The sequence below is a fragment of the Camellia sinensis genome, unplaced genomic scaffold, assembly GCF_055761805.1.
Source record: "Camellia sinensis isolate YWXY unplaced genomic scaffold, ASM5576180v1 Unanchor2, whole genome shotgun sequence".
NCBI lineage: Eukaryota > Viridiplantae > Streptophyta > Magnoliopsida > Ericales > Theaceae > Camellia > Camellia sinensis.
Genome location: NW_028129079.1, coordinates 22,168,858 through 22,240,946, shown reverse-complemented (window position 1 = coordinate 22,240,946; position 72,089 = coordinate 22,168,858).

The window sequence follows — 72,089 nt, the reverse complement described above, 5'->3', positions numbered from 1 at the left end:
CTCATAACCAAACAAATTTTCTTATTTCACATGTCAGATCAAACTTTCAAAATTGAATTCCACACTCTATTCAAAAACTATAACCAAACAAATTTTCTACACTCAAATCATAATTCTATAACTCACAAACTCAAAATACAACTCATACTTTCAAATCATATTAACAAAACTCTACCAAACGTAACCTAAAATTATATATCATTCAATACTCAAGATCTAAGAATAATTAAAACAAAAAATAAAAAATAAAAATTTAAAAATTTTGCCAAACGGGCCTTACGAAGTTGAAATCGAGACGTAATATAATTTGTTTTTATCAATTTAAATAGAATGGTTCACGACACTAGAACTATTATAAAACTACACAATTCAAAGGATTTGTAAATTCATACAAACGCAACTCGAGTCAATGCCCGAACCCACAAACAAATTAAGAATATTATTTAACAGATACCCAAAAAAATAATAAATAAATAAATAAATTTAATTTGATTCAACTCGTTACAAATATATTATTAACATCACAGTTATAAGAAGTATGCCATACAATGGTATTATTAAAATTTCAAAAATATCCCATGGCTTTTACTCAACCACCTTACTGTAGAGGCTAATAAATTGTGTGCGTGACATTAGTAAGGCCAATCATCTAGCCACACAAGATCTTTTGTCCCTATTTTTCCCTTCACATATTTCAAATTATTATTTATCATACGATAAGTTTGACCGTATAAAAAGAAATGATTTGAGACAATGGGTCAAGCCCGTGTGGTGATTTTTGGATCCAATGGGTCAAGCCCATTTTGCCCATAACCTCCCTCTCTACAAAACTTGGGCACCCCTTGGGGTGTGCCCCGAGGTCCAATCCCGTGCCTTATAAACCCACTCAAAACATCCCACCAAATCAATGTGGGACAAGCCATTTTCCAACCTTAAGGAATTTCCACCAAAACTCCATTTCCGTGGAGCTCACTTTGGCTTCAATTTCCCATTCACCCGATAATGGTTTTGAGCAACCAAATATACCACGTGAATCACAACGCGGCATAGAACGCGTTACCGCTTAGACCTGCCAAAATAGACGTACGGGTCCCACCTAAATAATAGACTAAAGTTAGCAAAAAATTTTGTTTTTACCCAGAATTTTTCAACCATTTCCAACAAATTGTTATAAAGTAGGGATTAGTTTTAGGTGTGAAAGTATTTTATGAAAAAAATTGAATGTTTGATTATGATGCTTGCATTTAGACAAGACCATGTGCATTGTGGTTACATGAAATATTATTGGCCATTCAGATTTGCCAGCTCTAAGGTTGTGTTTTTCTAGCCCGATCTGATCATGGTCGATTCTCATTATTGAATCTATTGATAACCGGACTAGTAAATCTATTTGTCCAAAAAAAAAAGGGTCAAAAAATTTATTGAGAATTTGATTATGCGGGCTTTCTTTTTTAATAAAAAGGCGCTTCTATGATGAAGGAGGTATTGTGGACTATCTTGTACATTATTTGTAGTGTTCATGGCGAACACATAGCCCAACTACCACCTTGAGGCATGGACAACACATTGCCCAGCCAACACCTAGAAGTATTGTTCGCTTTGGCCTAAAGCATGATAGCTGGAGAGCCGCACGGATTTATTCCTTTGATTTCCCAAGGACGCCTCCACAATGGAAGTGTCCAATGGTATCTTATAAGTCTATTCTAAATATTATATACAATCGATGTGGGATGGCAACACATATTTGAAACAAGATAAATGAGAATATTATCCGCAATCGATGTGGGATGGCAACCCATATATTTGAAACAAATGATATAATAACAAATATATAGCTTGGACATGAACATTGAATACATCATATTAATATTTTTCAAAACTGGTGTCGTTCAATGGTCAATTTTATTGAATTATTTTAGAAAATTTGAAGTTATTTTCAAATTTTCAAAACTTTAATTTATATTTCTTTATTTATCTTGACGAAACTTTGTCCCACGTAAAAAAGAAAGGATAAAAATAATGTATTAATAAATGAAGTTTTCAAAGTAATTTTTAAATCAAAGAGGCTTGATGATTTAAACCAAAAAAGCATTTTGACGGTGGAAGTATTGCTGATGAAGAGTGATAAAAAAAGTTTATTAAAAAATCTACGTCAATAAATTTTTATTTTAACTTCACAAATGGTTGATATATATATATATATATATATATTAAATATACTTAAACAATTTGATAGGTATAGACTGTTAGTTTTTAAAAGTACAATCATATAATACAATCTTATGAAATCAAATAGAAATCTCGACATAATCGATCAAAATACTAATATTTAGAGCTTGTTTGGCATGAGCGTTTTTGATGAAAATAGTCAAAATGTCAAAACATCAAATCAGAACACTTTTTTACTTTTTATACATCTTTTCTTAAAACATAAAAAAAATCAATTAAAAGAATCAATTCCGAAATAGCCCCTAATGTCTTTTTTCACCTCTTCATTTATTTATATTAATCGTAACTAATAGATTAAAATTTTACAATACATATGGCACGTTTGTTTGTTTGGTGAGTGCTACATATGAACTTAATATTCAATTCATTAATTTTTTTCTATTATAATTTGAACTCACAAAATGATTACAGAGGTGCGAACCAAAATGATAAGCAAATAAGTCTCAAAAATTGAGGCTCCGTTGGGAAAGTCTCTCAAAATATGGTTCCACCCGTTGATTTGAGTGTGTTGTTTGTTTGGATCTTTCAAATCATAATTCTACACCCATTTCTCAAAACTCAATTTAAAACAGAATTGTTACTTTTCAAAACTCATAACCAAACACATAATTCAAAACTTTTTTCAAAACTTAATTCAAATCAATATTTTAATTTTTTAAATATTTTAAATATTTTAAAAATATTTTAATTTTGTTAAGATTTTAAATATTTAAATATTTAAATATGTTATGCATTTTTAAAATTTTTTGAATATTTTTAAATATTTTAATTTCAAAATATTACGATTCTCAGTTTTTAAATTTTACAATATTTTATTAAAATAAATTCAAACTCTATTTTATAGAAATATTTTTAAGTATTTTAATTTTTTTGTTATGTATTTGGTTACGATTTAGGTGTAGAGTTGTGAAAGTCGTATGGAGTTTCGAGTTATGCGTTTGGTTATGCGTTTTAAAAATAATTTCATAATTGACTTTTGTTTTATGTGTTTGGTTACGATTTGAGTGTAGAGTTGTTTTTAAATTTAAAATATTAATATTTGAAATTATTTAAAATTTTTGAATATTTAAATTATTTAAATTTTTACGATTTAAATTTTTTGAATATTTATTTAAATTTTTTACTTTTTAAATTTTTTAGATTATTTAAATTATTTAAATATTTATGATTTTAATTTTTTGAGTATTTATTTTGAAAAAAATTTATTTCCTCTATAGTATTTTCAATTAAAAAATTGATTAATGTTATTTTCTATTAACAATAATTTTTTTTAATAGAATTCTAAAAAGAGTTTGGTTATTAGTGTTGATCAGAATTTTCAATAGTGTGAAAGTAGTATGTTTTGTTTTGAGTTATAATAATTTGAATTAAGTTTTGAAAACTCTTTCCAAAACTCATAACCAAAAAAATTTTCTTACCTCACATGTCAGATCAAACTTTCAAAACTCAATTCCACACTCTATTCAAAAACTATAAACGAACAAATTTTCTACACTCAAATCATAATTCCATAACTCACAAACTCAAAATACAACTCATACTTTCAAATCATATTTACAAAACTCTACCAAACGTAACCTAAAATTATGTATTATTCAATACTCAAGATCTAAGAATAATTAAAACAAAAAACAAAAAATAAAAATTTAAAAATTTTGCCAAACGGGCCTTACGAAGTTGAAATCGAGACGTAATACAATTTGTTTTTATCAATTTAAATAGAATGGTTCACGACACTAGAACTATTATAAAACTACACAATTCAAAGGATTTGTAAATTCATACCAACTCAACTCGAGTCAATGTCCGAACCCACAAACAAATTAAGAATATTATTTAACAGATACCCAAAAAAATAATAAATAAATAAATAAATTTAATTTGATTCAACTCGTTACAAATATATTATTAACATCACAGTTATAAGAAGTATGCCATACAATGGTATTATTAAAATTTCAAAAATATCCCATGGCTTTTACTCAACCACCTTACTGTAGAGGCTAATAAATTGTGTGCGTGACATTAGTAAGGCCAATCATCTAGCCACACAAGATCTTATGTCCCTATTTTTCCCTCCACATATTTCAAATTATTTATTTGTCATACGATAACTTTGACCGTATAAAAAGAAATGATTTGAGACAATGGGTCAAGCCCGTGTGGTGATTTTTGGAACCAATGGGTCAAGTCCATTTTGCCCATAACCTCCCTCTCTACAAAACTTGGGCACCCCTTGGGGTGTGCCCCGAGGTCCAATCCCGTGCCTTATAAACCCACTCAAAACATCCCACCAAATCAATGTGGGACAAGCCATTTTCCAACCTTAAGGAATTTCCACCAAAACTCCATTTCCGTGGAGCTCACTTTGGCTTCAATTTCCCATTCACCCGATAATGGTTTTGAGCAACCAAATATACCACGTGAATCACAACGCGGCATAGAACGCGTTACCGCTTAGACCTGCCAAAATAGACGTACGGGTCCCACCTAAATAATAGACTAAAGTTAGCAAAAAATTTTGTTTTTACCCAGAATTTTTCAACCATTTCCAACAAATTGTTATAAAGTAGGGATTAGTTTTAGGTGTGAAAGTATTTTATGAAAAAAATTGAATGTTTGATTATGATGCTTGCATTTAGACAAGACCATGTGCATTGTGGTTACATGAAATATTATTGGCCATTCAGATTTGCCAGCTCTAAGGTTGTGTTTTTCTAGCCCGATCTGATCATGGTCGATTCTCATTATTGAATCTATTGATAACCGGACTAGTAAATCTATTTGTCCAAAAAAAAAAGGGTCAAAAAATTTATTGAGAATTTGATTATGCGGGCTTTCTTTTTTAATAAAAAGGCGCTTCTATGATGAAGGAGGTATTGTGGACTATCTTGTACATTATTTGTAGTGTTCATGGCGAACACATAGCCCAACTACCACCTTGAGGCATGGACAACACATTGCCCAGCCAACACCTAGAAGTATTGTCCGCTTTGGCCTAAAGCATGATAGCTGGAGAGCCGCACGGATTTATTCCTTTATTCCTTTAAGTAACCTATGGTGACGAAAAGTAGTGAAGAAAATAAATTTCGTCACTAAATAGAAATATTCCACGACGAATTATAAAATTTTGCTACATATAATACAAAAGTGAAAATAATAGGTGACGAAATTTATTTTCGTCAATAAATACTTCTTTTTAGGTGAAGAAAAATTAAATTTCGTCACTAAAGGTTTTCTTTCTAATTTTTTTTGGGTGGTGCCAAAATTTTGAGACTTTTGGTGAGAAAAATATTTATCACCAATAATAAAATTATTAGTGAGGAATTTCGTCACCAATAATTAAAATTTTTTTTTTTGAAAATTTTGATTTTAAATATTTTGAAACTATTTGATGAATATTTTCGTCGTCAATATATTAACATTTTAAAATTTTTGAAGAGAAAATTATTTTATCACTAATATTGGAGGAAGAAGTTTGTGATATTAGCGGTAACGAAAAAAAAAAAACCTACTAATTTTCCTCCTCCCTTTGTTTTGGTGTTTCAGTTTTCCTCTCATTCTTCTCTTGCAAAACACACGTTCTCTGCCATCAGCCCCCCTTCTCCTCCTTCAGCGTCGCCACCGGCATCACCCGTTCTCCTTCAGTGCCACCACCGACGTCACCCGCATTCTCCTCCGAGCAATCATTAGCGCCGCCAATGTTGCTTATTCGAAAAATAAAATTTTAAATTTTAAAAAATTAAATATATATATTATATCTAACTAAACAAAAATTAAAAAATATATATATATATACATATATAATTCACTCCACCATTGAAAAATAAAAGTTTACTTGAGATTATTGTTTGAAAAAAAAATTCTTTAAAACATAATTTTTTTTAGATCATCAGACCACTTGGTCTGTCTCTCTTTCCAGCCTTTTCATTCTCTCATCTCTCTCTCATTTGTGCTCACCCAATCCAGAACCTTCTCATCACCGACCCCCTCACTCTATCTCATCAACGACTGTGAGAGTCTTTCTCCCAATCCAGAACCTTCTCTTTTCGTCGCCGATCCCCTTCACTTTCTCTCTTCTCGTTGTCGATCGGTCTCTCATAGTCGACATCATACCCCCCTCTTTCTCTCCATCTCTTTCATCTCTCTTCGGTGAACATCAGTTGACGAGGATCTAACATCACAAACCCCTCTTCGATGAACATCAGTCAACGAGATCAAAGATCACAAACCCTCATCGCAAATCGCAACCCTGTTTATAGATCACATATTACAGGCCCAAACTCGCAAGCATATTGAAATATAGGTATTTCTTGTTTAAAATTTACTTTAGATTTTGGAATCTTTGCTTGAGATTGTTGTTGTTTGGTTGAGATTTGTTGAAATTTGTTTGAGATTATCAATAATTTTTTTGAAATTGATTAATGCTGTTGTTTTCGGTGAATTTGATTTTTTTTTTTAAATTAAAAAAGTTTGTATGATCTGTTTAAAACAGATCCAAAAAAAAAAAATTTGTTTAAAGAATTTTGTTGTTAATTTGGTGAAATTTGTTTTAAAAAAAATTAACTATGTTTCAATTGACAAGGTGTGCCAAGATGCATTTGATTTGATCCTATGCCTGTGAATTAATAGACAATGTGATTTATAGGCAACAAGCTTATCCTCAATTAAATGTTCAGGTTCAATCCTTAGAAATAGAAATTGAAGATGACCGTTATGTGGGTATGCCATTTGTCCTTGTGTCAGGTGGGAAGTGGATAAAGAATGATGGTTTAGACTTCTATGTTAAATTTGATACTGGATACAAGCAGGCGCAAAAGGTTGCTTTCAGTTATAGGTTTCTTTTTCTTATTTTTCATCCCACAACATTTTTCAGATATATTGATTAGGCATTGTTTTCCTGAAAAGGATGCTGGTGATGGCCAAGGTACTCCAAAGACATTGTTGGATAAAATAGCCAATATGGAAAGCGAGGCACAAAAGTCCTTTATGCACGGGTCAGTAATCTTTGGATACTTTGATAGTCTTTTGTTTTTTTTTTTTTTTTTTTTTTTTTTAATGCCTTACCTTCTGGTATCTTAGGTAAATTGTATGTATGGTTAGTTTCAGTGTAGTATTATGATTTGAGGAAATGAGTGTTTTGGCTTTAATAATAGAACTTAGCCTTTAATGTTTGCTTTTTCACATTTGTTCTGTTAATGTGCATATGTTGCGCCTGTGTGTTGTGAGCATTGCTTCTAGAAATACGTTAGTTGAGTAAGCCTAGGTAGTCTATGAGTATTTTGTAGTTTCATCTTTTGCTATTTCATGGATGCTGTAAAATTTAGATTGTTTTCAGTATCTTGCATAATAAACCAGATGTGGTAGTTAATTTCAAGTGCGGTAGTGTAGGCTTCAAGAATGGAGGGCTTGGACTGGACTTAATAGATTTTAATCTTTTATGTTGTGCTTTTTGGGGCAGAAATATGATAGCTTTAACTTTATTTTGGTAATCTTTGGTTTCAGACCATTTCATCCTCACAAAAATTATGCTTTTATGGTTTTAATGTGGCTCAACCCTGCCTGTGCAATAAATGCTCACTGTAGGAGAAATAACCACTAGGACAGTTAAAATGCTTTACACCTGGTTTGATTCTACACTATTTCTTTTGGCATCTTTCAGGTAATTTTTGTTTTTGGCTCATCTTGATTGTGGCTTATGATGAAATGACTGTTACTGTTGGTATATATACAATCTGTCATGCATGAAACTTCAACTAATAGTTTTGGTTTTATTTGCTAAATCATGTTTGGGGTGCAGATTTGGTTCATTGTTATTGAAGTTGTAAGTGTCAGCAATAATCACTTGCATTGGTCTGAAGAACTTGAATCAACTAGGCATGACTTAGAAGGCTCCTGGGTGGCAAGGTAATGAATAGAGTAGTTATCGGATTTGAAATTTCAAATTTCACCAAAAATTGAGACAAAAATTACGCGTTGTTTTGATGCTTGGCTTGTTTAATAATCAAGTCAAGTTTGAGTAGAGAGCTTGGTTTGAATGGGTTCGTAGACACAAAGATATATAAATTAATGTTTATTTTAATAATATATCATGTATATTTGTATAGGTTTATTTTATTTATTTATTTATTTATTGTTTACATTTAATGTTTGTGCAAACTTTAATATGGTCAAAGTTTGCTTATTGACTGTTTGTTATTTTCTAGTTGGTCATAACAGATAACTTTTTCTTGGACATAATCATGTTGGTTGATCTTTTGTTTAGTAGAAATCAAACATTGTACACTTTTAAATTTTTTATGTCTGGCCCCCTCCTACTTTTCTAGAAAAAGGAAATTTGGCTGTCACAGGGGCCGAAAATGCAAAACAATCCCTGAACCAATGTATGGCTGTCACAGGCAGCATCCTTGTGACAAATAAGACCTGCGGCCACAAACGGCATGTAATTTGCACACGTAGTTTGAGAGTTAGAGCCGAAAACGCCTTGAACTTAGTCAAAAAAGGACTTTCGGGGGGAGGAGGGGAATCCCTCTTGCATTAACACCACAACCAATTATTTTAATCTTTTAATAGCTTTCCTTTTCCATTTAGAAGTTTATTCACTTATTAACATTGGTTGTGTGAAGTATTTTGTATTCTATAATGGGGTTTGAGTCTTTTGATTTTTTGTTTTCACTCTCATTATGTGTTTTTCGTGGAAATACAATTCTATATTTCAGTGCATTATCTCCAATGGCTTATTCTGAGAATTTTCAGTAACAAACTTTATGCGCTGCATTTTCTTAATGAAGTAATAGTACCTGATTTTGCAACTTTTTGAGTAGATATGTCTTGTTTCCAAGGATTGTTCTTTTGTCCTGAAGCAGCTTCTTTGCTGCTCCACAACTTTTGCATTTTCCATATTAGTCCTCCTAGCCCCGAGGTCTGTGAATTGGTTGATTTTTCTGCATTTGTATGATTCTATTATTCTTATTTCATGAATTTTTGTTTTGAACTTTTTTTTGCGTCTGTTCTACTGAATGCTATTATTCACATAAGACACATTTCATTAGACGTTTAGGTGAGCTTTTTTAGAATGCCATCATTTCTATTGGGCCTTCTGTTGCATTTTTCTGCTAATGTTTGTGGAAAACTAGAAATATACTCGTTAAACTAGAAATATACTTGGTAGTTTATTTATTTACTTGACAGGTCCTAGACGAAATTAGAGTTGGTGTTGCCTCTCAGGTTAGTATTCATAGGAGTATTTTTATGAATTTATCTTGTTAGTTGATTCTATTTTTCATGTATTAAATTGGTTTTAAATTTAACTTGCACTCTTGATAGTTATCAGTGGGCATCCAAAGGAAGAATAGCTGGAAAGAAGACCGAGGATGCTAACAGGTATCTCACTGTTTCTTCATGGATTCGTATTCCTAGTTTCTATTTTGATTCTTACTTCTGCTATTTCGAGTCTTTGGAAATCTTTTTATAAGACAACTATAGATAAAATAAATAATTCAAATTATTTTAACAAATAAACTAGTTTTGCTGCTAGATACAGCTCATGGAGAGCCAAGTGTGGATTCTGTTCACGTTTTGCTTAAGCAAGTGCGACATGCCAATGATCGAGCACTAATCTTAAATTTCTTATATACCCAAGATGATAAGGTTCTTCCTTAGTCCATTTTCTTTGGTTACATGTCTAATGATGTGAAGGTATGACTCATCTAATGCTAATCTTAAGTCTGCTCAATAAGGCTCAATACCAGATACTTGGTGTTGAATCTTGTACGACCAATCCACCTATCTAATTTCCAATTGATCATTAATCAACAGTGTTTTTCCTGTTTCCTTAATCCACATGCTTTCTCAGCTTCCCCTCACCCTTACAAGTCCCTTGACCTTAATCATATCACTCCTCAAAAACCAGCAAATACCCTTGATTTATCCTGACCAAACTGCTTTCAACTTCACCACTGCTTCTCCCAATGAGATGAGTCTGGTGACCTCCAAAAAAATACATTTATAGTTCATTTTACTGAACCGTCTTTTATTTTACCACTCGTTAAGCACTCTGTAATATTTTGAACTTCAGTTTATGAAAAAAGTTTACTTTTTGGTCACTTGGCACTATGAATTCTGGAGGCATGCTATGTTGTGGTTGTCCAACAATTTCTACTCAATTTGATACATAAATGTCAATCACACAACATTCCAAAGGTACTCCTTTTCAATATGTACATCATTTTCATATACTTAATTTTGTATGTTAGAATGCTGTTGGTTTTTATTGGTTGTTAATTGCTTGGAGTATGTTGTTATTTTAAAAAATTTACAGTTTACCCATGGGTCAAATATTGTTATTTGAGTCTCATATGGAGTCTTTATTAGTTATAGAATATTGTAAATTTGTAATAAGTCAAAGCTTCTTAACTTTTCTTAATTTTGGAATCATGGTCCTAATAGAATTAGGAGAACCCAGCACTCTATAAATACGTATATATCTGTTCTATGGAGTTCTCTTGAAATTTGATGTAAAACATTTGTCACTTTGAGTGATGCTTTGTGAAACCTTACCTTAGGGGGTTATTCCTCCTCTTCTTTATTCACAAAACATTTATTCCTGGGTTACTATTCACAGCCCCAAAACAGTGCAAATTTCAGGCACAAGAACCTTACCTAATCAAGCCTAAATTGCCACCAACCATTGTCCTTGCCTTTCAGCTTTTATTGTCACACCAAAATATCATAAAATAAATGCTTTCCTGGAACATTTTGGGACCACTTCTTAAGACCCAACAACCAAATACTTCTGAAAATCAAGCCAATTGTCACCCCTTTTCCATCTAAAACAGTCAAAGCTGCCCTCCACCTTTTAGAACTCTAAGCCTAGAAACTTTCCACAGCTAAAAACCCACCACTAGATACATCATATGTAGTGACCCTTTGTTTCTAAGGCTGTCCCCCTAGTTCTATTGTTCCCCTTTTTCTTCTTCTTTCCTCCTTGTTGAATGAAGCATCTTTAAATCATAATTGCACACACGTGCATGACTAGTTGTAGAGAATAAAGCCCATAGCATTGATTATCAAGTCTTGAGCCTCTTTGAAGTGAAAAGTCATCAAAGACTCAAAAATATTAGGCATGGGGCAACTAAGCAGTCAGCTTAGCTGAATAATTAAAGAAGTGCAAGTATTAGACTAGAAACTAAGGAAGAGCTAGGTTATTTTAGTGAAGGTTAGTATCATTTTCAGATAGCTGTGGAAATGGTTGTAATATGTAATAAGAAGCGAAATCTCGTAATAATTCAAAAACGCTACATATTTTTTAGTTTCACTAATAACTGCAAACTTTCATACTTGAGAGGGAAATGCCTTGGAAATCATACTTGAGGACATTCAACATTAAATTTATTCAAGATGTCTGTTACACAATGCCAATTATGTTAGAATCTAGCTTGAACACTAGGAAACTTGGTGACCAAAGAAACCTGAAAGCTATGTGTTTTGACGTTTTGCCTCGTTGAGGTTAAAAATAAAATAGGAAAATATTTAGATTTAAATAAAAATGCTGATTAGTTTGTGTGAAACAGGTTCTGTGATTTTTTCTGGTTCTTGTTGACATTAGTGTTAGTGATACATGGTATTCCCGCACTCTTTTGGCATCTTCTGGCATCTTCTGTTATCCGTGTTACTTATCATCAAGGATAACCTCAACTCTTTGAAGTTTTGGATTGCTGTATGCATTTCTATTAAATTGGTTTATACAATAAAATTATTTATATATGAGTTTAGATGTAATTGGCAATATATTAATGTTTTCCTTATTTATTTTCTTTACAGATTGGTTTTGATGACATTTGGAAGCATACTTGCAAATCAAGATCAAGTGTTGAATTTATTTATTTTTATCTAAACTGATACTTAGTTCGAGTTGCAAATCAAGATCGTGTTGATTTTTTTTGTGGACTCCACATTAGTTCATTTTGGGATTTGTTATGATGTTTTTTTTGTTATACTTAATGGATTATTATTAAATTTGTTTAATGGATATATTTTGATTTATAATATAAATTGTTTAGTGAATTTTTTTTGTGGAGTGGTGTATAATAGCTAGTGGATTTCTTAGTATAATTAAAAGGCTATTGGGATATGAGCAGGGATATTTGTGAAATAATAATTTAAATTAAAATATAAAATATGGAACAAGTTTAGTGACGAATTTGTTTCGTCATTTGTACTTATTATTATGACAAAGTGATTATTCGTCGCTAATAAATATTTTTTGTGATAAAATTTATTACAGTTTATATGTGAAAGTTTTTATTGATTTTATTGTTTGGTGACTAAAATTTTCGTCACGTGTGTATATAAATGCATGACTTTTGGAGACGAAAAATTTCGTCACCTTTACATCTTACTGTGACGAAATTATTTCCTCATCAATGATCAAAATGTGTGACGAATTTATTCGTCAACTAAAATTATAAATATGATACTGAATAATTATTTGGTGACGAAAATGAGAATTTTTGGCGACAAAATGTTGTTTTATTGGTGACAAAAAATTTCGTCACTAAAGTAATTTCATTGGTGATGAAATTATTTTTCGTCACATTGGTTTTTAGTGACAAACATTCAATGACGAAACTGGTGACGAAAATATTTCCTCACAAATATCTATAGTGACGAAATTAGCTCTTTGGAGACAAAAAAATTTCGTCATTCAAGACCCAACTTCTTGTAGTGGAGGTATGGTGGACTATCTTGTACATTATTTGTAGTGTTCATGGCGAACACATAGCCCAACTACCACCTTGAGGCATGGACAACCCATTGCCCAGCCAACACCTAGAAGTATTGTCCGCTTTGGCCTAAAGCATGATAGCTGGAGAGCCGCACGGATTTATTCCTTTGATTTCCCAAGGACGCCTCCACAATGGAAGTGTCCAATGCTATCTTATAAGTCTATTCTAAATATTATATACAATCGATGTGGGATGGCAACACATATTTGAAACAAGATAATTGAGAATATTATCCGCAATCGATGTGGGATGGCAACCCATATATTTGAAACAAATGATATAATAACAAATATATAGCTTGGACATGAACATTGAATACATCATATTAATATTTTTCAAAACTGGTGTCGTTCAATGGTCAATTTTATTGAATTATTTTAGAAAATTTGAAGTTATTTTCAAATTTTCAAAACTTTAATTTATATTTCTTTATTTATCTTGATGAAACTTTGTCCCACGTAAAAAAAGAAAGGATAAAAATAATGTATTAATAAATGAAGTTTTCAAAGTAATTTTTAAATCAAAGAGGCTTGATGATTTAAACCAAAAAAGCATTTCGACGGTGGAGGTATTGCTGATGAAGAGTGATAAAAAAAGTTTATTAAAAAATCTACATCAATAAATTTTTATTTTAACTTCACAAATGGTTGATATATATATATATATATATTAAATATACTTAAACAATTTGATAGGTATAGACTGTTAGTTTTTAAAAGTACAATCATATAATACAATCTTATGAAATCAAGTAGAAATCCTGACATAATCGATCAAAATTCTAATATTTAGAGCTTGTTTGGCATGAGCGTTTTTGATGAAAATAGTCAAAATGTCAAAACATCAAATCAGAACACTTTTTTACTTTTTATACATCTTTTCTTAAAACATAAAAAAAAAAATCAATTAAAAGAATCAATTCCGAAATAGCCCCTAATGTCTTTTTTCACCTCTCCATTTATTTATATTAATCGTAACTAATAGATTAAAATTTTACAATACATATGGCACGTTTGTTTGTTTGGTGAGTGCTACATATGAACTTAATATTCAATTCATTAACTTTTTTCTATTATAATTTGAACTCACAAAATGATTACAGAGGTGCGAGCCAAAATGATAAGCAAATAAGTCTCAAAAATTGAGGCTCCGTTGGGAAAGTCTCTCAAAATATGGTTCCACCCGTTGATTTGAGTGTGTTGTTTGTTTGGATCTTTCAAATCATAATTCTACACCCATTTCTCAAAACTCAATTTAAAACAGAATTGTTACTTTTCAAAACTCATAACCAAACACATAATTCAAAACTTTTTTCAAAACTTAATTCAAATCAATATTTTAATTTTTTAAATATTTTAAATATTTTAAAAATATTTTAATTTTGTTAAGATTTTAAATATTTTAATATTTAAATATGTTATGCATTTTTTAAATTTTTTGAATATTTTTAAATATTTTAATTTCAAAATATTACGATTCCCAGTTTTTAAATTTTAAAATATTTTATTAAAATAAATTCAAACTCTATTTTATAGAAATATTTTTAAGTATTTTAATTTTTTTGTTATGTATTTGGTTACGATTTAGGTGTAGAGTTGTGAAAGTCGTATGGAGTTTCGAGTTATGCGTTTGGTTATGCGTTTTAAAAATAATTTCATAATTGACTTTTGTTTTATGTGTTTGGTTACGATTTGAGTGTAGAGTTGTTTTTAAATTTAAAATATTAATATTTGAAATTATTTAAAATTTTTGAATATTTAAATTATTTAAATTTTTACGATTTAAATTTTTTGAATATTTGTTTTAATTTTTTACTTTTTAAATTTTTTAGATTATTTAAATTATTTAAATATTTATGATTTTAATTTTTTGAGTATTTATTTTGAAAAAAATTTATTTCCTCTGTAGTATTTTCAATTAAAAAATTGATTAATGTTATTTTCTATTAACAATAATTTTTTTTAATAGAATTCTAAAAAGAGTTTGGTTATTAGTGTTGATCAGAATTTTCAATAGTGTGAAAGTAGTATGTTTTGTTTTGAGTTATAATAATTTGAATTAAGTTTTGAAAACTCTTTCCAAAACTCATAACCAAAAAAATTTTCTTACTTCATATGTCAGATCAAACTTTCAAAACTCAATTCCACACTCTATTCAAAAACAATAACCGAACAAATTTTCTACACTCAAATCATAATTCCATAACTCACAAACTCAAAATACAACTCATACTTTCAAATCATATTTACAAAACTCTACCAAACGTAACCTAAAATTATGTATTATTCAATACTCAAGATCTAAGAATAATTAAAACAAAAAACAAAAAATAAAAATTTAAAAATTTTGCCAAACGGGCCTTACGAAGTTGAAATCGAGACGTAATATAATTTGTTTTTATCAATTTAAATAGAATGGTTCACGACACTAGAACTATTATAAAACTACACAATTCAAAGGATTTGTAAATTCATACCAACTCAACTCGAGTCAATGCCCGAACCCACAAACAAATTAAGAATATTATTTAACAGATACCCAAAAAAATAATAAATAAATAAATAAATTTAATTTGATTCAACTCGTTACAAATATATTATTAACATCACAGTTATAAGAAGTATGCCATACAATGGTATTATTAAAATTTCAAAAATATCCCATGGCTTTTACTCAACCACCTTACTTTAGAGGCTAATAAATTGTGTGCGTGACATTAGTAAGGCCAATCATCTAGCCACACAAGATCTTATGTCCCTATTTTTCCCTCCACATATTTCAAATTATTTATTTGTCATACGATAACTTTGACCGTATAAAAAGAAATGATTTGAGACAATGGGTCAAGCCCGTGTGGTGATTTTTGGATCCAATGGGTCAAGCCCATTTTGGCCATAACCTCCCTCTCTACAAAACTTGGGCACCCCTTGGGGTGTGCCCCGAGGTCCAATCCCGTGCCTTATAAACCCACTCAAAACATCCCACCAAATCAATGTGGGACAAGCCATTTTCCAACCTTAAGGAATTTCCACCAAAACTCCATTTCCGTGGAGCTCACTTTGGCTTCAATTTCCCATTCACCCGATAATGGTTTTGAGCAACCAAATATACCACGTGAATCACAACGCGGCATAGAACGCGTTACCGCTTAGACCCGCCAAAATAGACGTACGGGTCCCACCTAAATAATAGACTAAAGTTAGCAAAAAATTCTGTTTTTACCCAGAATTTTTCAACCATTTCCAACAAATTGTTATAAAGTAGGGATTAGTTTTAGGTGTGAAAGTATTTTATGAAAAAAATTGAATGTTTGATTATGATGCTTGCATTTAGACAAGACCATGTGCATTGTGGTTACATGAAATATTATTGGCCATTCAGATTTGCCAGCTCTAAGGTTGTGTTTTTCTAGCCCGATCTGATCATGGTCGATTCTCATTATTGAATCTATTGATAACCGGACTAGTAAATCTATTTGTCCAAAAAAAAAAGGGTCAAAAAATTTATTGAGAATTTGATTATGCGGGCTTTCTTTTTTAATAAAAAGGCGCTTCTATGATGAAGGAGGTATTGTGGGCTATCTTGTACATTATTTGTAGTGTTCATGGCGAACACATAGCCCAACTACCACCTTGAGGCATGGACAACACATTGCCCAGCCAACACCTAGAAGTATTGTCCGCTTTGGCCTAAAGCATGATAGCTGGAGAGCCGCACGGATTTATTCCTTTGATTTCCCAAGGACGCCTCCACAATGGAAGTGTCCAATGCTATCTTATAAGTCTATTCTAAATATTATATACAATCGATGTGGGATGGCAACACATATTTGAAACAAGATAATTGAGAATATTATCCGCAATCGATGTGGGATGGCAACCCATATATTTGAAACAAATGATATAATAACAAATATATAGCTTGGACATGAACATTGAATACATTATATTAATATTTTTCAAAACTGGTGTCGTTCAATGGTCAATTTTATTGAATTATTTTAGAAAATTTGAAGTTATTTTCAAATTTTCAAAACTTTAATTTATATTTCTTTATTTATCTTGATGAAACTTTGTCCCACGTAAAAAAAGAAAGGATAAAAATAATGTATTAATAAATGAAGTTTTCAAAGTAATTTTAAAATCAAAGAGGCTTGATGATTTAAACCAAAAAAGCATTTTGACGGTGGAGGTATTGCTGATGAAGAGTGATAAAAAAAATTTATTAAAAAATCTACGTCAATAAATTTTTATTTTAACTTCACAAATGGTTGATATATATATATATATATATATTAAATATACTTAAACAATTTGATAGGTATAGATTGTTAGTTTTTAAAAGTACAATCATATAATACAATCTTATGAAATCAAATAGAAATCTCGACATAATCGATCAAAATTCTAATATTTAGAGCTTGATTGGCATGAGCGTTTTTGTACAAAATAGTTAGAGGTATTACTATGAACAAAAGTGACGATAGACATTAAAAAAAATTATTTGTAATTTTGTTACTAGTTTTTAACAAGTTAAAAGTTGGTATTAAAAAAAAATTAAAAACACTTTTTCTCCTACTTTTAAATTATTTTTATTTCATAAATTATAAAAAAAGTAATATAAAATACTTAGACATAAATTTAAAAAAAAAATAAATAAATAAGTAATTCCGTAAACTACACTATATGTAGTTTGGTACTGGTGGTTGAATGTGCCTCGTCTCGAAAAGTGTTCTTGTGAAAAACTTTTTTAAATAAATAAATAAAGAATTGGGTAGACTGCTTTAGCTCTCAAATCAAAAATATCTAACCACGTACCTGTTTGTTGGAGGAGTTACAAGATATTTGCATAACAACAATGATTGGAAGCTTAAGCCTCCGTTTGGGAAGTGGGTTGATTGTTTGACTTTTTAATTTTTTGTCTATTTTAATTTGAGGTTAAAAAATTTAGTTTGGGAAGAATTTTTTGATTTTTTAGCTTTTTTTTTTGTGAGAGAGGAGTGCAATGATTATGGGTTGGATTTGATATTTTGTTTTTTGTGACTAAAATAACCTATTTTATTTTTTGCAACTATTTTAGCCCCTAACTCACCAAAACTAACTTCCCAAACTATGCCTAAGTCAGGTTTGGGATTAAATTTTTTTAATAGGTTTTTAATTTTTTGATTAAAATATAATATAAAAAATTAGTATATTTAAAATAATTTTTTTAATTTTTTACTAAAAGATATGCAAAAAACATAGAGATTTTTTTTTTTTTTGATTTTTTGATATAGATTATAAGACTTTTAATTTTTTAGTGACTTTTTGACTTTTAAGATTAGTCAATGAGAGTGAATCTCACTATAATATGATAGTTTGACCTTATTTTATTATTATTTATTCCCTACCACATTATTAAAATTCTAAAATTGGAAAATGTATGATTAATCTTGCATAATCACTCCACTCTTATTTTGTTTATGCCCAAATTATCCCTTGATTGTCAACAATTAACATCTTTGCTTAGGTCTCGAAAAGTGCGTTTTGTTCTCCTCGACTAATGCTAATATGGTGCCGTTTTGGAACTTTCATAAAAAGTCACTTTTTTTTTTATCATTTTCTAAAAACTTAAATGGCCAAAAACGTAATAAAATTAGGGATTGTTTGGGATGTTCTAAATAAGTGTGCTTTTTGACTTTTTATGAAATATGGATTGTGTATGAGTTGGGTTTGAAATGAAGTGATAGAGAGGTGATGTGACTTAAATAAGATGATGTGACTTAAATAGAATAGTGACTTTTTGATTTTTTGAATTTTTTTGAGGATGCCAAACTTGACCTTAGTTTGGGAAGGGCAAAAAATGCAAGTGTAAAATTGCAAATTAGGGCTTATGATAAAAAAATATAAAAATAAATTTCTTATGTTGAGTAAAAATATTTTGGTCATTTTAATTTGATTTAACACCATAAATAAATATTAAACTAAAAAACAAAAAGCCAGCCTTTTACCAACTTTTCAAATCTAATATAAATGTTTCTGAAGCACTAATTTAATAATATATATTATAATTTTAATAATTTTTTAATTATTAATTAAATTAATGAAACATTCTTCTCTAATTTTAAATAATAGGAGAGATCTAATATATATTTTTTTTATTAATTAAGATCTCTCAATAATATTATTACAAAAATTTCAACTCATCACAAAAAAAATTCTCTATAAAATTTTTCTTTGAATAATTGAAATTTTTTTGTGAAAAAAAATATATTATTTGTGAAGAACTGATAATTTTTCTATGAAAATGTTAAGGAACTCTAATTGTTACGAAAATATTACATATCTTTTATCTTATAAAATTCTAATATAAAAAATCTTATATTATAATTTTATTTATTAATTGATTACTTCTTAATAAGTACATATGAGCACTTGTTACCATGACCTTATTCTAGTAAGAGTTCGTTTGGAATGGGAGTTGACTTTTTGACTATTTTAACTTAGAAATAAAAAGTTTCGTTTGAGATAGAACTTGTTTGGAAAGTTAGGTTTGGAGCTTTTTGGGCTAAAATAGCCACACACAACCAAAAAAAAAAAGAAGGTTTTTTATCCCAATAAGACAAAACATCACATCTAATCCATAATCATTACATTCTTTCTCTTACAAAAGTCAAAAAAATCAAAAAAATTTATCTCAAACGAGACTTTTTAGCCTCAGGCTGAAATAGTCAAAAAGTCAACCCACTTCCCAAACAAATCCTAGACTTTTTTGACTTTTATGAAATAAAAATTGAACAATTATGAATTAGATATGATATTTTATTCTATTTAGCTAAAATAATTAATTTTGTCCTATATAACTATTTTAGGCCAAACTTACTTTCCAAACAAAGCCTAAGAGAAGTACCGATACATATCTTATCTTCCTCTAGAAACTCTTATAGGGCCTCTTTGTTTTGGAGTGTAGATGGTGGGATAGGATTAGGATGGATGTGGGACTCATTTTTGGTTTGCGGTGTCTTAGAAAAGTGTATTTTTTTGTCTTTTTACGAAAAGATATACAGAAAAGTAGAGAGATGATGTGATGAAAAAAAGATAAAAAGATAAAAAGATGGATTCTATAGGTTATGCTAAACCTAGCCTTAGTGTTGTGTTTGTTTGTAAATTTAGGGAAGGGATTGAGATGGAAGAGAGGATTAGGATGGAGGTTGGAAAGGGGATTGGAATGGAGGAGGTGGAGGTGGTATTAGAAAAATAGTGAAGGGACTAGAATTTTTTTTTTTTTTTTTTTTTTTTACATATAAGGCATTTTTTTAACATTATTGTTTAATTTTTTTATATATTTTTATTTATTTTATTATTTTATATATAAATAATTGAACAATTATTATACTAACAACTATTATCAAAATAAATATAATTTTACTTAATTTTTTCAATATTAATTCTATAGTGAATCCCTCCATAACTGGGCATAGAGCACTCAAGGAAATGAACACGCACTCGCTCACTCCTTCCTTCTTGGACGGTGACTTATTAATTAGTATTACTTGAAAACTTATTCGGTAGGTTTAGTTTCAAGTTTTTGTATTTAATTTTTTAAAATATTTTGTTTTTTGTTTTTTTAGTAAATATTTTTAAAATTTTAAATAAATTTTTTTAGATGCATCTTAAATAATAAAATATCTGTGAAAAATATTTTACAAAATTAATAAATATACAAAAATATAAAAAATGTATTAAATTTTAATTTTAATTTTTTGTATATTTAGTATTTAATGAATTTTTTAAAGGTTTTTTTTCATAAATATTATATTTTTTAAAGTGTGTTTAGGTGTGTCTAATTTTTTTTTAAAAAAAATTACTTAAAATATTAAAAAAATTCAGTAAAAAAAAAAGGAAAATGAAAAAGTAAAATTTTTTGAAAAATAAATTCTGAAAACTAAAATCAAAAGTATGATTACTACTAGTCCATGTTTATTTGGACGGATTAAATAAGGAGGTTGAAATAACTAAAATAATGTGTATCCGATTTTTATTTTGTCATGAGATTAATGTCTCAAAATAACCATTTTAGCAAATCTCACGTTTGATTAGAAAGTTTGATTAGAAAGTTACGAAAAATTCTGCTTGGTAAAGTTTTTGAAGTTTAATCCTGCCCCTTAGTTTGAGTGTGTAGTTTGGTTATAATTTTAGAAAATTAATTCTACACTCATTTTTCAATATTATATGTTACATCACTCAATTTAAACTATTTTTAAAACTCATAACAAAACAAATTTTCCACACTCAAATCATAATTCCAAAACTCACAAACTCAAAATACAACTCTATTCTTAAATCATAATTCTAAATCTCTACTAAACGCAATAATTTCTCAAAAGATTATTTTATCTTTTTGAACTGTTTACAATCACAATGCTATAATTTGCTAATACAATATATATATATATATATATTATATCACGAGATTAATATATATATGTTTTAAAAAAATCAAAATGTTTATAAAAAATATTTAAATGAAGAAAAAATACGCTATATATTCTTTTCCTTTTAAATATTTACCCGATTTTTTTTTTATATATCACAAAATTAATATATACATGTTTAAAAAAAAATTAATATGTTTAATAAAAATGTTTCAAAAAATTAAAGAAATAAATGTTATATAATTGAGGGTCAATTTCATCATTTAATTAGCTAATCAGCTAATCGGGAGATTGGCAAATATGCCAATTTCTATCCTACAACCCCCAATGTGATAGAGTTATCCCAAGAAACTATTAATCCAAGTTTTTTTAAATTTTTTTTTTTATCTAAATGTTGAAATAATTATTCCATTGGACATAAAGTCCAATCTAATGGTTCTATCTCACCAAACAAACAACCCCCTATTGTAATAAACAACAAAAACTCCGTTGTACCTTAGAACTAGAACAAAAAACACAAAAAAAAAAAAGGGAAAAGTGGCTTAGAAACAAAATACATTATACATAAAACACATTCAAAACTATGTAACAATAACATTCTTGTAACTATAAGTTATAATAATAAGAATAATGTTTGAGGAGTTATGCTAGAGATACTAAAAATTTTATCAAAATTTTTATCAAACGTCTCATATGGGTATGAGACCTACACAATGTGAGTCTCATGTAGGTCTCATACCCACGTGAGATATTCGGTAGAACTTTTGATAAAATTTTTGAGGTTTCTATCATTTTTTATGTTGGAGAGCTCTAGTTTGAAAGTTTTAATGCAGCTCTAAGAACATCTCCAGCGGTAAACCAAAATTTTCACCAAATTTGAAACAAAGAAGCCAATTTTCTCAATCTGATATGGCTTGCTTCAACCGTGCATTCAAAAGGGAAGGGTCGACTGGTGGGTCGACCGGTAAGGCTAATTTTTTTTTTTCTTTTAACCTGTTTGAACATTTTTGACCAGTTTGAACCTACCTATTTAAAAGGGAACCGGTCGATCGGTGGGTCAATCGACCGGACATCCGGTTGGTTGACCAGTTGGCCCACCCCAACGGTCAAACATAGTGAAATATTGAAATCTGATACGTGTTCTCAATTTGATGAAATTTTTGTTCCATTCTCATTTTGATATCAATTTGGTGAAACCATTGGAGTGAAAAAAAGTAACTGTTTCATCAAATTTCAAATCTGATACAAGGTTTGATAAACCATTAGAAATGACCTAATGTAATTTTAATGATGTGAAAAGTACTCATATAAAGGTGGAACTCAGACTCCTCTTCCTATCTCCCTACTCTCTCTCTCACATTACTAAAATTTTATTTAAAATTCTAGTATTAAAGTTACGTATGTTACTGTTCTTGGCACCCAACCCAAGTGACGGAGCTCAAAACCATTACAAATTGTGTACTTTTTTGCACACTATTTAAAAGATCAACTACATGTGCATGTGCTTTTACTGTCTTTCTTTTATGTTTTTTTGTTTTTCTATTCAATTTACCTTTTTGTCTACAATGGATGTGTCCTTTCATGTGCTACATTTATATGAAATAAAAGCTTACCTATTTCATGCAATTAAATGATTTTTTTGGGGATTAATGAGCCTAATAATAATTATAATTGCAATAAAGGTAACAGAAATGTTAGTTATCACTTAAAGGTATTTTCATCATTTTATTTGACTTCACATGTATTTTAATGCAATAAAAATTATATGTATATGTAAGATCAATAATATATATATACATATATATTTGATTTATCATGTCAAATAAAAAATAAAAAGATAAAAAAATCTAATAAAATATTTTAGTGATATATAACTATAAAAAAATTGAAGTTTTGATGAAGGTGTGCTATCATCAAGACTTTCAGTTTCGTTTCCCACATGCAACCAATTAAATGAAAGACATTCTAACTAGAGGACAAAGGTCATTAAAAGTATAGGAGCAAAAAATAAGTGGTATACAACCACCGCTATTAAAAACTTAAATTTTGAGAAATTTAAATGAAAAAAATTACATATTTTTGTATATAAGTGCGTGCAATTCAGAATATATTATGTTTTCTAAACCTTCCTAGCATGTTTCTTAAGAACTTTGGTTTACAAACAGAATATAAATTTCATATAGAATGAAGTTATTTTAAATGAAGATATTTATTATTATAGTAATGATACATAACTCTAATATTATAAGAGTTATAGTGAGATGGAAGAGAGACAGAGTAGAGATAAATAAGGAGAGAGAGTCTCACATTTACATGAACGCTCTTCATATTATTAAAGTTGCATTCGAGCTCTTAAATATTATTCTGCCGAGAAAGATCCAATGCCAAGGTCTGACACCACCTACTTTGTTTACGGATTTTGTTAACAAGTAGCTTAAGGTATTTGTTAAGGATTCATTAACTCACATTAACCCATCTCACTCTCATAAAAAATCAAATAAGTTATAAATATTGTATTGTTATGGACCAAATTATCCTTTTATTTAATTGCCTCTATTTTTACATATTTTTTGTAATGGGATTTTTTTAATTATAAAATTGAATTTTATTTTTGTAAATAACATTTTGTGATTTCTTTTATTTTTAAATTTCAATCATACTTAAATTATCTGGTGTAAGAAAAATAAATCTAGAAATTATAACAAATATAAAAACTTCCATAATATTAATCAACAAAGGAATTTTATTTTTGAATGACATTTTGTGGATTCTTCTTAAATTTGTAAATGCCCTTTATTTCTAATTATAATCAAACTATATGGTATAAGGAAAATGTCATTAAAAATTTAAAAATAAAGAGCATTTAATTATTTTTTCTTTTTAAAAAAAACCACGAATTGTCTCATTTAAGATTAAAGGGCATTCACTTTTATAATAATAATAAAAATGTTACAAAATATTCTACTATGAAAAGTATATAAAAATTATAAATTGAGGCTGTAACGCCCTCAAAATAATAACATTAAACCCATCAGATAAGACAAGCATTTACATATAAACTAACCACATTCCTTTATTTCATTGAGTTTCATTACATAAGTATTACATGTTAACATCAAAACAAAATGCCCTACGGGCTTACAGCTTTCCAAGTTAACACTTGGTTACAACAAAAGAGTACTAACTCGTTTACACATTAAGCCCTTGGCTTGAAGTTACATGTAATACATCAAAAGTAAAACAACTACACTATGTCCGTCTCTAGCCTCCCAAGCTATGTCCTTGGAGGTGGCATGCTTCCTGCACCTGAAAATGATATTCCCATATAGGGTGAGCCACAGCCCAGTAGAAATACACTAAACCAACCATGGACAATGACTAAAACATTAGCAATTGATAGTTGGTCAACACTGATACAATCACATAAATTACATATTTATGTCAACGACTTACAAGTCCCAATTACTTTTCATTTTCCCTTTTTCAACAGATAAGCTTGCTAGCTCTATCATCATTTCCACAGATATGTATAAAAACTATATCTCACATTCAGATAAGCATAAAAGCTATATCCACATTCTCAACAGATATGTATATCAACAATATCCACAGATAAGCATACAAGCTGTATCCACACTCTACAACAGATATGTATATCAACAATATCCACAGATAAGCATACAAGCTGTATCCACACTTCACAAAGATAAGCATATGAGCTCTATCTTCACTTCTCTAGACAAGCATATGAGCTCTGCCTACGGAGTTCATCCCCTATCTCCTCCCAATACCTATCCGGTTTAGAGGTACATCCCCTATCTTCCCCTAAACCGCGGAGTACATCCCCTATCTCCTCCTCTACACATAACGTATATAAACACATTGGTTCTATAAACAATCACACAATACACACAATTAATGTATTCTATCAACCGTCAAGTTCCATGACACATTCCATTGATTAGTTTTCGTTTACCTAATCATCATGCATTGTCTACAACAATCTCGACTATCCTCCACCGATAGCCCAAAGCAGTTATTTCTAAAACAGAAAATAAATGCACAAATGGATATTCAATCAACATTTTATTTCCTCATTTCTCACCAATTAATTATCCCAATTAATTAAACAATGTAATTAGGCCATTTTCCATAATTACTATTTCAACCCTTAGGTCCCATTTTCATCAATGATTCAACAATCATTCCATTTTCTATGCCAAACATGCATCTAGGTTTATTATGAATAAAACCCCAACTTTTGTAAAATTACACATAAGCCCCAAACTTTCACAAAATTACCAAACCAAGCCCAACATCTCAAAATACCAAAATTTAAAGACAAAACCCATAGAGAGGAGTAGGTTATCCCTACCTCAAATTCGGAGTCCCAAAGGAGAAGACGACAAAACCCAACGTGCTCCAAAACCCGTGATTTTCAGATTAAAATGTAGCCCTCGACGATCAACAACTTTTTTGTAAAGGCCAAAGGTGAGTAAATCACTCCTACTAGATCAAAACCTAGAGAGAAGGTAGAGTCTAGAGTGAGAGGCTCAACAATGGTGATTTTGGAAAAGTAAGAGAGAGAAGAGAAAGTGAAAAAGTGATTTGAAAAGTCACAATTTCGGGACTTTAACCCAGGTCTCCGCTCGAGCGTAAAACACCCCGCTCGAGCGGCCACTCACAGACTTCCGCTCGAGCGGCCAACCTCCCGCTCGAGCGCAGAATGCACTCGCTCAGCACATTTGCAGAACCAGGCCTCCGCTCGAGCTCCCAACCCTACGCTCGAGCTCACAACACTGCACAACAAGATACTAGATGGATGTATTCCCCGCTCGAGCGCCAACACCTCCGCTCGAGCGGACAGGCCAAAAATCTGGGCAACTAGTTTTGGTTTCTAAACTCAACCAACCTGTAACCAACCCGCCCAACACATCCTATAACTCAAATACAAAGTAGGAAAGGATGTAAACAAGATAATAAACAACTACCAGCATCCACGGACACATGCCCGGATCACTGTATAACAAGGGTAAACCCGGGATCGCTATAGAGGCAATTAAAGAAAAGGGTAATTTGGTCTCTAACAATACAACATGAGTGGTGCTATTAGCACTCCATGAATTATTTTGAACCTCCACTTATAAATTTTAAAACCCTTAAATTTTTTTTTTCTCCTCAACAAATATCAAAATTATTCTTGTGAAAACATTCCACCCATTAAATGTACACCCCCACACCCCAAAAAAACTCTAACAAAGACCACGAAAAAGAAAAAACTCTGCTACCTCATCTACAATTGTTACAGTTGGTATGCTCTCTCTCTCTCTCTTTCTCTCTCTCCATATATATATATATATATATACACACATAATTTCTTAGTTTTCTCATAATAATTTCTTCTCTTGCAGAAAAAATTATAATAATTTGTTTAGTTTTCTCAGTAAAACAGGTCCGAACCTATGAATAATATTCGGTTACCTGTTTCCGACCAAATAATAAATGTTCGGTTACTGGTTCCTGAACAAATAAACAATGTTCGGGCCTGTATTCCCGAATTTCAATCATATATTCGGGAGTTCAGTTTCGAAAAAATGACGAACAGATTTTATTGTTTTTGCAATTTTTTTCAAGAAATTTACCCTTACATGGCCAATCTAATCTGAGCTAACAACAACATCAAAACTCTTCTAAGCTTTTATTGTTGTACTCCTCTTGTCTTATGGATTTGTGGTTGCCAGAAAAACTTTCACTCATTGTTATTACTGGAGAAGTGTAGGTAATCAAATGGTTGCTACCGTTACCACCGGAATATTGCCACGAAAAGGTTTTCAAAGTTTTGAGAGTTGGTAGATTTTGAAATGGGATTTGGAAAAGATGGATGGATTGTGATGGAGGTGGGTGCTCTCATAAATCCTAATTCATGATATAGTGGGTGTGTGTAGGTTTAATTGTGGAGTTGGTTAAGGTGAGTCAATGCATCCTTGTAACGCCCTCAAAATAACAACATTAAACCCATCAATAGAGACATGCATTGATCTATAAAAGTTCCACATTCTTCCGTTTATCAGAGTTTCATTACAAAAGTATTACATGTTAACGACAAAAGCAAATGCCCTAAAGGCTTACAGCTTTCCAAGTTAACACTTGGTTACAACAAAAGAGTACTAACTCAATTACACATTAAGCCCTTGGCTTGAATTTACATGTAATACATCAAAAATAAGACAACAAAAATGTGTCCGCCTCTAGCCTCCCAAGCTACGTCCTTGGATGTGGCATGCTACCTGTACCTGAAAATGATATTCCCATATAGGGTGAGCCACAACCCAGTAGAAATATACTAAACCAAATATGAACAATGACTAAAAGATTAGCAGTTGATAGATGGTCAACACTGATACTTTTCCTTATCACATTCTACGGTTTCATGACATACAAGTCCATATTACAACCCATTTTCCAATTCTTTCAATTCTCCATTTATAACCATGGCTCAGAACCTGGCCAAGCAACTCATATGAGACAGTAACTCATATCAAACACTTCCCATTTCATATTAGATAAGCATACTAGCTATATCACACAACAGCAGATAAGCATACAAGCTATATCATCACTTCCACAGATATGCATATGAGCACTATCACACTTCCAATGACAAGCATATGAGCTCTGTCAATACATCACTAGATAAGCATATGAGCTCTATCTACGGAGTCCATCCCCTATCTCCTCCCAACAACATCCGGTTTAGAGGTCCATCCCCTATCTTCCCCTAAACCGTGGAGTACATCCCCTATCTTCTCCAACACAACACAATGCATATAAACAACAATTATACACATCATCACACAATACATAAATTTAATGTATCCTTTCAATCGTCAATCTCAATGACACATTCCAGTGATTAGTTTCAGTTTGCCTAATTATCATGCATTGTCTACAACAATCACGACTATCCTCCACCGATAGCCCAAAACAGTTATTTCTATACAGAAAATAAATGCAACAATGGATATATAATCAACATTCCAACTTGGTGAGCGATAAATAATCCAACTACACCCTTTAATCCCTTCCCTTTCCAATATTCTCAATTCAATTCCTCATTTCCAACAATTAATTATACAAATTAATCAATCAATGTAATTAGGGCATTTTCCATAATTAACATTACAACCCTTAGGTTCCATTTTCATTAATGTTTCAACATTAATTCCACTTTTCCATGCCAAACATGCATGCTGGTTTTATATAAATAGAAAACCCAACTTTTGTAAAATTACACAAAAGCCCCAAACTTTCACAAAATTACCAAACCAATCCCAACATCTCAAAATACTAAAATTTAAAGACAAAGCTCATAAATAGGAGTAGGATATCCCTACCTCAAAGTTTGAGCTCCAATGGAGATGAAGACCAAAACCAAAATGCTTCAAATTTCGAAATTTTTAGATTAAAATGTAGCCCTCGACGATCAACACAACTTTCGTAAAGACCAAAAGTGAGCAAACAACTCCTACTAGATCAAATCTAAGAGAGAAGGGCTGGTTTTAGAGTGAGAAGCTCTGAAAATGGCTTTTTAAAAAAGTAAGAGAGAGAAAAGATCTTGCAAAAGTGATCCAAAAGTCGGATCTCAGATTTATATAAAAGTCGCCCCGCTCGAGCGTCAAACTCCCCGCTTGAGCGTCACTCACAGACTCCCGCTCGAGCGTTAACAATCCCGCTCGAGCGGCGGATACACATCCCCAGAACTTTTGCAGACAGGTCTCCCGCTCGAGCTTCCAACTCCCCGCTTGAGCGGAACTCACACAATCCCGCTCGAGCGGCCAATCCCATGCTCGAGCGTCGAACACTGCACAGGAAATACTGGATGGGTGAAACTCCCGCTCGAGCGCCAAAACCCCCGCTCGAGCGGACAGGTCAAAATCTGGGCAACTAGTTTTGGTTTCTAAACTCAACCAACCTGTAACAAACCTGCCCAACACATCCTATAACTCAAATACAAAGTAAGAAAGGATGTACACCAGGTAATAATCAATTACTATCACCCACGGACACATGTCCAGATCTCTGTACAACAAGGGTAAACTCGGGATCGCTATAACCTCCCCCCCTTAAAGAATTTCGTCCCCGAAATTAAACACAAGTTTTTTCAAAAACAGGTTTTCTTCATTTTCAATAATATTACAATATAATATAAAACAACCCGACCCATTACCGGTCGATTCCATCTCTTTTCAAGAGGTAAAACACAAGATATATTACGAGTGCATTATCAACATGCAATTTCCTTCCATTTCCAACCATTTTCAACATACATGGTTCACAGTTCATATCATAATCAATATACGTGATATAACTCCAATTCTACAATATAGCCAACATATGCAATATCATAATCAACTCCCCTATCAGGGTAAGTTCTACAACATACTTTCATTAAATCAAAACATTACCAATGTTTTACAACTTAAGACATATTTAAAGCGCTTAAGTCCAAAATCATTACATAATCTAAATATCAGATTACTCATCAACAAACAAGTCCGGATATTTCTCGCGGACCTCCAACTCACGTTCCCAAGTGGCTTCCTCCACTCCGTGATGTTTCCACAAAACCTTTACCAAAGGAATGGTCTTGCCACGCAGGACTTAATCCTGCCTATCCAAGACCCGAACCGGTCTCTCCTCATACGAGGCATCCTCATCTACCTCTAAGTCGGTCCAATCCAACACATGGGACGGATCCGGCTCATACTTCCGAAGCATACTGACATGAAAGACGTCATGAACTCTGGACAACTGCGACGGCAACGCTAAACAATAAGCAACCTCGCCAATCCTCTCAAGGATCTCAAAAGGCCCAATAAACCGAGGGGATAACTTCTCGCTCTTCCCGAACCTCATCAAACCTCGCCTAGGTGATATTTTCAAGAAAACGTGATCACCTATCTCAAATGCCAAAGGCCTCCTCCTACGGTCGGCATAACTCTTTTGGCGACTCTGGGCTGTAACAAGCCTCCTACGGATAAGCTCAACTTTCTCCGTCGTCTCCCTAACCAACTCCGGACCCAACAAAGGTGCATCACCCACCTCGGCCCAACAAACCGGAGACCTACACGGTCGGCCGTACAAGGTCTCAAACGGTGCCATTCCGATACTAGATTGAAAGCTGTTGTTGTAGGCAAACTCTACCAATGGCAAGTGCCTCTCCCACGTCCCACTAAAGTCAAGGACACAACCCCGAAGCATATCCTCAAGGATTTGAATAGTACGCTCGGACTGCCTGTCAGTCTGAGGGTGATAAGCCGTACTAAAGGTCAACTTAGTGCCCAAGGCACTCTGCAAACTCTGCCACAACCTGGCGGTAAAACGAGGGTCTCTATCTGAGACGATCGTCACTGGGACCCCGTGCAATCTCACTATGTCCTGAATATACAAGTCGGCAAGATGATCTACCGAATCTCTCACGCGCATAGGGATGAAGTGCGCCGACTTAGTCAACCGGTCTACAACCACCCAAATGGCGTCACTACCCCGCTGAGTCCTCGAAAGACCTACAATGAAGTCCATAGTGACATGCTCCCACTTCCACTCGGCAATAGGCAAGGGTTACAACAAACCCGCTGGCCTCTGATGCTCGGCCTTCACTTGCTGGAAAGTAAGGCACTTCGATACGAAAACAACCACATCTCTCTTCATACCCCGCCACCAAAACTGGCGACCCAAATCCTGATACATCTTAGTGCCTCCCGGATGCACCGCAAGACGTGAATGGTGAAACTCTCGGAGTACTTCCTCTCGGCAAGACTCCGGCACAAACAAACAGTCTCGGTATCTCACACTCAGGTCGGGATACACCGTCAAACCCTTCTCAACTTTCCCACTGGAGATCTTCTCTCGGAGGGATTCCACCTCAAGGTCACCTCTCTATGCCTCTAACACTCTAGTCACTAGTGTAGGCTGCGCAACTACAGAAAACAAGGCCGCAGCCTCAACAGATTCGCCTAGATGCAAATAAAACTCGCCAAGTACACCCAATATCTCCCATTCACGGATGGCTATACGAGCTACATCACTAATGGATTTCCTACTAAGGGTATCGACCACAACATTGGCCTTCCCCGGGTGATAATGCAACTCAAAGTCGTAGTCCTCAATGAACTCCATTCATCTCCTCTGCCTCAAATTCAAGTCTCTCTGTGTAAACAGATACTTCAAACTCTTGTGGTCCGAGAACACCTCGAACTTCTCACCATAAACGTAGTGCCTCCAAATTTTCAAGGCAAAGATCACTGTTGCTAACTCTAGGTCGTGTGTGGGGTAATTCTTCTCGTGAATTTTCAACTGACGTGAGCCATAAGCTACCACTTTCCCTTCTTGCATCAACACACAACCCAAACCCTCTCGCGAGGCATCACAATACACTGCATAACCCAACCCTCTCTCCGAAATAATCAAAATCGGAGCGGTGGTCAATCTAACCTTCAGCTCTTGGAACGACTTTTCACAAGTCTCACTCCACACAAACTTGACCCCTTTCCGCGTCAATCTAGTCAAAGGCGAAGCTAGCCTGGAGAAATCCTTCACAAACCGACGGTAATACCCAGCTAATCCCAGAAAACTGCGGATCTCAAACACACTCTTAGGCTGTGCCCAATCTTGCACTGCCTCTACCTTGGATGTATCAACAGACACTCATTCCCCGGATACCACGTGGCCTAAGAATTTCACCTCTCCTAGCCAGAACTCACACTTCCCAAACTTGGCATACAGCCTATAAGCTCTAAGCAACTCAAGCACCACTCTCAAGTGTTCCTCGTGCTCCTCCTCAGAAGGCGAATAGATAAGGATGTCGTCCACGAAAACGACTACAAATCGATCCAAGAATTCCCGAAAGATCCGGTTCATCAAGTCCATAAAGACTGCCGGTGCATTGGTAAGCCCGAATGGCATCACCAGAAACTCATAATGGCCATACCGCGTACGGAATGCCGTCTTAGGAATATCCTCCTCCCTGACCCTCAACTGGTGGTAACTCGATCTCAAGTCTATCTTAGAGAAACAACGGGAACCCTTCAACTAGTCAAACAGATCATCTATACGGGGCATAGGGTACTTATTCTTGACCGTAGCCCGATTCAACTTTCGATAATCTATACACAATCTTAAGGCACCATCTTTCTTTTTAGCAAAGAGGGCCGGTGCTCCCCACGGTGAAACACTGGGGCGAACAAAACCCTTATCTAACAACTCCTGACGCTGAGTCTTCAACTCACTCAACTCGGCTGGGGCAAAACGATAAGGTGCCATAGAAATCGGCGCCGTGCTGGGCACTAGATCAATAGAGAACTCTATCTCTCGGTGATGTGGCAGACTAACAAGGTCCTCGGGAAAGACATCCGAGTACTCACAAACTACCCTCGGCAACACAACACAGGTCTCATCACACTCACCGCTCTCAAAGCTAGCAAGTAGACCACTAAGCTCACTTCGCCCTCGCGAATCATACCCCGGTGGCAAAACACAACCAACCCGGTCTCCCAAGAAATGGAACCACTCCCCGCTCAAGGTACATAACGTGACCCTCTGGCGGTAGCAATCGATAACAGCCCGGTATGACGATAGCCAGTCCATACCCAAAATAACATCAAAGCCCTTCATGGGCATGACAACAAACAGAAAAGGAAGCCTATGGTCGGCGACCTCTATATCACAACCTCTAACACCTTGTTTCAAGATCAACTCACCACCAATAGTGTAATAACCCACATTCATGTCTTAGTCATGTTCATGTACATTTGCATGATCTTGTTTTGTTAAGCTTGCATTTTGCACATTTTGACTTGTTTTGCCTAAGTAAGATCCATGCCTTGTTTTGATGCCTTTGTGAATTGTCTAAGTGTTGTGTGCTGGTTTTGCTCCTTCCTTGATGTGAAGCCGAAGTTATGTTAGCCGATGTTACTCCAAGCCTAGGTTGTGTTATGCCTAGATCATTCCAAGCCGAGGTCATCTTCAGTCTAGTAGTATCTTGGAACCCCTTCGTTTGACCTCCATCTTTGCTTTGACATATTGGCCGAGATGTCATTATCTAGGCCGAGGTGTGAATCACCAAGACCGAGATGTGCATCATCTAGGCCGAGATGTTACCTTTGCACCTGAGTGGTCTTGTCCTGGAGTGGTATGACCTAGACCGAGGTGTGGCACATCTAGGCCAAGGTGTGGCACAGCTTAGTCAAGAGTTGTCCTTCCTAGCCGAGGTCATTGTCACCCTAGTTGCCGAAGTCTTGTTGTTAGTCGATGTCACCCTTGCCGGAGTGCCATTCCGAGTAGCTTGTTAGATACGCTTTGTCATTGCCTTGTCTTGTCAATCTATCACCTTTTTTGAAGAGAACCAACCAGCCGTTGCCACGTGTCCGAGCTGAGAGTTAAGTCAGCCGGCAGAGAGAGAAACCCCTCATTTGTTGTATCTTGTTTGAAGAGTAGTGAGAGAAGCTCTAGGAGAGGGAGAAGAGTTCTTGAGAGAGAGTGGATTTCTAAGCTTGATTCCTAGAGATCGAACCGTTAGATCCGTGTTCTAAGGTTAGATTCTTGATCCACTCTTATTGTTCTATATGTCTATGATATTGCATTGCATGATTGAATGTGATTTGTAAGCCATGCATTGCTTTGAAGTTCGGTTTTAGAAAGAGAAAATGGCATTCATGTGTTCTTCAAGAAAAGTCATGTTTTGATCCGAAGGCTTATGCCTAGATCCATGTTTTTGTGTTTGTTCTTGCATGATTTTCAAGTATGGGTACCCAGGTCCATGTTTTCAAACTCATAGCATGAAATCCCAGATTTTGTAAATAAAGAAGTTATGATTTTGGCATTCGTGTTCTTCATGATCTTCATGTTCATGTTCTTCATGTTCTTCAAAGGGAAACCCAGGTTTCCCGACCTTGCTTTTGAATGAGGCCGTCGGGACCACACCTCGGCGAGGAGGTGTAGGACCTCGGCTTAGACCTGGTTGGTACCCAGCATGTCTTTCTGACATGTAAAACAGTGTTTTGACTTCCAGCATGTTTTTCCGAGATCATTTGCATGCATGTAAGACTTGTTTTGAGAAGTATGTTCAGTATGCTTTGCCATGTGTTTGTAGGACTTGGACCTTTGCCTTGACCCCGACGTCCCAAGAACTAGAGTGAGTGGTATTTTTAATAAAGTTATGTTCTTAAGGTTTTGATAAAGCTTTGCCTTGTTTTGATAAAAGTAATTGTTAAGCATGAATGATCACCCCTATTTTATGTATCAAGTATAAGCTTTGTTTTGAATGGCAAGTTATCAAGTGAACTTTGTTTTGGTTGACATTCTTGGAACCGTCCTTTCGTGTTAGGGGACGTTAAGCCTAAGTAACACCGTCCTTTCGTGTTAGGGGACGTTAAGCCTAAGTAACGTCGTCCTTTCGTGTTAGGGGACGTTAAGCCTATGTAACATAGTCCCTTGTGCTGGAGGACTCTAAACTTTCGCAGCACTAAGTATAAAAGGATACGGTCCTTTCTTGGAATGATTATATTGTCAAAGCGGGCTACGGGCCTAAGTGACACAAGACTACATTGTCAAAGCGGGCTACGGGCCTAAGTGACACAAGACTATATTGTTAAAGCGGGCTACGGGCCTAAGTAACACAAGTAAGTTTTGAAGGACCAAGTTTATGCCGAGGTTATGTTATGAGAATTGACACCTGTTAAGTATGTAAGTTTTGCAAGACCAAGTTTGATGAACAAGATTTATCTCATGTTTTGTACAAGCTATGATAAGTATGATTTTGACAAGATATATTATGTATCGTTTGAAAGACCTCGGGGATCATTCATTTAACCCCTTTATTACTTGTACCATTCACTGAGTATCCAAGCTCACCCTTCCTATGTATATATGTAGGTAACAAGCAAGAAGTCGGCTACGCCGAGATGTGTGTTTTGTATGCATGTTATGTCGGCAGTGAGGACGTCGGCCATCTTGAAGCTTTTGTATTTGAACATGTCGGCCGAGAAGCCCTTTTGTTAAGATGTGACATGTATTTTGTACTTTGTTGTATTTGTATCCAAGTTTTTAAGTTATGTTAAGATGAATGTCATTCCATTTGACTTATGCACTGCTCTTATGGACCACTTGTATTTTGAATGATTGCTTCCGCATTTGTAAGCCCCGTATATTATACTCTGATTGTGTGTGAATTTTGGAGGTTGGCCTTCGGTAATTACGGATTACTGGCCATCATGGCACCAAACTACTAGGGGCGGTTTGGGGTCGTGACAAATAGGTGATACCACACAAATAGGAGATACTAACTGTGCCAACTCCAATTCCAAAACAGATGCAAATGCAGCAGACACAAAAGAATGAGATGCACCCGTGTCAATCAACACACTAGCAACCGAGTTGCAAAACAGAAAAGTACCTCTCACTACCGATGGAGTCGGTACTAAATCCTGCGCGGTAACAGCATACACGCGCCCTGTAGGCCCCTGATCCACCTGCCCACCTCTAGGAGCAAAAGACTGCTGCACCGACTGGGATGACGAAGCTCCCGGATTGGCCCTCGAGGCCTACACAGACTGAGCTGGCTGAAAACCCTGCGTCTGCCTAGAACCAGACGCTCCTGAAGTAGCACTCAACTGCGGGCAATACCTCTTCAGGTGCCCAGGCTGACCACACTGATAGCAAGACAAAGGCTGGCCCCTGCCCTGACTCTGGCCCTGAGGTCTAGCTGAAGAAGAAGCAGCTTGCTGACCCCCTCCCTTCTACGGGCAAACCGAAGACTTGTGACCCAGCTGGCCACATGCAAAACAAGTCAGGCCTCCCTGACTACCTCTTCCCGAACCTGCACTCGGCACCGGAAAGGTCGATCTAGCAACTCCACCCTGAGACTGCTGAGGGTTATAACTCCTCTGTCTTTAGCCATCACCCTGACCCTTCTGGCCCCGCTTGGAGCCTCTATGCTTCTCCTCGTCTTCCTCCTGCATCATGAGCTCCATATGAGCTGCAGCATCCACTAGGTGTCTATACTCTCGGATGTAAGACCCACCAACTCTCAGCTTGAGGCCCCGCCTCAACTTCCGCTCAAACTCATAGCAACGGCGTTCTTCAGACGCCACCAACTCAGGTGCAAACCTGGACAAACTAGTGAAAGTGGCCTCAAACTCTGCCACAGACATACCCTGCTGATTAAGCCGGCTAAACTGATCCCTCAGCTTCTCCCTAGCCACTGCAGATAAGAACCTCTCCTGGAAAGCATTCACAAACGCCTCCCATGTACCACCAACACGAGCCTTCTCGTACTTCCACCATTGACCCGCATCTCCCTTCAGCTGGAAGGATGCCAAGGTCACTTTCAATGCTCCGTCCTCGATGCCAAGCATCTCAAACGTCTTACTCATTTGTTCTAACCACTCGTCAGCCTTCAGTGGTTCCTTTGGATCCCCAACAAACTCATCCGGGTTAGACCGGAAGAACTCCCTCTTCAAGAAAGAAGGCCCTGCCTCAGCTGCCTGATTCCCTGCTCTGAGAATACCCAAAGCCCCTGCTATCTCTCGTGTCAAAGCACTCATAGCCTGCTAACCCGCTGGCTCGGCCATATTGGCCTGGCCAACTCCCTCTTGCACTGCTGGAATATCATCCGGTAAAGGTACTTCCTGCCTCGCAGGCCTACCACGCCTAGCACCCATTCCTCATCCTGACATCCTAATAAAGGTAATACAGAACGTTAGCACATTCACAAATGTGCCAAAACTAAACACTCACGTCCTAGTGCATGGACAACAGTAATTCATTCCACGTAAGCACATAAACACATAAGCACTTACGAATTTCAATTCTGGATAATGATAGTCCCGAGGCGTTACTCGAGTTTCGGTTAGAAACAGCATTGATCAAGTGCCTTTCCAACAAGACTCACTGAAACCCAAGGATCCAATCAACAACCTAGAAACTACATTCCATACCCACAAAGTCACATAAGCATGTTATCAATTAAGCACATAGCATATGACACTACATCTAAGTCTCTATCAAACGAGACAAACCCATTGTGATCCTAATCACTTCCCACGTACCCAAAGTATTCGAACCCGGTACGCTCTGATACCAAGTTGTAACGCCCTCAAAATAACAATATTAAACCCATCAATAGAGACATGCATTGATCTATAAAAGTTCCACATTCTTCCGTTTATCAGAGTTTCATTACAAAAGTATTACATGTTAATGACAAAAGCAAATGCCCTAAAGGCTTACAGCTTTCCAAGTTAACACTTGGTTACAACAAAAGAGTACTAACTCAATTACACATTAAGCCCTTGGCTTGAATTTACATGTAATACATCAAAAATAAGACAACAAAAATGTGTCCGCCTCTAGCCTCCCAAGCTACGTCCTTGGAGGTGGCATGCTACCTGTACCTAAAAATGATATTCCCATATAGGGTGAGCCACAGCCCAGTAGAAATATACTAAACCAAATATGAACAATGACTAAAAGATTAGCAGTTGATAGATGGTCAACACTGATACTTTCCCTTATCACATTCTACGGTTTCATGACATACAAGTCCATATTACAACCCATTTTCCAATTCTTTCAATTCTCCATTTATAACCATGGCTCAGAACCTGGCCAAGCAACTCATATGAGACAGTAACTCATATCAAACACTTCCCATTTCATATTAGATAAGCATACTAGCTATATCACACAACAGCAGATAAGCATACAAGCTATATCATCACTTCCACAGATATGCATATGAGCACTATCACACTTCCAATGACAAGCATATGAGCTCTGTCAATACATCACTAGATAAGCATATGAGCTCTATCTATGGAGTCCATTCCTTATCTCCTCCCAACAACATCCGGTTTAGAGGCCCATCCCCTATCTTCCCCTAAACCGTGGAGTACATCCCCTATCTCCTCCAACACAACACAATGCATATAAACAACAATTATACACATCATCACACAATACATAAATTTAATGTATCCTTTCAATCGTCAATCTCAATGACACATTCCAGTGATTAGTTTCAGTTTGCCTAATCATCATGCATTATCTACAACAATCACGACTATCCTCCACCGATAGCCCAAAGCAGTTATTTCTATATAGAAAATAAATGCAACAATGGATATATAATCAACATTCCAACTTGGTGAGCGATAAATAATCCAACTACACCCTTTAATCCCTTCCCTTTCCAATATTCTCAATTCAATTCCTCATTTCCAACAATTAATTATACAAATTAATCAATCAATGTAATTAGGGCATTTTTCATAATTAACATTACAACCCTTAGGTTCCATTTTCATTAATGTTTCAACATTAATTCCACTTTCCCATGCCAAACATGCATGCTGGTTTTATATAAATAGAAAACCCAACTTTTGTAAAATTACACAAAGCCCCAAACTTTCACAAAATTACCAAACCAATCCCAACATCTCAAAATACTAAAATTTAAAGACAAAGCTCATAAATAGGAGTAGGATATCCCTACCTCAAAGTTTGAGCTCCAATGGAGATGAAGACCAAAACCAAAATGCTTCAAATTCCGAAATTTTCAGATTAAAATGTAGCCCTCGACGATCAACACAACTTTCGTAAAGACCAAAAGTGAGCAAACAACTCCTACTAGATCAAATCTAAGAGAGAAGGGACGGTTTTAGAGTGAGAAGCTCTGAAAATGGCTTTTTGGAAAAGTAAGAGAGAGAAAAGATCTTGAAAAAGTGATCCAAAAGTCGGATCTCAGATTTATATAAAAGTCGCCCCGCTCGAGCGTCAATCTCCCCGCTCGAGCGTCACTCACAGACTCCCGCTTGAGCGTCAACAATCCCGTTCGAGCGGCGGATACACATCCCCAGAACGTTTGCAGACAGGTCTCCCGCTCGAGCTTCCAACTCCCCGCTTGAGCGGCACTCACACAATCCCGCTCGAGCGGCCAATCTCACGCTCGAGCGTCGAACACTGCACAGGAAATACTAGATGGGTGAAACTCCCGCTCGAGCGCCAAAACCCCCGCTCGAGCGGACAGGTCAAAATCTGGGCAACTAGTTTTGGTTTCTAAACTCAACCAACTTGTGACAAACCTGCCCAACACATCCTATAACTCAAATACAAAGTAAGAAAGGATGTACACCAGGTAATAATCAACTACTATCACCCACGGACACATGTCCGGATCTCTGTACAACAAGGGTAAACCCGGGATCGCTATATTTATTACGACAACACCTCTCCGTCGGAACAGCACCCCCTTACCTTGAACAAGGTAAGTTACAACATAGACTTTCGGCCAAGGTGGCAGGTCGGAAGGGACGGCGAAATGATTACCAAAAGATATAAGCAGACGTTGAAGACAAGAAGAAGGTTAAGTTTTCTATCTCCAATTCATATCTCCACATTCCACTTCTCTCTCTAACTTGCTCGTCGAAAGGTTCGCTGGGGGACTCTCCGTTTCCCTGTTGAACTTGTGTGCAGGTTCTCTGGTGGGCTTAAACACTCAGTTACCGGTTGAAAAAGCGTGGATTAGTCCGACCCATTCCACCTGGGACTTATTGTGTAGTAACTGTACCATCATATGATGACTAAGATTTTTGGATAAAAAAAAGAATTGGTTAAAGAAAGAGTGCATAAGAATAATCTTTTTCATCTTTTCTTTTCTAAATTATAAATCATGAAATCATTATAAAAAATAATAGGGTAAATTACAAATACACCCCCCGAGGTTTACTTAAGAGATTTACTTAAAATACAGATTAGTCCCTGTGATTTGAAAAATTACAAATATCTCCTTATTAAATTTTTTTTATTTAACAGAATTAACTGAAAAAATAAAATTTATAATTGTTTTCCTATACAATAATAAAATTACCTAAATTATTAATTGAAACATATTTTTAACATTATTAAAAAGATGTGATTACAATTAAAATATTAATAATTTTGAGTTTAAATATTTTTATTTTTATTTATTTTTGTTCTCAATAAGCATGTTAAAATATAAATAATATCCAAATAAAATTATACATATTAATAAATATGACATTAGTTTTAATTGTAATCACATCTTTTTTAAGTCTTTATTTATTTTAAACTTTTTTTTTGATATTTTAAATCACATGTTACGATAATTCTTTCTTATTCATTAAATTTTTAAAATTTCTTTAATTATTTTCCTTTCAAAAACCAATATAACAATTTTTTTAAATTCATATATTTTTATTCTAAAATAGTGAAGTAATAGAACTCGGTCATTTTTTTTTTTTTTATAACAAAGCATAATTGTAATTGTTAATTATCAGTACAACAATTTTAATCTATGTTTATGAGTAAATATTATAGCAAAGGAACATTTAAAACAAAATCTTAAACTTATATATAAAATTTTATTTACGAGAGAAAAAATATAAAAAAATTAAATACAATTATTATATTTTTAATAAATAATATATTATTTTATCCCATGTATAGTACGAGTGACATGTTTAGTGTGTATTATATTCATATTATATTTTTAATTATGAAATTGAAATATAAAAAAAATATAACTTAAATTATTAAATTAATAATAGAAACATCATATTAATTATTGTTAAATATCCTTTTACTTCACATTTAATAATAATATCGTATATTTGTCTTAATTATAACTTTTAAATTTATATATTTTCATAACAAGAAGAGGTATGCCATAACTCATTTAATTAAGTTTAACTTTTTTTTAATACAAATTATCAAAATTGCATTAAATAGATTTATATATATATTTTTTAATTTTTTAAAGTAATAATTTAAAAATTTATAAACATAAAAGTTAACTTTAAAATTTCATGTATATCACAAGAAAAAATATTAAATTACTTCAAGATAATTATAATAATTTTTTTAAAAAAATTATAAAGTCTCGTACATAGCACGAATTACCACTAGTTATCATATATGTAGAAGTAGTACCTAGATAAAAAGAGTAGGACTGAGTAAAAAAATCCGTAATCCGATCTGGTCCAGTCCAATTCAGTAGGTTTGGATTATTTTTTGAATCGGTGGTTCAGTTCTGAATTGAAAAATTAAAAATTCATAATTCACGGATCGGTTCCGAATTGGAACCGATCCGGACCGTATACAAATAACCAATATTTATAGTACACATCATCCCGCATAATGTATTCTCTTATTCTATATAAAACCTAAACCTGCATAGCATCTTCTTTTATCGTTTTTGTTTATTGATTTTTACCAAAAAAAAGGGTCAAAAAATTTATTGAGAATTTGATTATACGGGCTTTCTTTTTTAATAAAAAGGCGCTTCTATGATGAAGGAGGTATTGTGGACTATCTTGTACATTATTTGTAACGTTCATGGCGAACACATAGCCCAACTACCACCTTGAGGCATGGATAACACATTGCCCAGCCAACACCTAGAAGTATTGTCCGCTTTGGCCTAAGCATGATAGCTGGCAAGCCGCACGGATTTATTCCTTTGATTTCCCAAGGACGCCTCCACAATGGAAGTGTCCAATGCTATCTTATAAGCCTATTCTAAATATTATATACAATCGATGTGGGATGGCAACACATATTTGAAACAAGATAATTGAGAATATTATCCGCAATCGATGTGGGATGGCAACCCATATATTTGAAACAAATGATATAATAACAAATATATAGCTTGGACATGAACGTTGAATACATCATATTAATATTTTTCCAAACTGGTGTCGTTCAATGGTCAATTTTATTGAATTATTTTAGAAAATTTGAAGTAATTTTCAAATTTTCAAAACTTTAATTTATATTTCTTTATTTATCTTGATGAAACTTTGTCCCACGTAAAAAAGAAAAGATAAAAATAATGTATTAATAAATGAAGTTTTCAAAGTAATTTTTAAATCAAAGAGGCTTGACGATTTAAATAAAAAAAGCATTTTGACGGTGGAGGTATTGCTAATCAAGAGTGATAAAAAAATTTATTAAAAAATCTACGTCAATAAATTTTTATTTTAACTTCGCAAATGGTTGATATATATATATATATATATATTTTCAATAAACTTAAATAATTTGATAGGTATAGACTGTTAGTTTTTTAAATTATAATCATATAATATAATCTTATGAAATCAAATAGAAATCTCGACATAATCGATCAAAATTCTAATATTTAGAGCTTGTTTGGCATGAGGGTTTTTGATGAAAATAGTCAAAATGTCAAAACATCCAATCAGATCACTTTTTTACTTTTTATACATCTTTTCTTAAAACATAAAAAAAAAATCAATTAAAAGAATCAATTCCGAAATAACCCCTAATGTATTTTTTCACCTCTCCATTTATTTATATTAATCGTAATTAATAGATTAAAATTTTACAATACATATGGCACGTTTGTTTGTTTGGTGAGTGCTACATATGAACTTAATATTCATTTCATCAACTTTTTTCTATTATAATTTGAACTCACAAAATGATTACAGAGGTGCGAACCAAAATGATAAGCAAATAAGTCTGAAAACTTAAGGCTCCGTTTGGAAAGTCTCTCAAAATATGGTTCCACCCGTTGATTTGAGTGTGTTGTTTGTTTGGATCTTTCAAATCATAATTCTACAACCATTTCTCAAAACTCAATTTAAAACAGAATTGTTACTTTTCAAAACTCATAACCAAACACATAATTCAAAACTTTTTTCAAAGCTTAATTCAAATCAATATTTTAATTTTTTAAATTTTTTAAATATTTAAATATTTTAAAAATATTTCAATTTTGTTAAGATTTTTAATATTTTAATATTTAAACATGTTATGCATTTTTTAATTTTTTAATTTTTTTGAATATTTTTAAATATTTTAATTTCAAAATATTACGATTCTCATTTTTTAAATTTTAAAATATTTTATTAAAATAAATTCAAACTCTATTTTATAAAAATATTTTTAAATATTTTAATTTTTTTTGTTATGTATTTGGTTATGATTTGGGTGTAGAGTTATGAAAGTAGTGTGGAGTTTCGAGTTATGCGTATGGTTATGAGTTTTAAAAGTAATTTCATAATTGACTTTTGTTTTATGTGTTTGGTTACGATTTGAGTGTAGAGTTGTTTTTAACTTTAAAATATTAATATTTGAAATTATTTAAAATTTTTGAATATTTAAATTATTTAAATTTTTACGATTTAAATTTTTTGAATATTTATTTTAATTTTTTACTTATTAAATTTTTTAGATTATTGAAATTATTTAAATATTTATGATTTTAATTTTTTGAATATTTATTTTGAAAAAAATTTATTTCCTCTGTATTATTTTCAATTAAAAAATTGATTAATGTTATTTTCTGTTAACAATAATTTTTTTAATTGAATTTTAAAAAGAGTTTGGTTATTAGTGTTGATTAGAATTTTCAATAGTGTGAAAGTAGTATGTTTTGTTTTGAGTTATAATAATTTGAATTAAGTTTTGAAAACTCTTTCCAAAACTCATAACCAAAAAAATTTTCTTACTTCGCATGTCAGATCAAACTTTCAAAACTCAATTCCACACTCTATTCAAAAACTATAACCGAACAAATTTTCTGCACTCAAATCATAATTCCATAACTCACAAACTCAAAATACAACTCATACTTTCAAATCATATTTACAAAACTCTACCAAACGTAACCTAAAATTATGTATTATTCAATACTCAAGATCTAAGAATAATTAAAACAAAAAACAAAAAATAAAAATTTAAAAATTTTGCCAAACGGGCCTTACGAAGTTGAAATCGAGACGTAATATAATTTGTTTTTATCAATTTAAATAGAATGGTTCACGACACTAGAACTATTATAAAACTACACAATTCAAAGGATTTGTAAATTCATACCAACTCAACTCGAGTCAATGCCCGAACCCACAAACAAATTAAGAATATTATTTAACAGATACCCAAAAAAATAATAAATAAATAAATTTAATTTGATTCAATTCGTTACAAATATATTATTAACATCACAGTTATAAGAAGTATGCCATACAATGGTATTATTAAAATTTCAAAAATATCCCATGGCTTTTACTCAACCACCTTACTATAGAGGCTAATAAATTGTGTGCGTGACATTAGTAAGGCCAATCATCTAGCCACACAAGATCTTATGTCCCTATTTTTCCCTCCACATATTTCAAATTATTTATTTGTCATACGATAAGTTTGACCGTATAAAAAGAAATGATTTGAGACAATGGGTCAAGCCCGCGTGGTGATTTTTGGATCCAATGGGTCAAGCCCATTTTGGCCATAACCTCCCTCTCTACAAAACTTGGGCACCCCTTGGGGTGTGCCCCGAGGTCCAATCCCGTGCCTTATAAACCCACTCAAAACATCCCACCAAATCAATGTGGGACAAGCCATTTTCCAACCTTAAGGAATTTCCACCAAAACTCCATTTCCGTGGAGCTCACTTTGGCTTCAATTTCCCATTCACCCGATAATGGTTTTGAGCAACCAAATATACCACATGAATCACAACGCGGCATAGAACGCGTTACCGCTTAGACCCGCCAAAATAGACGTACGGGTCCCACCTAAATAATAGACTAAAGTTAGCAAAAAATTCTGTTTTTACCCAGAATTTTTCAACCATTTCCAACAAATTGTTATAAAGTAGGGATTAGTTTTAGCTGTGAAAGTATTTTATGAAAGAAATTGAATGTTTGATTATGATGCTTGCATTTAGACAAGACCATGTGCATTGTGGTTACATGAAATATTATTGGCCATTCAGATTTGCCAGCTCTAAGGTTGTGTTTTTCTAGCCCGATCTGATCATGGTCGATTCTCATTATTGAATCTATTGATAACCAGACTAGTAAATCTATTTGTCCAAAAAAAAAAGGGTCAAAAAATTTATTGAGAATTTGATTATGCGGGCTTTCTTTTTTAATAAAAAGGCGCTTCTATGATGAAGGAGGCATTGTGGACTATCTTGTACATTATTTGTAGTGTTCATGGCGAACACATAGCCCAACTACCACCTTGAGGCATGGACAACACATTGCCCAGCCAACACCTAGAAGTATTGTCCGCTTTGGCCTAAAGCATGATAGCTGGAGAGCCGCACGGATTTATTCCTTTGGTTTCCCAAGGACGCCTCCACAATGGAAGTGTCCAATGCTATCTTATAAGTCTATTCTAAATATTATATACAATCGATGTGGGATGGCAACACATATTTGAAACAAGATAATTGAGAATATTATCCGCAATCGATGTGGGATGGCAACCCATATATTTGAAACAAATGATAAAATAACAAATATATAGCTTGGACATGAACATTGAATACATCATATTAATATTTTTCAAAACTGGTGTCGTTCAATGGTCAATTTTATTGAATTATTTTAGAAAATTTGAAGTTATTTTCAAATTTTCAAAACTTTAATTTATATTTCTTTATTTATCTTGATGAAACTTTGTTCCACGTAAAAAAAGAAAGGATAAAAATAATGTATTAATAAATGAAGTTTTCAAAGTAATTTTTAAATCAAAGAGGCTTGATGATTTAAACCAAAAAAGCATTTTGACGGTGGAGGTATTGCTGATGAAGAGTGATAAAAAAAAAATTTATTAAAAAATCTACGTCAATAAATTTTTATTTTAACTTCACAAATGGTTGATATATATATATATATATATATTAAATATACTTAAACAATTTGATAGGTATAGACTGTTAGTTTTTAAAAGTACAATCATATAATACAATCTTATGAAATCAAATAGAAATCTCGACATAATCGATCAAAATTCTAATATTTAGAGCTTGTTTGGCATGAGCGTTTTTGATGAAAACAGTCAAAATGTCAAAACATCAAATCAGAACACTTTTTTACTTTTTATACATCTTTTCTTAAAACATAAAAAGAATCAATTAAAAGAATCAATTCCGAAATAGCCCCTAATGTCTTTTTTCACCTCTCCATTTATTTATATTAATCGTAACTAATAGATTAAAATTTTACAATACATATGGCACGTTTGTTTGTTTGGTGAGTGCTACATATGAACTTAATATTCAATTCATTAACTTTTTTCTATTATAATTTGAACTCACAAAATGATTGCAGAGGTGCGAACCAAAATGATGAGCAAATAAGTCTCAAAAATTGAGGCTCCGTTGGGAAAGTCTCTCAAAATATGGTTCCACCCGTTGATTTGAGTGTGTTGTTTGTTTGGATCTTTCAAATCATAATTCTACACCCATTTCTCAAAACTCAATTTAAAACAGAATTGTTACTTTTCAAAACTCATAACCAAACACATAATTCAAAACTTTTTTCAAAACTTAATTCAAATCAATATTTTAATTTTAAAAATATTTTAAAAATATTTTAATTTTGTTAAGATTTTAAATATTTTAATATTTAAATATGTTATGCATTTTTTTAAATTTTTTGAATATTTTTAAATATTTTAATTTCAAAATATTACGATTCTCCGTTTTTAAATTTTAAAATATTTTATTAAAATAAATTCAAACTCTATTTTATAGAAATATTTTTAAGTATTTTAATTTTTTTGTTATGTATTTGGTTACGAGTTAGGTGTAGAGTTGTGAAAGTCGTATGGAGTTTCGAGTTATGCGTTTGGTTATGCGTTTTAAAAATAATTTCATAATTGACTTTTGTTTTATGTGTTTGGTTACGATTTGAGTGTAGAGTTGTTTTTAAATTTAAAATATTAATATTTTAAATTATTTAAAATTTTTGAATATTTAAATTATTTAAATTTTTACGATTTAAATTTTTTGAATATTTATTTTATTTTTTTAGATTATTTAAATTATTTAAATATTTAAATATTTATGATTTTAATTTTTTGAGTATTTATTTTGAAAAAAATTTATTTCCGCTGTAGTATTTTCAATTAAAAAATTGATTAATGTTATTTTCTATTAACAATAATTTTTTTTAATAGAATTCTAAAAAGAGTTTGGCTATTAGTGTTGATCAGAATTTTCAATAGTGTGAAAGTAGTATGTTTTGTTTTGAGTTATAATAATTTGAATTAAGTTTTGAAAACTCTTTCCAAAACTCATAACCAAAAAAATTTTCTTAATTCGCATGTCAGATCAAACTTTCAAAACTCAATTCCACACTCTATTCAAAAACTATAACCGAACAAATTTTCTACACTCAAATCATAATTCCATAACTCACAAACTCAAAATACAACTCATACTTTCAAATCATATTTACAAAACTCTACCAAACGTAACCTAAAATTATGTATTATTCAATACTCAAGATCTAAGAATAATTAAAACAAAAAACAAAAAATAAAAATTTAAAAATTTTGCCAAACGGGCCTTACGAAGTTGAAATCGAGACGTAATATAATTTGTTTTTATCAATTTAAATAGAATGGTTCACGACACTAGAACTATTATAAAACTACACAATTCAAAGGATTTGTAAATTCATACCAACTCAACTCGAGTCAATGCCCGAACCCACAAACAAATTAAGAATATTATTTAACAGATACCCAAAAAAATAATAAATAAATAAATAAATAAATTTAATTTGATTCAACTCGTTACAAATATATTATTAACATTACAGTTATAAGAAGTATGCCATACAATGGTATTATTAAAATTTCAAAAATATCCCATGGCTTTTACTCAACCACCTTACTATAGAGGCTAATAAATTGTGTGCGTGACATTAGTAAGGCCAATCATCTAGCCACACAAGATCTTATGTCCCTATTTTTCCCTCCACATATTTCAAATTATTTATTTGTCACACGATAAGTTTGACCGTATAAAAAGAAATGATTTGAGACAATGGGTCAAGCCCGTGTGGTGATTTTTGGATCCAATGGGTCAAGCCCATTTTGGCCATAACCTCCCTCTCTACAAAACTTGGGCACCCCTTGGGGTGTGCCCCGAGGTCCAATCCCGTGCCTTATAAACCCACTCAAAACATCCCACCAAATCAATGTGGGACAAGCCATTTTCCAACCTTAAGGAATTTCCACCAAAACTCCATTTCCGTGGAGCTCACTTTGGCTTCAATTTCCCATTCACCCGATAATGGTTTTGAGCAACCAAATATACCACGTGAATCACAACGCGGCATAGAATGCGTTACCGCTTAGACCCGCCAAAATAGACGTACGGGTCCCACCTAAATAATAGACTAAAGTTAGCAAAAAATTCTGTTTTTACCCAGAATTTTTCAACCATTTCCAACAAATTGTTATAAAGTAGGGATTAGTTTTAGCTGTGAAAGTATTTTATGAAAGAAATTGAATGTTTGATTATGATGCTTGCATTTAGACAAGACCATGTGCATTGTGGTTACATGAAATATTATTGGCCATTCAGATTTGCCAGCTCTAAGGTTGTGTTTTTCTAGCCCGATCTGATCATGGTCGATTCTCATTATTGAATCTATTGATAACCGGACTAGTAAATCTATTTGTCCAAAAAAAAAAGGGTCAAAAAATTTATTGAGAATTTGATTATGTGGGCTTTCTTTTTCAATAAAAAGGCGCTTCTATGATGAAGGAGGCATTGTGGACTATCTTGTACATTATTTGTAGTGTTCATGGCGAACACATAGCCCAACTACCACCTTGAGGCATGGACAACACATTGCCCAGCCAACACCTAGAAGTATTGTCCGCTTTGGCCTAAAGCATGATAGCTGGAGAGCCGCACGGATTTATTCCTTTGGTTTCCCAAGGACGCCTCCACAATGGAAGTGTCCAATGCTATCTTATAAGTCTATTCTAAATATTATATACAATCGATGTGGGATGGCAACACATATTTGAAACAAGATAATTGAGAATATTATCCGCAATCGATGTGGGATGGCAACCCATATATTTGAAACAAATGATATAATAACAAATATATAGCTTGCACATGAACATTGAATACATCATATTAATATTTTTCAAAACTGGTGTCGTTCAATGGTCAATTTTATTGAATTATTTTAGAAAATTTGAAGTTATTTTCAAACTTTCAAAACTTTAATTTATATTTCTTTATTTATCTTGATGAAACTTTGTCCCACGTAAAAAAAGAAAGGATAAAAATAATGTATTAATAAATGAAGTTTTCAAAGTAATTTTTAAATCAAAGAGGCTTGATGATTTAAACCAAAAAAGCATTTTGACGGTGGAGGTATTGCTGATGAAGAGTGATAAAAAAAATTTATTAAAAAATCTACGTCAATAAATTTTTATTTTAACTTCACAAATGGTTGATATATATATATATATATATATTAAATATACTTAAACAATTTGATAGGTATAGACTGTTAGTTTTTAAAAGTACAATCATATAATACAATCTTATGAAATCAAATAGAAATCTCGACATAATCGATCAAAATTCTAATATTTAGAGCTTGTTTGGCATGAGCGTTTTTGATGAAAACAGTCAAAATGTCAAAACATCAAATCAGAACACTTTTTTACTTTTTATACATCTTTTCTTAAAAATAAAAAGAATCAATTAAAAGAATCAATTCCGAAATAGCCCCTAATGTCTTTTTTCACCTCTCCATTTATTTATATTAATCGTAACTAATAGATTAAAATTTTACAATACATATGGCACGTTTGTTTGTTTGGTGAGTGCTACATATGAACTTAATATTCAATTCATTAACTTTTTTCTATTATAATTTGAACTCACAAAATGATTACAGAGGTGCGCGCCAAAATGATAAGCAAATAAGTCTCAAAAATTGAGGCTCCGTTGGGAAAGTCTCTCAAAATATGGTTCCACCCGTTGATTTGAGTGTGTTGTTTGTTTGGATCTTTCAAATCATAATTCTACACCCATTTCTCAAAACTCAATTTAAAACAGAATTGTTACTTTTCAAAACTCATAACCAAACACATAATTCAAAACTTTTTTCAAAACTTAATTCAAATCAATATTTTAATTTTTTAAATATTTTAAAAATATTTTAATTTTGTTAAGATTTTAAATATTTTAATATTTAAATATGTTATGCATTTTTTAAATTTTTTGAATATTTTTAAATACTTTAATTTCAAAATATTACGATTCTCAATTTTTAAATTTTAAAATATTTTATTAAAATAAATTCAAACTCTATTTTATAGAAATATTTTTAAGTATTTTAATTTTTTTGTTATGTATTTGGTTACGATTTAGGTGTAGAGTTGTGAAAGTCGTATGGAGTTTCGAGTTATGCGTTTGGTTATGCGTTTTAAAAATAATTTCATAATTGACTTTTGTTTTATGTGTTTGGTTACGATTTGAGTGTAGAGTTGTTTTTAAATTTAAAATATTAATATTTTAAATTATTTAAAATTTTTGAATATTTAAATTATTTAAATTTTTACGATTTAAATTTTTTGAATATTTATTTTAATTTTTTAGATTATTTAAATTATTTAAATATTTATGATTTTAATTTTTTGAGTATTTATTTTGAAAAAAATTTATTTCCTCTGTAGTATTTTCAATTAAAAAATTGATTAATGTTATTTTCTATTAACAATAATTTTTTTTAATAGAATTCTAAAAAGAGTTTGGCTATTAGTGTTGATCAGAATTTTCAATAGTGTGAAAGTAGTATGTTTTGTTTTGAGTTATAATAATTTGAATTAAGTTTTGAAAACTCTTTCCAAAACTCATAACCAAAAATTTTTTCTTACTTCGCATGTCAGATCAAACTTTCAAAACTCAATTCCACACTCTATTCAATAACTATAACAGAACAAATTTTCTACACTCAAATCATAATTCCATAACTCACAAACTCAAAATACAACTCATACTTTCAAATCATATTTACAAAACTCTACCAAACGTAACCTAAAATTATGTATTATTCAATACTCAAGATCTAAGAATAATTAAAACAAAAAACAAAAAATAAAAATTTAAAAATTTTGCCAAACGGGCCTTACGAAGTTGAAATCGAGACGTAATATAATTTGTTTTTATCAATTTAAATAGAATGGTTCACGACACTAGAGCTATTATAAAACTACACAATTCAAAGGATTTGTAAATTCATACCAACTCAACTCGAGTCAATGCCCGAACCCACAAACAAATTAAGAATATTATTTAACAGATACCCAAAAAAATAATAAATAAATAAATAAATAAATTTAATTTGATTCAACTCGTTACAAATATATTATTAACATCACAGTTATAAGAAGTATGCCATACAATGGTATTATTAAAATTTCTAAAATATCCCATGGCTTTTACTCAACCACCTTACTATAGAGGCTAATAAATTGTGTGCGTGACATTAGTAAGGCCAATCATCTAGCCACACAAGATCTTATGTCCCTATTTTTCCCTCCACATATTTCAAATTATTTATTTGTCATACGATAAGTTTGACCGTATAAAAAGAAATGATTTGAGACAATGGGTCAAGCCCGTGTGGTGATTTTTGGATCCAATGGGTCAAGCCCATTTTGCCCATAACCTCCCTCTCTACAAAACTTGGGCACCCCTTGGGGTGTGCCCCGAGGTCCAATCCCGTGCCTTATAAACCCACTCAAAACATCCCACCAAATCAATGTGGGACAAGCCATTTTCCAACCTTAAGGAATTTCCACCAAAACTCCATTTCCGTGGAGCTCACTTTGGCTTCAATTTCCCATTCACCCGATAATGGTTTTGAGCAACCAAGCATACCACGTGAATCACAACGCGGCATAGAACGCGTTACCGCTTAGACCCGCCAAAATAGACGTACGGGTCCCACCTAAATAATAGACTAAAGTTAGCAAAAAATTCTGTTTTTACCCAGAATTTTTCAACCATTTCCAACAAATTGTTATAAAGTAGGGATTAGTTTTAGGTGTGAAAGTATTTTATGAAAGAAATTGAATGTTCGATTATGATGCTTGCATTTAGACAAGACCATGTGCATTGTGGTTACATGAAATATTATTGGCCATTCAGATTTGCCAGCTCTAAGGTTGTGTTTTTCTAGCCCGATCTGATCATGGTCGATTCTCATTATTGAATCTATTGATAACCGGACTAGTAAATCTATTTGTCCAAAAAGAAAAGGGTCAAAAAATTTATTTAGAATTTGATTATGCGGGCTTTCTTTTTTAATAAAAAGGCGCTTCTATGATGAAGGAGGCATTGTGGACTATCTTGTACATTATTTGTAGTGTTCATGGCGAACACATAGCCCAACTACCACCTTGAGGCATGGGCAACACATTGCCCAGCCAACACCTAGAAGTATTGTCCGCTTTGGCCTAAAGCATGATAGCTGGAGAGCCGCACGGATTTATTCCTTTGGTTTCCCAAGGACGCCTCCACAATGGAAGTGTCCAATGCTATCTTATAAGTCTATTCTAAATATTATATACAATCGATGTGGGATGGCAACACATATTTGAAACAAGATAATTGAGAATATTATCCGCAATCGATGTGGGATGGCAACCCATATATTTGAAACAAATGATATAATAACAAATATATAGCTTGGACATGAACATTGAATACATCATATTAATATTTTTCAAAACTGGTGTCGTTCAATGGTCAATTGTATTGAATTATTTTAGAAAATTTGAAGTTATTTTCAAATTTTCAAAACTTTAATTTATATTTCTTTATTTATCTTGATGAAACTTTGTCCCACGTAAAAAAAGAAAGGATAAAAATAATGTATTAATAAATGAAGTTTTCAAAGTAATTTTTAAATCAAAGAGGCTTGATGATTTAAACCAAAAAAGCATTTTGACGGTGGAGGTATTGCTGATGAAGAGTGATAAAAAAAAATTATTAAAAAATCTACGTCAATAAATTTTTATTTTAACTTCACAAATGGTTGATATATATATATATATATATATTAAATATACTTAAACAATTTGATAGGTATAGACTGTTAGTTTTTAAAAGTACAATCATATAATACAATCTTATGAAATCAAATAGAAATCTCGACATAATCGATCAAAATTCTAATATTTAGAGCTTGTTTGGCATGAGCGTTTTTGATGAAAATAGTCAAAATGTCAAAACATCAAATCAGAACACTTTTTTACTTTTTATACATCTTTTCTTAAAACATAAAAAGAATCAATTAAAAGAATCAATTCCGAAATAGCCCCTAATGTCTTTTTTCACCTCTCCATTTATTTATATTAATCGTAACTAATAGATTAAAATTTTACAATACATATGGCACGTTTGTTTGTTTGGTGAGTGCTACATATGAACTTAATATTCAATTCATTAACTTTTTTCTATTATAATTTGAACTCACAAAATGATTACAGAGGTGCGAGCCAAAATGATAAGCAAATAAGTCTCAAAAATTGAGGCTCCGTTGGGAAAGTCTCTCAAAATAGGGTTCCACCCGTTGATTTGAGTGTGTTGTTTGTTTGGATCTTTCAAATCATAATTCTACACCCATTTCTCAAAACTCAATTTAAAACAGAATTGTTACTTTTCAAAACTCATAACCAAACACATAATTCAAAACTTTTTTCAAAACTTAATTCAAATCAATATTTTAATTATTTAAATATTTTAATTTTGTTAAGATTTTAAATATTTTAATATTTAAATATGTTATGCATTTTTTAAATTTTTTGAATATTTTTAAATATTTTAATTTCAAAATATTACGATTCTCAGTTTTTAAATTTTAAAATATTTTATTAAAATAAATTCAAACTCTATTTTATAGAAATATTTTTTAAGTATTTTAATTTTTTTGTTATGTATTTGGTTACGATTTAGGTGTAGAGTTGTGAAAGTCGTATGGAGTTTCGAGTTATGCGTTTGGTTATGCGTTTTAAAAATAATTTCATAATTAACTTTTGTTTTATCTGTTTGGTTACGATTTGAGTGTAGAGTTGTTTTTAAATTTAAAATATTAATATTTGAAATTATTTAAAATTTTTGAATATTTAATTTATTTAAATTTTTACGATTTAAATTTTTTGAATATTTATTTTAATTTTTTACTTTTTAAATTTTTTAGATTATTTAAATTATTTAAATATTTATGATTTTAATTTTTTGAGTATTTATTTTGAAAAAAATTTGTTTCCTCTGTAGTATTTTCAATTAAAAAATTGATTAATGTTATTTTCTATTAACAATAATTTTTTTTAATAGAATTCTAAAAAGAGTTTGGCTATTAGTGTTGATCAGAATTTTCAATAGTGTGAAAGTAGTATGTTTTGTTTTGAGTTATAATAATTTGAATTAAGTTTTGAAAACTCTTTCCAAAACTCATAACCAAAAATTTTTTCTTACTTCGCATGTCAGATCAAACTTTCAAAACTCAATTCCACACTCTATTCAAAAACTATAACCGAACAAATTTTCTACACTCAAATCATAATTCCATAACTCACAAACTCAAAATACAACTGATACTTTCAAATCATATTTACAAAACTCTACCAAACGTAACCTAAAATTATGTATTATTCAATACTCAAGATCTAAGAATAATTAAAACAAAAAACAAAAAATAAAAATTTAAAAATTTTGCCAAACGGGCCTTACGAAGTTGAAATCGAGACGTAATATAATTTGTTTTTATCAATTTAAATAGAATGGTTCACGACACTAGAACTATTATAAAACTACACAATTCAAAGGATTTGTAAATTCATACCAACTCAACTCGAGTCAATGCCCGAACCCACAAACAAATTAAGAATATTATTTAACAGATACCCAAAAAAATAATAAATAAATAAATAAATAAATTTAATTTGATTCAACTCGTTACAAATATATTATTAACATCACAGTTATAAGAAGTATGCCATACAATGGTATTATTAAAATTTCAAAAATATCCCATGGCTTTTACTCAACCACCTTACTATAGAGGCTAATAAATTGTGTGCGTGACATTAGTAAGGCCAATCATCTAGCCACACAAGATCTTATGTCCCTATTTTTCCCTCCACATATTTCAAATTATTTATTTGTCATACGATAAGTTTGACCGTAAAAAAAGAAATGATTTGAGACAATGGGTCAAGCCCGTGTGGTGATTTTTGGATCCAATGGGTCAAGCCCATTTTGGCCATAACCTCCCTCTCTACAAAACTTGGGCACCCCTTGGGGTGTGCCCCGAGGTCCAATCCCGTGCCTTATAAACCCACTCAAAACATCCCACCAAATCAATGTGGGACAAGCCATTTTCCAACCTTAAGGAATTTCCACCAAAACTCCATTTCCGTGGAGCTCACTTTGGCTTCAATTTCCCATTCACCCGATAATGGTTTTGAGCAACCAAATATACCACGTGAATCACAACGCGGCATAGAACGCGTTACCGCTTAGACCCGCCAAAATAGACGTACGGGTCCCACCTAAATAATAGACTAAAGTTAGCAAAAAATTCTGTTTTTACCCAGAATTTTTCAACCATTTCCAACAAATTGTTATAAAGTAGGGATTAGTTTTAGGTGTGAAAGTATTTTATGAAAGAAATTGAATGTTTGATTATGATGCTTGCATTTAGACAAGACCATGTGCATTGTGGTTACATGAAATATTATTGGCCATTCAGATTTTGCCAGCTCTAAGGTTGTGTTTTTCTAGCCCGATCTGATCATGGTCGATTCTCATTATTGAATCTATTGATAACCGGACTAGTAAATCTATTTGTCCAAAAAAAAAAGGGACAAAAAATTTATTGAGAATTTGATTATGCGGGCTTTCTTTTTTAATAAAAAGGCGCTTCTATGATGAAGGAGGCATTGTGGACTATCTTGTACATTATTTGTAGTGTTCATGGCGAACACATAGCCCAACTACCACCTTGAGGCATGGACAACACATTGCCCAGCCAACACCTAGAAGTATTGTCCGCTTTGGCCTAAAGCATGATAGCTGGAGAGCCGCACGGATTTATTCCTTTGGTTTCCCAAGGACGCCTCCACAATGGAAGTGTCCAATGCTATCTTATAAGTCTATTCTAAATATTATATACAATCGATGTGGGATGGCAACACATATTTGAAACAAGATAATTGAGAATATTATCCGCAATCGATGTGGGATGGCAACCCATATATTTGAAACAAATGATATAATAACAAATATATAGCTTGGACATGAACATTGAATACATCATATTAATATTTTTCAAAACTGGTGTCGTTCAATGGTCAATTTTATTGAATTATTTTAGAAAATTTGAAGTTATTTTCAAATTTTCAAAACTTTAATTTATATTTCTTTATTTATCTTGATGAAACTTTGTCCCACGTAAAAAAAGAAAGGATAAAAATAATGTATTAATAAATGAAGTTTTCAAAGTAATTTTTAAATCAAAGAGGCTTGATGATTTAAACCAAAAAAGCATTTTGACGGTGGAGGTATTGCTGATGAAGAGTGATAAAAAAAATTTATTAAAAAATCTACGTCAATAAATTTTTATTTTAACTTCACAAATGGTTGATATATATATATATATATATATTAAATATACTTAAACAATTTGATAGGTATAGACTGTTAGTTTTTAAAAGTACAATCATATAATACAATCTTATGAAATCAAATAGAAATCTCGACATAATCGATCAAAATTCTAATATTTAGAGCTTGTTTGGCATGAGCGTTTTTGATGAAAATAGTCAAAATGTCAAAACATCAAATCAGAACACTTTTTTACTTTTTATACATCTTTTCTTAAAACATAAAAAGAATCAATTAAAAGAATCAATTCCGAAATAGCCCCTAATGTCTTTTTTCACCTCTCCATTTATTTATATTAATCGTAACTAATAGATTAAAATTTTACAATACATATGGCACGTTTGTTTGTTTGGTGAGTGCTACATATGAACTTAATATTCAATTCATTAACTTTTTTCTATTATAATTTGAACTCACAAAATGATTACAGAGGTGCGAACCAAAATGATAAGCAAATATGTCTCAAAAATAGAGGCTCCGTTGGGAAAGTCTCTCAAAATATGGTTCCACCCGTTGATTTGAGTGTGTTGTTTGTTTGGATCTTTCAAATCATAATTCTACACCCATTTCTCAAAACTCAATTTAAAACAGAATTGTTAGTTTTCAAAACTCATAACCAAACACATAATTCAAAACTTTTTTCAAAACTTAATTCAAATCAATATTTTAATTTTTTAAATATTTTAAAAATATTTTAATTTCGTTAAGATTTTAAATATTTTAATATTTAAATATGTTATGCATTTTTTAAATTTTTTGAATATTTTTAAATATTTTAATTTCAAAATATTACGATTCTCAGTTTTTAAATTTTAAAATATTTTATTAAAATAAATTCAAACTCTATTTTATAGAAATATTTTTAAGTATTTTAATTTTTTTGTTATGTATTTGGTTACGATTTAGGTGTAGAGTTGTGAAAGTCGTATGGAGTTTCGAGTTATGTGTTTGGTTATGCGTTTTAAAAATAATTTCATAATTGACTTTTGTTTTATGTGTTTGGTTATGATTTGAGTGTAGAGTTGTTTTTAAATTTAAAATATTAATATTTGAAATTATTTAAAATTTTTGAATATTTAAATTATTTAAATTTTTACGATTTAAATTTTTTGAATATTTATTTTAATTTTTTACTTTTTAAATTTTTTAGATTATTTAAATTATTTAAATATTTATGATTTTAATTTTTTGAGTATTTTCTGTAGTATTTTCAATTAAAAAATTGATTAATGTTATTTTCTATTAACAATAATTTTTTTAATAGAATTCTAAAAAGAGTTTGGCTATTAGTGTTGATCAGAATTTTCAATAGTGTGAAAGTAGTATGTTTTGTTTTGAGTTATAATAATTTGAATTAAGTTTTGAAAACGCTTTCCAAAACTCATAACCAAAAATTTTTTCTTACTTCGCATGTCAGATCAAACTTTCAAAACTCAATTCCACACTCTATTCAAAAACTATAACCGAACAAATTTTCTACACTCAAATCATAATTCCATAACTCACAAACTCAAAATACAGCTCATACTTTCAAATCATATTTACAAAACTCTACCAAACGTAACCTAAAATTATGTATTATTCAATACTCAAGATCTAAGAATAATTAAAACAAAAAACAAAAAATAAAAATTTAAAAATTTTGCCAAACGGGCCTTACGAAGTTGAAATCGAGACGTAATATAATTTGTTTTTATCAATTTAAATAGAATGGTTCACGACACTAGAGCTATTATAAAACTACACAATTCAAAGGATTTGTAAATTCATACCAACTCAACTCGAGTCAATGCCCGAACCCACAAACAAATTAAGAATATTATTTAACAGATACCCAAAAAAATAATAAATAAATAAATAATTAAATTTAATTTGATTCAACTCGTTACAAATATATTATTAACATCACAGTTATAAGAAGTATGCCATACAATGGTATTATTAAAATTTCAAAAATATCTCATGGCTTTTGCTCAACCACCTTACTATAGAGGCTAATAAATTGTGTGCGTGACATTAGTAAGGCCAATCATCTAGCCACACAAGATCTTATGTCCCTATTTTTCCCTCCACATATTTCAAATTATTTATTTGTCATACGATAAGTTTGACCGTATAAAAAGAAATGATTTGAGACAATGGGTCAAGCCCGTGTGGTGATTTTTGGATCCAATGGGTCAAGCCCATAACCTCCCTCTCTACAAAACTTGGGCACCCCTTGGGGTGTGCCCCGAGGTCCAATCCCGTGCCTTATAAACCCACTCAAAACATCCCACCAAATCAATGTGGGACAAGCCATTTTCCAACCTTAAGGAATTTCCACCAAAACTCCATTTCCGTGGAGCTCACTTTGGCTTCAATTTCCCATTCACCCGATAATGGTTTTGAGCAACCAAATATACCACGTGAATCACAACGCGGCATAGAACGCGTTACCGCTTAGACCCGCCAAAATAGACGTACGGGTCCCACCTAAATAATAGACTAAAGTTAGCAAAAAATTCTGTTTTTACCCAGAATTTTTCAACCATTTCCAACAAATTGTTATAAAGTAGGGATTAGTTTTAGGTGTGAAAGTATTTTATGAAAGAAATTGAATGTTTGATTATGATGCTTGCATTTAGACAAGACCATGTGCATTGTGGTTACATGAAATATTATTGGCCATTCAGATTTGCCAGCTCTAAGCTTGTGTTTTTCTAGCCCGATCTGATCATGGTCGATTCTCATTATTGAATCTATTGATAACCGGACTAGTAAATCTATTTGTCCAAAAAAAAAAAGGGTCAAAAAATTTATTGAGAATTTGATTATGCGGGCTTTCTTTTTTAATAAAAAGGCGCTTCTATGATGAAGGAGGCATTGTGGACTATCTTGTACGTTATTTGTAGTGTTCATGGCGAACACATAGCCCAACTACCACCTTGAGGCATGGACAACACATTGCCCAGCCAACACCTAGAAGTATTGTCCGCTTTGGCCTAAAGCATGATAGCTAGAGAGCCGCACGGATTTATTCCTTTGGTTTCCCAAGGACGCCTCCACAATGGAAGTGTCCAATGCTATCTTATAAGTCTATTCTAAATATTATATACAATCGATGTGGGATGGCAACACATATTTGAAACAAGATAATTGAGAATATTATCCGCAATCGATGTTGTAACAACCCTCACCTTACTCTTGCCATACTTGCATACACTCTTGCATGGTCTTGCTGCTTATGTTAATTTAAAGGTTTTATCTTGGCTTGATTTGCTTAAGTTGCTTGCACGATTTTGTTCCTTGCTTAGTGCGTGTGCGTAGCCGAGATCATCTTGAGTTTAGTCCGCCTTTGACCCTTGTACTTAGAACCATCTTGAGGTCTTGTTCAACCCCATCTTCACCTCGGGCATTCTTTGCCGAGATGTTCCGCACTTGAACCTTGTCCGCAGGCAGGTATGGCCTAGGCCGAGATGTGGCGCACCCCGGCCAAGGTGTGGCACAGCTTAGTCAAGTGTCGTCCTCCCTAGCCGATGTTTTTCTATCCTGTTGCTGGATCCTTGTTTAGAGCCGATGTCATCTCTTTGCCGATGTGTCTTGCCCGAGCTTGCTGCATACGATTTGTCAGAGACTTGTCTTGTCTATCAATCACCTTTTTGGAGCTGAACCAACCCGATAATGCCACGTGTCCGAGCTGTTTGTTAAGGCAGCCGACAGACCTTGAAACAAATCATTTCTTGTCTCAAATCTTTGTTTTAGAGAGAGAAGCTCTAGAAAGGAGGAAGAAGAGTTCTTGAGTGAGAGTTGTCTTCCAAGCTTGATCCTTGTGGCTTGAACCGTTAGATCCGAGTTTTGAGGTTAGAATCTTGATCTCCTTTGATTGTTCTTACTAAATACCTAGCTGCATTGCATGATCGGTTTTGTTTTGCATATCATGCATCGTTTTGAAGTTGGTTTTAGAAAGAGAGAATGGTTTTTCATGTGTTCTTGAACAAAGTCTCATTTTGATCGTAGAGTTTGGAACGAAAACCATGTTTTTGTGTTTGTTCTTGCATGACCTTCTTGAATGGGTACTTAGGTCCATATTTTGAACTCTTGGCATGAAGACTCAGATTTTTGTAACAAGTTGTGAACTTGCATCCATCTTTCAAATGATCATGTTCTTCATATTCTTCAAAGGAAAACCCAGGTCTTTCCTGACTTTGTATAACGGGACCTCGGCTTAGTCCTGGACGGTACCCAGTGTGTCTTCTTGAAACGGGAGCAGTGTTTAAGCTCCCAGCTTGTTTTGCCTTGTCTTTGACTTAGATCTGGCATGAATGCCGAGATCATTTGCATGTGTATAGAGCTTGCTTTGAGAATGTGACTTGCCATGTGATTGTAGGTCCTTGATGTTTGCTTTGAGTCTACACCTGAAGAACTAGGTGAGTGGTATTATTGATAAAGCTATGTTATACTTGTTTTGATAAATCTTGTTTGCCTTGTTTGACAAAAGTATTTTGTTAGCATGAATAAATAGCTCTTGTTTTGATGTGCCAAGTATACTCCTTGTTTTGATGCCATCTTTGAGAAGGATACGGTCCTTGTTAAATCGGGCTACGGGCCTAAGTAACACAAGTCCCTTGTGCTGGAGGACTCTAAACTTTCGCAGTACTAAGTATAAAAGGATACGGTCCTTGTTAAATCGGGCTACGGGCCTAAGTAACACAAGTCCCTTGTGCTGGAGGACTCTAAACTTTCGCGGTACCAAGTGCACAAGTCCCTTGTATTGGAGGACTCTAATCTTTCGCAATACTTTGACCAAACGATTACGGATCGTACAGCCTTACGATACTTGAATGATGAATACGGTTCATCCCTTGCTTCGCCGATGTTATGACACTTGATGATGAATACGGTTCATCCCTTGCTTCGCCGATGTTATGACACTTGATGATGAATACGGTTCATCCCTTGCTTCGCCGATGTTATGACACTTGATGATGAATACGGTTCATTCCTTGCTTCGCCGATGTTATGACACTTGATGATGAATACGGTTCATCCCTTGCTTCGCCGATGTTATGATACTTGATGATGAATACGGTTCATCTCTTGCTTCGCCGATGTTATGACACTTGATGATGAATACGGTTCATCCCTTGCTTCGCCGATGTTATGATATTTGATTGATGAATACGGTTCATCCCTTGCTTCGCCGATGTCAGTAAACATCTTTGGATACTTGTAATAATTGATTGATGAATACGGTTTATCCTTTGTTTTGTTAAAATTTTGATGTGTTTCGTTTTGAAGGACTCCGGCCTTATTCATGCAAAACCTTTATTTTTAGTACCATTCACTGAGTTTTGTACTCACCCCTCTATATATATGTAGGTGATGAGCAGGACGGCGGCGACGCCTAGATCGTTTTGGATGCTTGTTTTGGATTCTTGCTTATGTCGGCTTCGCTTTGTATTTACGTCGGCAATGCCTGCTTTGCATGTCGGCAAATCTTGAAAATCATGCTTCTTGACTTGTATTAGCTGTATTTTGTATATGTCGGCTCGAGAAGCCTTTTGATCAAGATGTAACATGTATTTTTACCTTGTTGTATTTAAGTTGTGAAGTTAATTGGAATGTTTGGCATTGCTTTGATCTATGCACAGCTCTTATGGACCGCTTGTAATTGATTTATTGCTTCCGCATTTGTGAGCCCCCTATATTCATACTCTGATTGTGTTAAGTTTTGAAAAGTTGGCCTTCGGTAATTACGGATTACTGGCCATCACGGCACCAAACTACTAGGGGCGGTTTGGGGTCGTGACAGAATGGTATCAGAGCCAAGTTCCTCGGTATACGCTATTCACACACCTTGAGTCCTGAAGAGCATAGGATTTCCCTTAGAAGGGTGTTAGGGTTGCATCATGGTATTTGTTGTTTGAGTGAAGTGTGCATTGTCTTGATATGCTTATTTGCTATTTGCCTATGTGGTTATTTGCTTAAATGTTTTAAAGTCATACCTTGCATACTCATAGTATCATGAGGAGGGGTAGACCACCACTTGGCCGAGATCAGCCTGAAGACAGAATGGACAGATTGGAAAGATTAGTTGAAGGTTTGGCCCGCGAGCTGAGGCAAACCAGACAGCAGTTCGCTAGTGCTACGTCGACTCAGGCCGAGCAGACCAACGGCCGAAATGTAGCTCCACCTCCACCTCCTCCAGTGCCGCAGGTTCCCCCGCAACCAGCCTTGTATGGGGATGGGACGATAGCTTTGATCAGGGAATTCAAGAAAATGAGACCACCAAGGTTCTCCGGGGGTATAGAGCCGATGAAGGCTGAAGCATGGGTGTTGGAAATGGAAAAGTTATTCGAGATCTTCCCTAGCACCGACGCACAGAAAGTGACGTTGGCAGCATTCACATTGGATGATGACGCCCGCAGGTGGTGGATGACGGTTAGAGGGAGCAATCCAGATTTGACTTGGACCCGATTCTTAGAGTTGTTTTACAAGAAACATTTTCCCCTAAGCGTTCGAAACCGCAAGGCTACCGAGTTTCATACTCTGACGCAAGGCAACAAAACAGTGGCGGAATATGACCGCGCTTTTACTGAGTTAGTAAGGTTTGTACCTCACATGACCAACGATGAATATATGAAAGCCAGGAAGTTCGAGTGTGGGCTTCGTGGACCGATTCAAGACCGGGTGAGTTTACTCGATATGCCGACTTATGCCGAAGTATTGGATAAAGCCATTCACGCCGAAGCTAATTTGAACCGATACCAGAGCTTGGGAGAAAACCAGCGAAAGAGGCAGAACTATGACAATCGCCGAGGACAGCTGAACACCAAGAAGAGAACGAACATGGACAGTACTGGTAACCTAAGGCAGGAAGGGAGTGTTAAACCGACGTGTTCGGATTGTGGGAAACAGCATTTCGGGATCTGCCGACGAACGTCTGGAGCCTGTTATGAATGTGGCGAGATGGGCCATTATGTGAGGGATTGCCCCAAAATAAAGACTGATAACAAGAAGAAAAGTGAGAATACCTCGGGTTCCGTTCAGAAGGGAAATGCTGGGAAAGGACAGATGAGACAGGGCAGAGTGTTTGCATTAGTACCAGGAGACACTCAGAATGCTGAGGCAGTGGTGTCAGGTATTTTACTAATTTGCTCCCAAGATGCCTATGTATTGATTAATTCGGGTTCTACTCATTCGTTTATATCTGCTAAGTTTGCCGAGAAAATTAATAGAGAACTAGAGCCCCTTGATTATGTGTTATCTGTGTCTACTCCGTCTGGGAGATCTATGATTGTTGCATCCATTTACAGAGCATGTGTTGTTGTGATTGAGAATGTTGAATTGCTAGTAGATTTAATGCCTCTAGACCTAGCTCATTTTGATATTATACTGGGAATGGACTGGTTAGTTACGAACGATGCATCTATTAATTGCGTTTCGAAAAGTGTCACACTGAGACCCCCAAACCTAGCCGAGGTTATTTTCCAGGGTAAAGGGATAGTGCCCCCACCATACTTGATTTCGTCCATTAAGGCCTGTAAGTTAATTCAGAAGGGGTGTCGAGGTTACTTGTGTAGTATACTGAGTGATCAGAATGGAAATGTTAACTTAGCCGACATCCCGATTGTTAGTGATTTCCCCGACGTCTTTCCGGATGAATTGTCTGGCCACTTGACCGATAGAGAAATAGAATTTACTGTCGATATTATATCGGGAACACAGCCGATCTCCAAACCACCTTATAGGATGGCCCCCGCTGAACTTAGAGAATTGAAACTGCAATTGCAAGAGTTGTTAGATAAGGGATTTATTAGGCCGAGCACTTCACCATGGGGAGCACCTGTTTTATTTGTTAAGAAGAAGGATGGCACACTCCGTCTTTGTATTGATTATAGAGAACTCAATAAAGTCACCATTAAGAACAAGTACCCGTTACCTAGAATTGATGATTTGCTTGATCAGTTACAAGGAGCACGAGTCTTTTCTAAGATCGACCTTCGGTCTGGTTACCATCAGCTTAAAGTTAAAGCCGAAGATGTTGAGAAGACTGCTTTTCGAACAAGATATGGCCACTACGAGTTTTTAGTAATGCCTTTTGGAGTGACCAATGCCCCTGCTGCATTTATGGATTTAATGAACCGAATCTTCAAACCATATTTAGATGAATTTGTAGTTGTTTTCATTGATGATATATTGATCTATTCCAAGAGTAATGTTGAACATGAAAACCATTTGAGACTTGCCTTACAGATTTTGAGAGAACGGAAATTGTATGCGAAGTTTAACAAGTGTGAGTTTTGGCTTTCTACCATCTCATTTTTGGGTCATGTGATTAATGAAGAAGGTATTGCAGTAGATCCTAGCAAAGTTGAAGCCGTAGTAAATTGGCCGAGGCCGACTAATGTGTCCGAGATTCGTAGTTTTCTGGGTTTGGCAGGTTATTACAGAAAGTTTGTGAAAGATTTCTCCAGGATTGCAATTCCATTGACGCAACTGACTAAGAAGGGAACACTGTATGAATGGACTAAAGATCGGGAGTCAGCCTTCCAGGAACTGAAGACGAGGTTAATTACAGCACCAGTACTAGTACTACCATCAGGTAACGAAGAGTTTCACGTCTATAGTGATGCATCGCATAAGGGTTTGGGTTGTGTATTAATGCAAAAGGGTAAGGTTATAGCTTATGCATCTCGTCAGTTGAAACCTCATGAGAAAAACTATCCTACCCATGACTTAGAATTGGCGGCCGTAGTATTTGCTTTAAAGATTTGGCGTCACTATTTGTATGGAGCTACTTGTCAGGTTTTTACAGATCATAAGAGCTTAAAGTATCTATTCACTCAGAAGGAATTGAATTTGAGGCAGAGACGGTGGCTTGAGTTGTTGAAAGACTACGATATGCAGATTCAATATCACCCCGGGAAAGCCAACAGTGTAGCCGACGCTTTGAGCAGGAAGTCAGATGGAAATTTGGCGTGTTTAACCGTGATGTCAGCAGAGCCGACTATCGTTAATGAAGTAAAGACAAGGCAGATGGAGGATAACTTCCTCAAGAAAATAGCCGAGGAGATTGACACGAAGCCGAGACCAGGGTACACCATCGAAGACAGAGTACTCAGGTTTGAGGGAAGATTATGCGTGGCCGGCATTCCAGAGCTGAAGAAAAAGATTTTGCAGGAAGCTCATGGTTCCAAGTTTGCTGTCCATCCAGGGAACACCAAAATGTATCAAGACGTGAAGCAGACCTTCCGTGGCCAAATATGAAGAGAGAAATAGCCGAATTCGTGTCCCAGTGTTTACATTGTCAGCAAGTGAAAGCAGAACATCAAAGACCAGCAGGACTTCTTCAACCTTTGCCGATTCCTGAGTGGAAATGGGAGGACATCTCCATGGATTTTGTGATTGGTTTGCCGAAAACGCCAAAGGGTATGGATTCAATTTGGGTTGTTGTTGATAGATTAACTAAGTCAGCACACTTTCTACCCGTTAAGACTACCTTCAACGCCAATCAACTTGCCTTGCTATATGTGAACGAGATTGTCAGACTTCATGGAGTGCCGATGTCAATTGTTTCAGACCGAGATCCTAAATTTGTTTCTAGATTTTGGCAGAGTCTACAGAGGGCTTTTGGAGCCGAGCTGAGGTTTAGTACAGCTTTTCATCCCCAGACAGATGGGCAGACTGAGAGGACAATTCAGACGCTTGAAGATATGCTTAGACTTTGTGTATTGGACCTCCAAGGAAGTTGGGGAACACATCTACCCTTAGTGGAATTCGCTTACAATAACAGTTATCAAGCTAGCATTGGCATGGCGCCGTATGAAGCCTTGTACGGAAGGAAATGTAGATCGCCGACATGTTGGACCGAAGTCGGAGACAGAGCCCTGCTTGGTCCCGAATTGATTCAAGTGACAACAGAGAAGATTAAACTTATCCAACGGAGGATTAGGGCTGCCCAAAGCCGACAAAAGAGCTACGCCGACCAGAGAAGGAATGAGTTAGAGTTCGAAGTTGGGAATCACGTATTCCTGAAGATCTCACCGATGAAAGGAGTTTCCAGATTTGGAAGGAAAGGTAAGTTAGCACCTCGCTATATTGGGCCATTTGAAATTCTTGAGAGAATTAATCCTGTTGCCTACAGGCTTGCCTTGCCGCCAGATCTGAGCCAAGTCCACAATGTGTTTCATGTTTCGATGTTGAGGAAGTACATCCGAGATCCACTACATGTAATCGATCATTCCGAGATCACAGTTAATGAAGATTTGGGCTACGAGGAGAAGCCAATGAGGATTGTTGACCGACAAGTGAGGCAATTGAGGAACAGATCGATACCGATGGTAAAGGTCGAATGGAAGGAATATAGCGATCCCGGGTTTACCCTTGTTGTATAGTGATCCGGACATGTGTCCGTGGATGTTGGTAGTTGTTTATTATCTTGTTTACATCCTTTCTTACTTCGTATTTGAGTTATAGGATGAGTTGGGCGGGTTGGTTTCAGGTTGGTTGAGTTTAGAAACCAAAACTAGTTGCCCAGATTTTTGGCCTGTCCGCTCGAGCGGAGGTGTTGGCGCTCGAGCGGGGAATACATCCATCCAGTATCTTGTTGTGCAGTGTTGTGAGCTCGAGCGTAGGGTTGGGAGCTCGAGCGGAGGCCTGGTTCTGCAAAAGTGCTGGGCGAGTGCATTCTGCGCTCGAGCGGGAGGTTGGCCGCTCGAGCGGAAGTCTGTGAGTGGCCGCTCGAGCGGGGTGTTTTACGCTCGAGCGGATACCTGGGTTAAAGTCCCGAATTTGTGACTCTTTAAATCACTTTTTCACTTTCTCTTCTCTCTCTTACTTTTCCAAAATCACCATTGTTGAGCCTCTTACTCTAGACTCTACCTTCTCTCTAGGTTTTGATCTAGTAGGAGTGATTTACTCACCTTTGGCCTTTACAAAAAAGTTGTTGATCGTCGAGGGCTTCATTTTAATCTGAAAATCTCGAGTTTTGGAGCACGTTGGGTTTTGTCGTCTTCTCCTTTGGGACTCCGAATTTGAGGTAGGGATATCCTACTCCTCTCTATGGGTTTTGTCTTTAAATTTTGGTATTTTGAGATGTTGGGCTTGGTTGGTAATTTTGTGAAAGTTTGGGGACTTTTGTGTAATTTTACAAAAGTTGGGGTTTTATTCATAATAAACCTAGATGCATGTTTGGCATGAAAAGAATAGAATGATTGTTGAATCATTGATGAAAATGGGACCTAAGGGTTGAAATGGTAATTATGGAAAATGGCCTAATTACATTGTTTAATTAATTGGGATAATTAATTGGTGAGAAATGAGGAAATGAAATGTTGATTGAATATCCATTTGTGCATTTATTTTCTGTTTAGAAATAACTGCTTTGGGCTATCGGTGGAGGATAGTCGTGATTGTTGTAGACAATGCATGATGATTAGGTAAACTGAAACTAATCAATGGAAAGTGTCATGGAACTTGACGGTTGATAGAATACATTAATTGTGTGTATTGTGTGATTGTATATAGAACCAATGTGTTTATATACGTTATGTGTAGAGGAGGAGATAGGGGATGTACTCCGCGGTTTAGGGGAAGATAGGGGATGTACCTCTAAACCGGATAGGTATTGGGAGGAGATAGGGGATGAACTCCGTAGACAGAGCTCATATGCTTGTCTAGAGAAGTGAAGATAGAGCTCATATGCTTATCTTTGTGAAGTGAGGATACAGCTTGTGTGCTTATCTGTGGATATTGTTGATATACATATCTGTTGTAGAATGTGGATACAGCTTGTATGCTTATCTGTGGATATTGTTGATATACATATCTGTTGAGAATGTGGATATAGCTTTTATGCTTATCTGAATGTGAGATATGGTTTTTATACATATCTGTGGAAATGATGATAGAGCTAGCATGCTTATCTGTTGAAAAAGGGAAAATGAAAAGTAATTGGGACTTGTAAGTCGTTGACATAAATATGTAATTTATGTGATTGTATCAGTGTTGACCAACTATCAATTGCTAATGTTTTAGTCATTGTCCATGGTTGGTTTAGTGTATTTCTACTGGGCTGTGGCTCACCCTATATGGGAATATCATTTTCAGGTACAGGAAGCATGCCACCTCCAAGGACATAGTTCGGGAGGCTTGAGGCGGGCATAGTGTAGTTATTTTACTTTTGATGTATTACATGTAACTTCAAGCCAAGGGCTTAATGTGTAAACGAGTTAGAACTCTTTGTTGTAACCAAGTGTTAACTTGGAAAGCTGTAAGCCCGTAGGGCATTTTGTTATGAGGTTAACATGTAATACTTATGTAATGGAATTCTAATGAATGAAAGGGATGCGGTTAGTTTAAATGTAAATGCATGTCTTATCTGTTGGGTTTATTGTTATTATTTTGAGGGCGTTACAACTTGGTATCAGAGCGTACCGGGTTCGAATACTTTGGGTACGTGGGAAGTGATTAGTATCACAATGGGTTTGTCTCGCTTGATAGAGACTTAGATGTAGTATCATATGCTATGTGCTTAAATGCTAACATGCTTATGTGACTATGTGGGTATGGGATTTAATTTCTAGGATGTTGATTGGACCCTTGAGTTTCTGGGAGTCTTGTTGGAAAGGCACTTGATCAATGCTATTTCTAACCGGAACTCTAGTAACGTCTCGGGACTATCATTATCCGGAAATGAAATTCGTAAGTGCTTATGTGTTTATGTGCTTATGTGGAGTGAATTACAGTTGTCCATGTATTAGGACGTGAGTGTAGAGTTTCGGCACATTTATGAATGTGCTAACGTTCTGTGTTGCCTTTATTAGGATGTCAGGACGAGGAAGAGGTGCTAGGCGTGGTAGACCTGCGAGGCAGGAAGTACCGTTACCGGGTGAGATTCCGGCAGTGCAGGAGGGAGTTGGGCAGGCCAATGTGGCCGAGCCAGTAGGTCAGCAGGCTATGGGTGCCTTGGCTAGAGAGATAGCAGGAGCTTTGGGTATTCTTAGAGCTGGGAATCAGGCGGCTGAGACAGGACCTTCCTTCTTGAAGAGGGAGTTCTTCCGGTGTAATCCGGACGAGTTTATCGGGGATCCTAAAGAGCCGCTTAAGGCAGATGAATGGCTCGAACAGACAACGAAGACGTTTGAGATGCTTGGCATTGAGGACGGAGCACTGAAAGTGACCTTGGCATCCTTCCAACTGAAGGGAGATGCGGGTCAATGGTGGAAGTACGAGAAAGCTCGTGTTGGTGGTACTTGGGAGGCGTTTGTGAATGCTTTTCAGGAGAGGTTTTTATCAGCAGCAGCTAGGGAGAAGCTGAGGGATCAGTTTAGCCGGCTTAATCAGCAGGGCTTGTCAGTGGCCGAGTTTGAGGCTACTTTTACCAGTCTGTCTAGGTTTGCACCTGAACTGGTGGCGTCTGAGGAACGCCGTTGCTATGAGTTTGAGCGGAAGTTGAGGCGGGGCCTCAAGTTGAGAATTGGTGGGTCTTATATTCGAGAGTATAGACACCTAGTGGACGCTGCAGCTCATATGGAGCTTATGATGCAGGAGGAGGATGAGGGCCAGAGAGGCTCCAAGAGGAGCCAAGATAGTCAGAGTGATGGCAGGAGGCAGAGGGGTTCTAACCCTCAGCAGTCGCAGGGTGGTGTTGCTAGATCGACCTTTCCAGTGCCGAGTGTTGGCTCAGGGAGAGGTGGTCAGGGGGATTTCACCTGTTACAAGTGTGGCCAGCTGGGTCACAAGGTTTCTGTTTGCCCGCAGAAGGGTGGGGGTCAGAAAGCTGCTTCTTCTTCAGCTAGACCGCAGAGTCAGAGTTTGGGCAGGGGGCAGCTCTTGACTTGTTATCAGTGTGGACAACCTGGGCACATGAAGAGGTTTTGCCCACAGTTGAGTGCCACTTCGGGAGCGTCTGGTTCTAGGCAGACGTAGGGTTTTCAGCCAGCTCAGTCTGTGCAGGCCTCGAGGGCCAATCCGGGAGCTTCGTCATCCCAGTCTGTGCAGCAGTCTTTTGCTCCGAGAGGTGAGCAGGTAGACCAGGGGCCTACGGGGCGCGTGTATGCTGTTACCGCGCAGGATTTAGTACCGGCTCCATCAGTAGTGAGAGGTACTTTTCTGTTTTGCAACTCAGTTGCTAATGTGTTGATAGACACGGGTGCATCTCATTCTTTTGTATCTGCTGCATTTGCATCTGTTTTGGAATTGGAGTTAGCACAGTTGGCATCTCCTATTTGTGTGGTATCGCCTTTGGGTGGTGAGTTGATCCTGAAACAGGGTGTTAGAGGATGTGATATAGAGGTCGCCGATTATAGGCTTCCTTTTCCGTTTGTTGTCATGCCCATGAAGGGTTTTGATGTTATTTTGGGTATGGACTGGTTATCGTCATACCGGGCTGTTATTGATTGCTACCGCCAGAGGGTCACGTTATGTACCTTGAGCGGGGAGTGGTTCCATTTCTTGGGAGACCGGGTTGGTAGTGTTTTGCCACCGGGGTATGATTCGCGAGGGCGAAGTGAGCTTAGTAGTCTACTTGCCAGCTTTGAGAGTGGTGAGAGTGGTGAGACCCAGGTTGTATTACCGAGGGTGGTCTGTGAGTATTCGGATGTCTTTCCCGAAGATCTTGTTAGTTTGCCACCTCACCGAGAGATAGAGTTCTCTATTGATTTAGTGCCTGGTACGGCGCCGATTTCTATGGCACCTTACCGTTTTGCTCCAGCAGAGTTGGTTGAGTTGAAAGTTCAGCTCCAGGAATTGCTCGATAAGGGTTTTGTTCGCCCTAGTGTTTCACCGTGGGGAGCACCGGCACTCTTTGTTAAAAAGAAAGATGGTGCCTTGAGATTGTGTATAGACTACCGGAAGTTGAATCGGGCTACGGTTAAGAATAAGTATCCTATGCCCCGTATAGATGATTTGTTTGACCAGTTGAAGGGTTCCCGTTGTTTCTCTAAGATAGACTTGAGATCGGGTTACCATCAGTTGAGGGTCAGGGAGGAAGATATTCCTAAGACGGCATTCCGTACGCGGTATGGCCATTACGAGTTTTTGGTGATGCCATTCGGACTTACCAATGCACCGGCAGTCTTTATGGACTTGATGAATCGAGTTTTCCGGGAGTTCTTAGACC